Source organism: Elaeis guineensis, chromosome 10, assembly GCF_000442705.2.
Source record: "Elaeis guineensis isolate ETL-2024a chromosome 10, EG11, whole genome shotgun sequence".
NCBI lineage: Eukaryota > Viridiplantae > Streptophyta > Magnoliopsida > Arecales > Arecaceae > Elaeis > Elaeis guineensis.
This window is the reverse complement of record NC_026002.2, coordinates 39581754-39653842: the sequence shown is the minus strand read 5'-3', so window position 1 is coordinate 39653842 and position 72089 is coordinate 39581754. Positions and strand designations below refer to the sequence as shown.

At 39.1% G+C, this 72089-nt stretch overlaps 2 protein-coding genes across 2 annotated transcripts; one reads left to right on the top strand and one right to left on the bottom strand.

Annotated features, from left to right (window-relative positions):
• The first annotated feature begins 44403 nt into the window (after positions 1-44403).
• On the top strand, positions 44404-48382 carry LOC105052313 (uncharacterized). Its single transcript, XM_010933082.2, has 4 exons — positions 44404-44742; positions 46391-46466; positions 46640-46766; positions 47826-48382. Exons 1-4 carry the CDS (start codon positions 44617-44619, stop codon positions 48019-48021), a joined length of 525 nt encoding a protein of 174 aa, XP_010931384.1. The 5' UTR covers positions 44404-44616; the 3' UTR covers positions 48022-48382.
• Positions 48383-49213: 831 nt separating this feature from the next.
• Positions 49214-53763, bottom strand: LOC105052314 (protein ENHANCED DISEASE RESISTANCE 4). The gene is made up of 3 exons (XM_010933084.4): positions 53319-53763; positions 51723-51983; positions 49214-51539 (listed from the first exon to the last, which is right to left on the bottom strand). The coding sequence occupies exons 2-3, from the start codon at positions 51895-51897 to the stop codon at positions 49648-49650; spliced, it is 2067 nt and encodes a 688-aa protein (XP_010931386.2). The 5' UTR covers positions 51898-51983; positions 53319-53763; the 3' UTR covers positions 49214-49647.
• Positions 53764-72089: the final 18326 nt, after the last annotated feature.

Genomic DNA, 72089 nt, shown 5'->3' with positions numbered 1-72089 from the left:
CTCATAGGGAGTTTTCTTTAAAATTTGTCTAATTAAAGCATGATTTAATATGTAACATGCCGTGTTAATTGCTTTCGCCCAAAAGTATCTTGGAAGGTTGCTTTCACATAGCATGGTACGGGCCATTTCTTCAAGAGTTCTATTTTTTCTTTCTACTACCCCATTTTATTGGGGTATCCTAGGTGCTGAAAAGTTATGGCCTATTCCTTTTTCATCACAAAACTTTTTAAAATCTTGATTTTTAAATTCGGTTCTATGATCACTTCGAATATTTTGAATTGAAAAATCTTTCTCATTTGTGACTTTTCGATAAAATTTAGAGAAAACTTGAAAAGTTTCATCCTTGTGTGCCAAAAAGAAAATCCATGTAAAACGAGAGAAATCATCAATAATTACAAAACCATATCATTTTTCTCCTAAACTAGTAGTTCAAGTAGGTCCAAATAAATCCATGTGCAACAATTCTAATAGCCTAAAAGTTGAAACAATATTTTTAGATTTGAATGAAACTCTTGTTTGTTTACCTAGTTGGCATGCATCACAAATTCTATCCTTTTCAAAGTTCAATTTGGGTAAACCAATAACCAATTCCTTCTTAGTGAGTTTTGAAAGTGAATGCATGCTGATATGTGCAAGCCTACGATGCCAAAGCCAACTAGTCTCATTAATCTTGGCATTCAAGGATACTAGGCATTGCATGTTTATTTTGGATAGATCATTCAAATCTATCATATAAATATTACCATGTCTATGCCCAACAAATTTAATGCCTTCATTAATAGGACTAGTTACAATACAAACAGAAGATTCAAAAATAACTTTATATCTTTTATCACAAAATTGACTGATGCTTCATAAATTATGTTTTAAACCATCTACTAATAAAATATTTTCAATATATTTGGAGGGAGTGATACCAATGTTACCTATACCGATGATCTTCCCTTTGCCATTGTCTCCAAAGGTGACCATCCCTCCATTTTTAGCATCAAGTGTGATGAATTGGGATTCATCACCAGTCATGTGTCTCGAGCATCCGCTATTAAGATACCATTTCTGATTTGCTCCTTGAGATGCTAGACACACCTGCAAGCAAAAGTCAAGTTTTTACTTTAGGTACCCAAGCTTTCTTAGGTCTTTTTTGGTTAGTCACAATGGTTCCTTTTGAAACTCATATTTTCTTTGCATTAGAATTTATGGATTTGTTAGAGAGACAAGTGTATGACTTGTGACCTATTCTACCACATTTGAAGCAAGTAATATTTGAGAACTTGTTGTTTGAAGAGTTTACATAGATATTTTTTAGAAACTTTTATTTCTTTAAGGGGTTGTAATCAAGACCAGCCTTATCATAAACAGCCTTTTGATTTTCAAGAATCATATTAAGTTTATTAGAACTTAAGATGAATTTTTCAACTATTGATTTTAGCTTGACAATTTCATTCTTTAAATTCAGATTTTCTTGAAACAGGATAGATTTTTTATTTGAAATGCTCTCATTTTATTTTAGTAAAGATTGATTCTTTGATTTTAACTCTTTATTCTTTATCCCTAGCTTCTTTAGTTCATCAATTAAATCATAAAAAGCTTTATGAAGTTCTTCAAAGGTAAAGTCAATAGGAGTTACAGAATTTATCTCATTTTCATATGTCATAAGGCACAGATTCGCTTGTTCATTTGAGTCTTCTTCTTCGGAGCTTGACTCATCACTTCCACTCCAAGTGGCCATCATGGCCTTCTTCTTGTACTTCTTAGGATCCTTCTTCAGTTGTGGGCATTCAGACTTAAAGTGTCCCGATTTCTTGCATTCGTAGCAAATAAGGGGTTGATCTTTATCCTTTTCTTTGCTATGTTCTCCTTTTGCGGGTGGCCTCTTCCTCATTCCTTGTTTTCTTTTCCTCAAAATTTTTTTAAACCTTCTAGTAATGAGAGCCATTTCATCATCCTGCTCTTCATTTTTCATATCATCAGTTTCTTCATCAAGTTGAACCGTGGATTTTAGGACGATTGTCCTCTTCTTTTTGACTTCTTCTTCTTGATGTTGTTTCATACTCAGCTCATGTGTCATCAGTGATCCTAGAAGCTCTTCCAAGGATAGGATGTTCAGATCCTTAGCTTCTTGGATAGCGGTCACTTTGGCTTTCCAAGTTCTTAGTAAGGACCTAAGAATCTTTTTCACGAGATCACTGTTAGAATAGGACTTACCAAGATTTTTTAGACCATTTATAATATCAGTAAAATGAGTAAATATTTCAGTTATAGATTCATCATGCTCCATTTTAAAAAGTTCATATTTATGTACTAGCATGTTAATTTTGGATTCCTTCACTTGATTAGTTCCTTCATGAGTTACTTCTAATCTATCCCATATTTTCTTAGCAGACATGCATGTTGAAATATGATTGAATTCATTAGCATCTAGAGAATAATACAAAACATTCATGACTTTAGCATTTAGTTGAGCCATTTTCTTATCAACCTCATCTCATTTTTTTTTGGATTTGGTTGATTCCACACCATCAATTATTTTAGTGAGTATGTGTGGTCCGTTTACTATGATACTCCATATATTATCGTTAAGAGCTTGAACAAAGATTTTCATCCGAGCTTTCCAATAGATATAGTTTGACCCATTGAAAAGTGGAGGTCTGTTTGTGGACTGCCCCTCGGCTAGAGAAGTGCCAACTTGAGTTGCCATTGAACTTTAGCTCTTTGATGGTTAAATCAAAGTAGGGCTAGAGCACCGAGCTCTGATACCACTTGTTGCACAGCTATGCAACTCAAGAGGAAGGGTGAATTGGATTTTTTAAAAATTTAAACTTAACTTACAATTATGAAGATTATTTAACAATGAGCAAGATAAGTATTGAGAGTATAATTTATACAAGGTGTAGAAGTTGGATGCAAGAATGCAAGAGGATACAAAAATTTAAAAGAAGAGCAAGTAAGCACAACATAAACAAGAAGATTTATAGTGGTTCGGTGCCAACCTTGCACCTACATCCACTCTCCAAGCTCCTACTTGGGAATTCAAATCCACTAAACTGTATTCAACCTGAATACACTCGTCAAAACCTCCAACTCTAGCTATCCCAAGCTAGTACACTTATTTTTCGGATACAAGCCAACCCAATACAATCCGATTCAAGGTTTGTTGCCCAGCTATGCAACTCAAGAGGGGAGGGTGAATTGGATTTTTAAAAATTTTAAGCTCAACTAATTGCTTATGAAAAGTATTTGTTAAAAGCTTGTTGAATGAGAAGAAAGACTTTAAATCAAGATTAATTATCTAAAGCAAGAATGCAAGGATATAATAAAGAAATAAAGAGAAACAATAAAGCACACCATAAATACAAAGATTTATAGTGGTTCGGTGCCAACCTTGCACCTACATCCACTCCCCAAGCTCCTACTTGGGAATTTTAATCCACTATACTTGTATTCAACCCGAATACAAACGTCGGAAACTCCGACACTAGCTATCCCAAGCTAGTCCACTTGTTTTCCGGGTACAAGCCAATCCAAAATACTCCGAATTCAGGTTCGGATCAACCTTTTCTTGTTTTGGAAATCCTCCAAAAACAAGAACAAATACTCACAAAGAGTAAGACAGTTTAAAGCATAAATAAGTACAAGAATAGCTCCTTAAATGAGTGAATATAACAATAAAAATACTTTACTCAAATAAAGAATCTCCTTTTTGGATTTCCTCAAGGTGGATGAAGAGTTGAATGAACGCTTGAGGAGAAGGTGAACTTTGATTGAAGACTTCTTGAAGGCTTTGAAAGAGCTCTTGATCAAGGTTGAAAAATTGGCTTGAAAAACCCTCTCTTTGAATGCTCTTGAATACCCTTTTGAACGCTCTTGCTTTTCTCTTTCACAATCTTTTGTGTATATTGTAGATCTCTTGTATCTCTCGTGTATTTTGTGGATCCCCTTTCTTTTTCTCTCGTGTATATCGTTGATCACCTTTCTCTCTCGTGTAGATTTTGGATCACCTTTTTTTCTTTCACCTTTTGAAACCTTTTATAGCCTTAAGAAATAAGGAAAAACATTTTAGGCAGAAAAAGAGCCGTTAGAGCATTTTAAGGGAGCATAAAAGGCAATTAAAACGGGCAAAAAACTAGCCGTTGCGGACGATTTCCATCGCAGGGGTCGACTCATGAGTCGACTCATGCCTCAGGGGTCGACTCATGAGTCGACCTCTGTTGCAACAACCAGAAAATGAGTTTCTGCAACTTTTGGCCTAAAACTGCAGGGGTTGACTCATGAGGGTCGACTCATGCCTGGGGGTCGACCCCATGGGGTCGACTCACAGGGTGTGCCAACAAAAAATCTGCGTGCCAATCAGCTCATTGTGCCATGAGTTGACTCACGGGTCGACTCATGATTTTCAAACATGCATAACTTTCAAAATACAAGTCCAAAAATAATGAAATTTTTATCAATAGATTACAAATCACTTGTTCTACCAAATGATACTATCAAATCAGGATTTTAGTAAAATTATGATTTTGCCCCTGAAGAGCATAAAGACTTTTTCAAATAAAAATATTTGTATCCCTTCAATCTGCTTTGTAATCATCAAAATCAATCTAGGAGCAACAATCTCCTCCTTTTTGATGATGACAAAGCACTTGAACAAAAGCATTTATGTGAATGCATTATAGATTTATATGCTTGAAAAGAGTATGATTCTTTTGGCATGTGATATAAATGGTCATATGCAAGAATAGTTTGCCCATTTGCTTAAAGATTTGAAGATATGCTCATTGGATTATGTGATTTTGGTGTTAGAGTGGAAAACTTATTTTTGTTATCAGATCAAGCTGTATTTTGAAAATTTGCTCATTCTCATTTGATTTTAGTTTTAGCATCAGAGCAAAAAATAATTATGTGTGCCAAAGCATGTTTAAGAGTTGATTTGGAAAGTGTATTAGATCATTTTGAGTTTAAGATGTATCAAAGCAAGAGAAAAATAAATTTTGCAATGTATCGGAGCAAGAAAAATAATTTTACAATGTTATCAGAAAAAAAATTTTACAATGTATCAGAGCAAGTTAAAAATTTTAAGATGTATCAGAGTAAGTTAAATTTCTTAAGATGTATCAAGGTAAATAAAGTTTCAAAAGATGTATCAGAGCAAGTTGGAATTTTGAAGTATATCAGAGCATATTTAAATTTTTAAAGCAAATCAGAGCATATGTAACGAAGTAATTTAAAAGTTACTTATTTGCATTGTACTTAGCATTGTACTTTTGATATTGTTCTTTAAATTCTCCAATTCATTCATTAATTTTTCATAGTTTGTAGTTTTGCTTTTGATGGGTTTCTTTTTCTTTAATTGCTCATAATTTATGATTTTGCTTTTGATGGATTGCTTTTTAATTGTTTAATTTCTCCCCCTTTTTGACATCATCAAATATGGTTAACTCCTCCTTTTTCTGAAACATTCTTTAATTTCTCCCCCTTTAGAGTTTATCACAGATGTTTGCTCCCCCTTAATACAGCATTTATTAACAGCAAACAACAACAAAGAGAAGACAATATTTCAACAAGAAGAATATATATAACCAAAATATGATCGACATCATTACAAAAGGTAGAAATATAAGTAAAAGATGATATCATAAAATCATAATTGTTTCAATACATAGTTCATAATATAAAAGTCAACCAGCTAATTGTCAATACATGGCCCCAAAATACAGATCCTAGAACAAGACACTAACACCTAGGATCTAGTAATGATCATGAGAAGTCATGGATCGGAGTCATCAGATATGGGATGAGAAGCTGATGGATCAGAAGTGCGTCCTCTATCCCGTCTGCCTCTGGCACGAGCAGGAGAGCGAGATGAACTGGGAGGCTGAGAATGCTGAGAGGCTAAGGACTGAACAGAAAGGGTGAGTCTGATGGAATCAAGTATGTTCAGTGCTCTAGAAACAGACTGAAGTAGAGCAGTGAACTAAGTGGTTGCATGCTCACTCGATCCTCGGATCTCTCTCCTCAGTAACTCATATCCACCCTCCAGTGCTTCTCTGAGCCTGCCAGCCTCTGCAGTGAGGTCTGTGACCTCAATAGTTGACTCCTGTGGCTTAGGATGGGCCAAAGCAAGGACTTGCCCCTGCAAGTCAAGAACTCTGCCAGTCAGTCTCCAGACTGTCCTCAAGCTGCTGAATCCGGATGGACTGATCTGATATCATCTGAAATACAGTGGAGATGTGGGGAGTCATGGTCTGATCAGAAGAAGTGGCTCCTGGTGCAAAAGTAGTACTGCTCCACTGACTAGATAGCAAAGAAGCCACACGCTGTGATATCTGCTCGATCTGATCGTCAGCCAGTCTGAACTCTGATTGAGGTGCTCTGCTCTCTGGCTGATACACTGGTGTGGGCATCCTAGTAAACTCTGAAGGGCCAGCCTCTGTATCAAGAATGAACTGGATATTTGGTGATGCTGCCCTGAAGTCATGGACAGGAGATGATGGACCTTCTTCTTCAGCTCTGTCTTCAACTCTGTCTTCAGCTCTATCTTCAGCTCTTTCCTCAGCTCTCTCCTCAGCTCTCTCTTCAGAGCCCTTGATCCAACCACCATCAGTCTTTGTAAATCCCATTCGGTGCAGGGTGTGTTGGTTGAAAGTGTCCACATGAGAGAGCTTAGTAGAAGCCTCCCCCTCACAGCTAACTCCAAACCTCCTAAATACTCTAGTAAGGGCCATACCATAAGGCAAGTGTGCCTTGGATCTGTTCAAAGTCTTTCTCATGGCCTCTATCATAAGTGCAGGGAGGTTCAGGGGGGTCTGAGTGATGACATGAAACATGATACATACATCTCTGCTGGAAAGTAAATCATGCCTACCACTCCTAGGAAAGAAGAGCTTCGTTACCATCTGATGCAGGATCCTCATCTCAATGGACAAAATCTTTGCTTCCAATTTCTTTAAACTTCCTGAATAAGTTTCCCCTAGAATAACTCTGATCCCCTCTTCTTTTACTGGGAGTTCCATATAAGAGTAACCCTCACTAGGCAACTGAAGTATTTCTCCCAATATACTAGAGTCCAAGCAAATATCAATACCCTTGACTATTGAAGTCACTGACCCATTTCCATAATGTAGATTCTGGTAGAATTCTCTAACTAGGTCAACATAGGTGACTTCCTTAAGGGAGCAGTAAAAATCCCATCCTTGGTTTTTAATCCTAGTTGCAAATGTAAAGCCCTCTTTTTCAAAGAACCGAAAATCTATATTCTTCCCGGTTTCGACTTTTCTATCAGAAAGAGGATTCTTACTGGGGCTTAGGGAGGATTGAGGGGGACCTTGAGCAGATACTGAAGCTGGACTGGGAGCAGTGGAAGACTGAGTAGCTTGTCTTTTCTTTCGGACATTTTCTTCAAGCTCACGGACTGACTTTCTTCTTTGGGGAAGCTTCATCTTCGGAGCCATATTCACTATAGTAGCAGGCAAGGAGACTTGGAGGAATAAGTGAATGAGTGGAGAAGGGATCACAAGAGAGTGAAGAGGGATTTTGATGGAGAAAAGAGGTGGATTTGGGAAGAACGGTGGAGTGCTAGGGCACGCTCCAACCGTGCCAAACAATGGGAGAAAGCACAAAAATCCCTTTCCAAAGTGGCGATTTTTGGTGGAGAGGAGGAGGGAAAAATGCCTCGAGCTAGATCCTTGGATTTGGAGCAAAAGGAAATGGGGAAGTCGGCTTTTGGAAGGAGGAAGATGAAAGGATGAGTCGTCTCACGAACAGGATCCCATATAAAAACAATGAGCCCGTGGGAAGTTTGAGGAAATAACAAGTTTGCCATTGAGTCGACTCATGGGGGTCGACTCATGAAGTTCAGAAATTCAGAAAAAATATGAATAAATTCCAAAAAAATTTAAAATTTTGGGAGAAGGAGTTTTGCTCAAAGATAAGTTTTTAGAATGATAAACTTGAGCTTTTGGGACCAGGATAGATGTTGGAAATTGAGCTCTAAGAATTTTTGACATCAATTCTTGGAAATTGAGAAAAATTTAGGCATATGGATCTAGAATTCCTAGATTTCTCCTAATTTCACAGAATCTATCCTCACTAAGGACCTTTGTAAAGATATCAGCTAATTGATTTTCAGTGCAAACATATTCAAGAATTATATTTTTGTTTTGAACATGTTCTCTTATAAAATGATGTCTTATTTCAATATGTTTGGATCTTGAGTGTTGAATTGGATTTTTAGATAGATTTATGGCACTTGTGTTGTCACATCTTATTGGTGTTTCATTAAGTTTGATTCCAAAGTCTTCGAGTTGTTGCTTAATCCACAAGATTTGAGCACAACAACTTCCGACTGCAATGTATTCGACCTCAGCCGTAGACAGTGCCACCGAATTTTGTTTCTTGCTAAACCATGAGATTAGGTTAACTCCAAGAAATTGGCAAGTTTCACTTATGCTTTTTCTATCTAATTTACATCCAGCAAAATCAGCATCTGAATATCCTAATAAATCAATTTGTGAGTCCTTAGAGTACCATAACCCTAGAGTTTGAGTACCATTTAAGTATCTAAGGATTCTTTTAACAGCATTCAAATGAGATTCTTTAGGATTAGATTGATATCTAGCACATAAACAAACACTAAATATGATATCAGGCCTATTTGTAGTTAAATATAATAATGAGCCAATCATACCTCTATAGTATTTTAAGTCTACACATTTACCTTCATCATCCTTGTCAAGCTTACATGAGGGACTCATTGGTGTGCCAATTGGTTTGCAGTTCTCCATTCCAAATCTTTTGAGTAGTTCCTTGGTGTACTTGCTTTGGGTGATGGAGATTTCCTCTTTTGATTGTTTGATTTGGAGTCCGAGGAAGAAGGTGAGTTCTCCCATCATGCTCATCTCGAACTCTCCCTGCATAAGCTTAGCAAAGTCTTGACAAAGGGATTCATTAGTAGACCCAAAAATTATGTCATCAACATAAATTTGTATAACTAGCATATCATTTTGATTTCTTTTAATAAAGAGGGTTGTATCTACATTACCTCTTGAAAAACCATTATTTAGTAGAAATTTGCTTAGCCTATCATACCATGCTCTAGGTGCTTGTTTTAATCCATATAAAGCTTTATTTAATCTAAAGACATGATTAGGAAAAGCATGATTTTCAAATTCAGGGGGTTGTTCTACATATACTTCTTCAGCAATATATCCATTTAAAAATATATTTTTAACATCCATTTGAAATAATTTGAATTTCATAAAGCAAGCATATGCAAGTAGAAGTCTAATAGCTTCTAATCTAGCAACAGGTGCAAAGGTTTCATCAAAATCAATTCCTTCTTCTTGATTATATCCCTTAGCAATCAGTCTTGCTTTATTTCTAATTACATTTCCATGCTCATCTAATTTGTTTCTAAAGATCCATTTTGTGCCAATTATTGAATAATTTTTAGGTCTTGATACTAAAGTCTAAACATTATTTCTTTCAAATTGATTAAGTTCCTCTTGCATTGCATTAATCCAATTATGATCATTTTCAGCTTCTTCAAAAGTTTTAGGTTCAAGATGAGATACAAAAGCACAATGATTAACTACATCTCTAAGTGAAGAACGGGTTTTTACCCCATGCATAGGATCACCAATAATTAACTCCTTAGGGTGGTTGTGAACATACCTCCATTCCTTGGGTAGGTCATTTGTACCTTGAGGTTGTTCTTGAATTTCTTCACCTCTCTCATCTTGTTTGTCTTCTTGATCCTTGTCTTCTGGAGTTGCTGAATCTTTCAGAGAGATCTCCTTCATACCTTCTATTAGTGGATCTGCATCATCAACACCCTCATTCTTCCTTGAAGGAAGATCATTAGATTCATCAAAAACAACATGTATGGACTCCTCAACTACTAAAGTTCTTTTGTTGAAAACTCTAAATGCTTTACTAGTGGAGGAGTAACCTAGAAAGATTGCTTCATCTGATTTTGCATCAAATTTACCAAGTCTTTCTTTGCCATTATTTAATACAAAACATCGGCAACCAAAAATATGAAAATATGCAATATTTGATTTTCTTCCTTTCCAAAGTTCATAGGGGGTTTTCTTTAAAAATTATCTAATCAAAGCATGATTTAAAATGTAACATGCTGTGTTAATTACTTCCGCCCAAAAATATCTTGGAAGGTTGCTTTCACAAAGCATGGTACGGGTCATTTCTTCTAAGGTTCTGTTTTTCCTTTCAACTATCCCATTCTGTTGGGGTGTCCTAGGAGCAGAGAAGTTATGGCCAATTCCATTTTCATCACAAAAATTTTCAAAATCTTGATTTTCAAATTCAGTTCCATGATCACTTCTAATATTTTGAATTGAAAACCCTTTTTCATTAGTGACTTTTCGATGAAATTTAGTGAGAATATGAAAAGTTTCATCTTTATGTGCCAAAAAAAAAATTCAAGTAAAACGAGAGTAATCTCTATAATTACAAAGCCATATAGTTTTCCTCCTAGACTAGTGGTTCTAGTTGGTCCAAATAAGTCCATATGTAAGAGCTCTAAAGGTCTAGAAGTTGAAACAGTATTTTTGGATTTAAATAAAACTCTAGTTTGTTTACCTAATTGGCATGCATCACAAATTCTATCCTTTTCAAAATTCAGTTTTGGCAAACCAAGAACTAATTCTTTCTTAATTAATTTTGAAAGAGAATGCATGCTAATATGTGCAAGTCTACGATGCCACAGCCAACTAGTCTCATTAACTTTAGCATTCAAGGATACTAGGCATTGCATGTCTAATTTGGCTAAATCATTCAAATCTACCATATAAACATTGCCATGCCTATGTCCTATAAATTTAATGCCATCGTTAATAGGACTAGTCACAATGCAAACAGATGATTCAAAAATAACTTTATACCCTTTATCACAAAATTGACTAATGCTAAGTAAGTTATGCTTTAAACCTTTAACTAACAAAACATTTTCAATGTATTTGGAGGGAGTGATACCAATGTTACCTATCCCGATGATCTTTCCTTTGCCATTATCTCCAAAGGTGACCATCCCTCCATCCTTAGCATCAAGCGTGATGAATTGTGATTCATCACCAGTCATGTGTCTCGAGCATCCACTGTCAAGATACCATTTTCTGTTTCCTCCTTGGGATGCTAGACACACCTGTAAGCAAAAGTCAAGTTTCTGTCTTAGGTACCCAAGCTTTCTTGGGTCCTTTTAGGTTAGTCAAAATGGTTCCTTTTGGAACCCATATTTTCTTTATAGTTGTGTTTGCAGATTTGTTAATAAGGCATGTGTATGATTTATGTCCTATTCTACCACATTTGAAATAAGTAATATTTGTAGACTTGTTACTTGAATAATTTACATAAATATTCTTCAGAAATTTTTGTTTCTTCAAGGGGTTATACCCAAGTCCAGCCTTATCATATACAGCTTTTTGATTATCAAGAATCATATTTAGTTTGTTTGAACTTAAGGTGAACTTATCTACTATAGGTTTCAGCTTGTTAATTTCATTCTTTAAGCTTTGATTTTCTTGAATCAAGGTAGATTTTTCAATTGAAAGGTTTTCAACTTGTTTCACTAAGGACTGATTTTTCAATTTCAGTTCTTTATTTTTTATCCCTAGTTTCTTTAATTCATCAATTAAATCATAGAATGCTTCATGCAATTCTTCAAAAGTAAATTCACTAGTGGATTCAGAAGTTACCTCATTTTCGTGTGCCATAAGGCACAGGTTGGCTTGTTCTGTTGAGGTTTCCTCATCGGAGCTTGAGTCATCACTCGCACTCCAAGTCGCCATCATTGCTTTCTTTTTGAATTTTTTGGGACCTTTCTTCAGTTGTGGACATTCGGATTTGAAATGTCCCGGCTTCTTGCACTCGTAGCATATAAGGGGTTGATCTTTCTCTTTCTCTTTGCTTTGTTCCCCTTTTGTGAATGACTTCTTTCTCATTCTCTGTTTCTTTTTTCTTAGAAACTTCTTAAATCTCTGGGTGATGAGTGCCATCTCTTCATCCTGTTCTTCATCTTCAGTGTCATCCGTTTCATCATCAGGCGAAGCTGTGGATTTGAGGGCAATGGTTCTTTTCTTTTTGACTTCATCCTCTTGATGTTACTTCATGCTAAGTTCATGAGTCATCAAGGATCCAAGAAGCTCTTCTAGAGGTAGAGTGTTCAAGTCCTTTGCTTCTTGGATGGCAGTCACCTTGGCTTCCCAAGTTCTTGGCAATGACCTGAGAATCTTCCTTACAAGCTCACTGTTAGTATAAGATTTGCCAAGACTCTTCAAACCATTAATTATATCAGTAAAATGAGTAAACATAGCAGTTATGGACTCATCATGCTCCATTTTAAATAATTCATATTTATGCACAAGCATGTTTATTTTAGACTCTTTTACTTGATTTGTTCCCTCATGGGTTACTTCTAACCTATCCTATATTTCTTTAGCAGATGCACAAGTAGAAATGCGATTAAATTTATTTGCATCAAGTGCACAATAAAGAATATTCATAGCTTTAGCATTTAATTGTGCCAATTTCTTATCAACCTCATCCCATTCTTTCTCGGGTTTGGTTGACTCCTCACCATCTATAATCTTGGTGGGTGTGTGAGGACCGTTCACTATGATACTTCACATATCATAGTCGAGTGCTTGTATGAATATCTTCATCCGAGCTTTTCAATAGGTGTAATTAGATCCATTGAAAAATGGAGGTCGGTTGGTAGATTGCCCCTCGGCTAGAGAAGTACCGACATGGGTTGCCATAGATCTTTGGCTCTTTGATTGTTAGATCAAAGAAGGGCTAGAGCACCGGGCTCTGATACCACTTGTTGCCCAGCTATGCAACCCAAGAGGGGGGGTGAATTGGGTTTTTAAAAATTTTAAGCTCAACTAATTGCTTATGAAAAGTATTTGTTAAAAGCTTGTTGAATGAGAAGAAAGACTTTAAATCAAGATTAATTACCTAAAGCAAGAATGCAAGGATATAATAAAGAAATAAAGAGAAACAATAAAGCACACCACAAACACAAAGATTTATAGTGGTTCGGTGCCAACCTTGCACCTACATCCACTCCCCAAGCTCCTACTTGGAAATTTTAATCCACTATACTTGTATTCAACCCGAATACAAACATCGAAAACTCCGACACTAGCTATCCCAAGCTAGTCCACTTATTTTTCGGGTACAAGCCAACCCAAAACACTCCGAATTCAGGTTCGGATCAACCTTTCCTTGTTTTGGAAATCCTCCAAAAACAAGAACAAATACTCACAAAGAGTAAGACAGTTTAAAGCACAAATAAGTACAAGAATAGCTCCTTAAATGAGCGAATATAACAATAAAAACACTTTACTCAAATAAAGAATCCCCTTTTTGGATTTTCTCAAGGTGGATGAAGAGTTGAATGAATGCTTGAGGAGAAGGTGAACTTTGATTGAAGACTTCTTGAAGGCTTTGAAAGAGCTCTTGATCAAGGTTGAAAAATTGGCTTGAAAAACCCTCTCTTTGAATGCTCTTGAATACCCTTTTGAACGCTCTTGCTTTTCTCTTTCACAATCTTTCGTGTATATTGTAGATCTCTTGTATCTCTCATGTATTTTGTGGATCCCCTTTCTTTTTCTCTCGTGTATATCGTTGATCACCTTTCTCTCTCGTGTAGATTTTGGATCACCTTTTTTTCTTTCACCTTTTGAAACCTTTTATAGCCTTAAGAAATAAGAGAAAATATTTTAGGCAGAAAAAGAGCCGTTAGAGCATTTTAAGGGAGCATAAAAGGCAATTAAAATGGGCAAAAAACTAGCCGTTGCGGACGATTTCCGTCGCAGGGGTCGACTCATGAGTCGACTCATGCCTCAGGGGTCGACTCATGAGTCGACCTCTGTTGCAACAACCAGAAAATGAGTTTCTGCAACTTTTGGCCTAAAACTGCAGGGGTCGACTCATGCCTGGGGGTCGACCCCATGGGGTCGACTCACAGGGTGTGCCAACAAAAAATCTGCATGCCAATCAGCTCATTGTGCCATGAGTTGACTCACGGGTCGACTCATGATTTTCAAACATGCATAACTTTCAAAATACAAGTCCAAAAATAATGAAATTTTCACCAATAGATTACAAATCACTTGTTCTACCAAATGATACTATCAAATCAAGATTTTAGTAAAATTATGATTTTGCCCCTGAAGAGCATAAAGACTTTTTCAAATAAAAATATTTGTATCCCTTCAATCTGCTTTGTAATCATCAAAATCAATCTAGGAGCAACAAGGTTCGGATCAATCTTTTCACATTTTGGAACCCTTCCAAAATAAAAATAATAACTCAAAAAAGAGTATTACAATTAATTGTACAGAAATATAGATGAAGCTCCTTTAATGAGCGAATAAAGCTTTAAATATACTTTACACAATTAGAAGGAAGCTCTTTCAGATTTTCTCAAGATGGTTGGAGACTTGAATGAGCACTTGAGGAGTTGGTGAACTTGAATTAAAAGCTTCTTGAACTCTTTTTGGTGGGCTCTTGCTTAGGGTTGAAATGAATGCTTGAAGATCTTTTTTCAAATCACTTTCTTATTATTGATTCCCCCCTTTAAGTTCCTTTATATAACTTCAAATAATGGTGGAGAGTAATCTGGGCTGAAATAAAACCGTTAGAGCACATTAAATGAGCATTAAATGCAATTGAAATGAATTAAAAATTAGCCATTGCAAAAATTTTCCGTCACAGGGATCGACTCATAGGGTCGACTCATGCTCATGGGTCGACTCATGGGGTCGACCTCTGTGGAAAAGAGCAGAAAATGACTGTTCTGTAATTTTGGCCTGCAGAGCAGCAGAGGTCGGCTCATGCCAAGAGGTCGACCCATAGGGTCGACTCATAGAGTGTGCCAGCCAACAAATTTTGCGTGTCGTTCAGCCCTTCTAGCCATGAGTCGACTCGTGGGGTCGACTCAAAAATATAAACTTGATTTTCTTACAAAATACACTTTCAAAAATATTGAAATCACCTCTAATAGATTGCACATCTTTTGTTCTTGCTCTTGAGTCTTCCGAATCAGATCTTGATAAAATTATGTTTTTGCCCCTGAAACATAATAAATCTTTTTTCAAACCAAAATCATTAGTAATCCCCTCAAATACTTTGTAATCATCAAAATCAATTCAAGGAGCAACACCAGTAACTAATCAACACACACCTATAGATAAATTATTACATAATTTATCGAACTTAATATTCACTGGCACATAATATATGGTCACTTGATGCACACCTAGCAAAATATTTATCTGACATTTCAATACACACTTTTAGATAAAATAATACATGATTTTCATAAACTTTTCGATGCAAAGATCTTAAAAAAAAAAAAAAAATTAGAAAAGGAGAAATGAACTCAAGGAAGACCTCATGGATAGGAGAGATGGCGTGTGGGATTGGAAGAGGGTAAAGAGACTCGGGAGGAAGACTTTATGAAAAGAAGAATAGCTTGATGAGGAAGACAATGGATTGAGAAATTTGATGAGGAAGAAAGAGCATATAGATAGTTACAAAAGATCTCTCTTAAGGCATATATTTTATTTATTTTTTAATTATTTCAGTTATGAAATTAATAGACTTCGTTAGTAAAAAAAATTCAATCCCTATTTAATTTTTAAATTTTTTTTTGAAGACGTAAAAAAAAAAAGGAAACATCGTATGATGCCAGGCCCGCCCCATATGGTCTATAGTGCCCACCCCATATGATTTTTGTTCTGTTTCTGCTATGTTTTCATTTGTGGGGAGGAACGGACACGTTGCACCGATGAACTTTAGGTTGGTATCACAATTTTGATGAGTGCCTTTAGCTAGGAGGGTGCTCGCTGGATAGGGTTCTCCTTGTTGAGACCACTTGCGTCTTTGTTGTTTTGCTTCAACTGGCCTTCTTCTCTTTGGCCAAGGTGCACTATCTCTCTTATTTTTTCATAATTTCAATGAGATGGTGGTGATCAATGTCGCCTCTTGTATTTTTTTCTAAAAAAAAATTGAGTGCGGCAATGACTATATTATATATCTGTAAAATCAAATTTCTCACGATTCAGGATTTGGGCAATCGATCTCAAATAAGAGTTGGGTTCCATGACTAAAGCCCGAGCTGAATCCGAACCTAATTAACTTATTGTGTTTGATTCTGGATCTTTTGAGACCTGACTCGTTGCTATCCCTTGTTAGCCACCCAATCTGCAGGCTGAGCCCCACTGAACAATTTTGAATTTGTTTAGGCGCATTGCATTATTGCAATGTCAGGGACATAACGGTAGAGGAGTCTCCTTTCATAATACCATTTGAATCCTGTTGCGGCCAATCCCCTCGTCGCCTGGTCATCGGGAGTGAGCGCCTGCAAAAGAAGTCCGCACTGACCGAAGGAGACTCCGACGGAGACCCTCCGACGGTCAAGTTAGAGAGGAGACTAGGCAACAGTAGAAAAGAATCAAGGAGCTCAGCGAGAGAGGGAGCTAGAGAGGAAGAGTTCAAGGGTTTCAAAAAGGAACCTCTTTCAGCACTGTTGCCTTTCCCGTTTTATAGTAGAGCGCGGCATAATGCCATCATTTATGACGCAGACAATGGGAGAGTTGTCAAATCATCGGAGACTGTTAGAGTCGTCGTGGGGCTATCAAGTCGCCGTGGGGCTGTCAAATCAACTAGGGTTGACCCATGCCTTAGGTGGGACAATGTCCCAGGGCGGCTACTCCGCACGCCTTTGTCAGGGAGGCGGCCCACAGCAGTCGTATGGTATTTGGGAGAACCGACCGATTGTACATCGATGTCTGGTTGAGGAATGTCGGGTGAAAGCCCAGGGACCCTCCGATGGTCAATCGGGCGCGTTGCAGGAGTTGGATATCGGGCTCCACAGTTTGGCCAGTCGAAAATGGAGAGGGTCTGCTCGACCGACATATATTCGGTCGGGCAGTGTCGGTAGTCGTTGGTCAGTGCAGTCGGTAGAGTCAGGTGTCGATCAGGCGGGCCCGACGGTGAGTCGGTGTGAGAGGGACTGGTCGGCATATCCCAATAGTTGCCCCCCCACTCCTGAGTCCGATATCGTGTTGGCTTGCGTGAACACGTGGGCGACGGCTTTGGATGAAAGGAGTGATTTTCTGTCACATCTTGCCCCGACTCTGGCGATCGCATCAACGAACGATCCGATGTCGGTCGTCTCGACAGTAGGTCGAGCATGCACGTCCGGTCGGAGGTCGGCCAACCTTCGAACGTTGCTCATCGATACGATCATTTCGCAGAGTCTGATAGTCGAGTAGCGTTCGACGTATTCGGATAGGATAATAATGGCAAGTCGAATATCCATTGTCCGGCCCTTGGTTGGGCGTGCACGTCAGGACGTATGATAAACGGTGGCAAGCCGAATATCCTTCGATCGGTCGTGACTGGGTCGGTATGTCGCAAGTCGAATATCCGTTGACGTAGCATGTCGAGTCGTATGATAGACGGTGGCAAGCCGAATATCCTTCGACCGGTCGTGATCGGGTCGATATGTCGCAAGTCGAATATCCGTTGACATAGCATGTTGAGTCGTATGATAGACGGTGGCAAGCCGAATATCCTTCGACCGATCATGATCGGGTCGGTATGTCGCAAGTCGAATATTCGTTGACGTAGCATGTCGAGTCGTATGATAGACGGTGGCAAGCCGAATATCCTTCGATCGGTCGTGACCGGGTCGGTATGTCACAAGTCGAATATCTGTTGACGTAGCATGTCGAGTCGTATGATAGACGGTGGCAAGCCGAATATCCTTCGACCGATCGTGATCGGGTCGGTATGTCGCAAGTCGAATATCCGTTGACATAGTATGTCGAGTCGTATGATAGATGGTGGCAAGCCGAATATCCTTCGATCGATCGTGATCGGATCGGTATGTCGCAAGTCGAATACCCATTGCCTAGACCTTGGTCGGGTGGGTATGTCATGGTTGTCTTGGTGTTTTGCCCTTTCTTAGTCGAAGCTAAGTTGGCAAGTTAGCCAGCCGCGTTGGTCGAAGCCCTTTGCCTTCAGAGGCGGGGGCCGTCGTAGGTATTCTTTCCTTTCGATCTCCATCAAAATCTGTGCAAGAGGAGCAGAGAGAGGGGTATAGGAGTCATACTGGGATGCGTCGGCCTCGAACTTCGCCGTCGAGGCGACCTCGGGCTCTGTCGCTGTGGTGAGACCCGTTTGTCGGTCGGGGGCCTGCTAAGCTTGACAGGGGCCCAACCCTTCCTTCGCTTCTCCTTCAGGCCCTTGGCCTCAGTCAGGCACTGATCAGAAGCTCCTTCATCCACGCGTATGTACTTGTACGCGCGCTCCAGCAGTTCGGCGTATGTCCGACGGAGGGTCTTATCCAAGGAGTAGGTAAATCGAGACCCCCTTAGCCCCCTCATCATGGCTGAGATGGCCATGTCTTCGTTGAGGTCCCGGATCTCGAGCGTGGCCGTGTTGAATCACGTCACGAAGTATCAGAGCATCTCATTTTCTCCCTGTTTGAGGGAAAAGAGGCTGTCCGAGGTTCGTGGCGGCTTCCGACTGGTGCTGAAGTGGGCCACGAAAGAGTACTCAAACTGCCCAAAGGAGTGAATACTTCCTGGGTGAAGGTCGGAGTACCAGGCCCTGACAGCTTTGCGAAGTGTGGCGGGGAAGCCGACGTAGAGAAGAGCGTCGGTCGCCCCTTGGATCGTTATGAGAGCCTTGTAGCTCTCCAGGTGGTCAACCGGATCAGTGGAGCCGTTGTAGGGCTCCACATGGGGCATCTTGAACCGACTAGGGATCAGCTCATCGAGAATGAGTCAGGAGAGAGGTTGGGCGGTCTGAAAGTCGACGCCGTTCGAGAACTTCTGTTTGTCTACCTGCAGCTGGGCAAGCCGACGGTCGATTTCTTCGAACCTGCATTCGTAGTCATCGGCTCGTCGGTGCTGAGAGACCTCGGGGGTGGAGTCTCCCGACGAATCTGAGAGGGAGGCGGACGGTGTTCGCGGCCGCTTCTCCTTCCTTTCTCATTCCAGCTGGGAAGGAGACGGCCGTCGAGATCGATGGGTATCAAGCTGCGGCCACCTCTCCTCCTCTCGGTGGGAGCGCAGTGATAGCTGCTCCCGAGGAAGAGACGAAGATCGATGCAGGCACCGGCGGCTGCTCCTGGAGGGCATCAGGTGTGCCACCGGTTGCTCCACCGGTGAGTGCGGCAACCGGATTGGTTGTTGTTGAAGGCTCTTGACCGCATCCGTCAGCACGGTCATCTGCCACACGATCGCCATGATCTGCGCCTTCGTGGTCACCATAGGATGCGGAGAGCTGGGTTCCACCATGGAGGGTGGAGGAGAGGCCTCTTTCCGGCGGGAAGAGTGCCTCACCGATCCGGTGGCCCTCGATCACTGAGCTCTGGTTCTTGTCATCTCGAAAGGAGGTTTCGAGTTCTGTGGGGGTCGTAATCCCTGTCGTCCCCCCTTCCTGGCGCGCTAAACCTGTTGCGGCCAATCCCCTCATTTCTTAGTTGCCGGGAGTGAGCACCTGCAAAAGAAATCCGCACTGACCGGAGGTGACTCCGGTGGGGACCCTCCGACGGTCAAGTCAGAGAGGAGACTAGGCAACAGTAGAAAAGAATCAAGGAGCTCAGCGAGAGAGGGAGTTAGAGAGGAAGAGTTCAAGGGTTTCGAAAAAGAACCTCTTGCAGCACTATTACCTTCTCCATTTTATAGTAGAGCGCGGCATGATGCCGTCATTTATGGCACAGACAATGGGAGAGTTGTCAAATCACTGGAGACTGTCAGAGTCATCGTGGGACTGTCAAGTCATCGTGGGGCTGTCAAATCACTAGGGTTGACCCATGCCTTAGGTGGGACAATGTCCTAGGGCGGCTACTCCGCACGCCTTTGTCAGGGTGGCGGCCCACAGCAGTCGTACGACATTCGGAGGAACCGACCAACTGTACGTCGGTGTCTGGTTGAGAAATGTCGGGTGAAAGCCTAGGGACCCTCTGATGATCAGTCGGGCGCATTGTGGGAGTCGGATATCGGGCTCCACAGTTTGGCCAGTCAGGAATGGAGAGGGTCTGCCCGACCGACATATATTCGATCGGGCAGCATCGGCAGTCGTCGGTCGGTGCGGTCGGTAGAGTCGGATGCCGGTCAGGCGGATCCGATGGTGAGTCGGCGTGAGAGGAACCGGTCGGCATATCCCAACAAATCCTTTACGAAATGAAAACTAATTTGTCCATTTCGGACTCGCGTATCAAGAACCATTTGTTTGGAGAACCTCAGACATTATCGTATGTTCCATCGCGTGCGTGTAGTGTAATGTATGGCCGGCAGTCCGAAGTGAAAGCTCATCTTTCACTTCATTAGGGACCTAAAATACATGCATCCTTCAATTCAAATGTTAGTGGGACGAACTATGACCGGACTATAACTTTTAATTGCTGTTGATTGGGACTTTAACATCCGTCCCAAGTTTTAAAGTTCTTTAGTTCTTGGTCCTTATCCTCCAATACATGGACAGGTACAAATAACTGGGAGCGTATACAAGAATAATATAACTGTTGTTGCAGCCAATCCCCTCGTCGTCTAGTCGCCGGGAGCGAGTGCCTGCAAAAGAAGTCCGCACTGACCGGAGGTGACTCCGACGGAGACCCTCCGACGGTCAAGTCAGAGAGGAGACTAGGCAACAGTAGAAAAGAATCAAGGAGCTCAGCGAGAGAGGGAGCTAGAGAGGAAGAGTTCAAGGGTTTCGAAAAGGAACCTCTTTCAGCACTGTTGCTTTCCCCATTTTATAGTAGAGCGCGGCATGATGTCGTCATTTATGGCGCAGACAATGGGAGAGTTGTCAAATCATTAGAGACTGTCAGGGTCATTGTGGGGCTGTCAAGTCACCATGGGGCTGTCAATTCACTAGGGTTGACCCATGCCTTAGGTGGGACAATGTCCTAGGGCGGCTACTCCGCACGCTTTTGTCAGGATGGCGGCCCACAGCAGTCGTACGGCATTCGGGGGAACCGACCGACTGTACGTCGGCGTCTGGTTGAGGAATATCGGGTGAAAGCCCAGGGACCCTCCGATGGTCAGTTGGGCGCGTTGTGGGAGTCGGATATCGGGCTCCACAGTTCGGCCAGTCGGGAATGGAGAGGGTCTGCCCGACTGACATATATTCGATCGGGCAATGTCGGTAGTCGCGGTCAGTGCGGTCGGTAAAGTCGAGTGCCGGTCAGGCGGGCCCGATGGTGAGTCAGCATGAGAGGGACCGATCGGCATATCCCAATAGTTGCCCCTCCACTCCTGAGTCCGATGTCGTGTTGGCTCACGTGAACACGTGGGCGACATCTTCGGATGAAAGGAGTGGTTTTCCATCACGTCTTGCCCCGACTCTAGCGATCGCATCAACGAACGATCCGATGTCAGTCGTCTCGACAGTAGGTCGAGCATGCACATTGGGTCGGAGGTCGGCCAACCTCCGAACGTTGCTCGTCGACACGATCATTCCGTAGAGTCTGATAGTCGAGTAGCGTCCGACGTATTCGGATAGGATAATAATAGCAAGTCGAATATCCATTGTCCGACCCTTGGTCGGGCGTGCACGTCGGGATGTATGATAAATGGTGGCAAGCCGAATATCCTTCGATCGATCGTGATCGGGTCGGTATGTTGCAAGTCGAATATCCATTGACGTAGCATATCGAGTCGTATGATAGACGGTGGCAAGCCGAATATCCTTCGGCCGGTCGTGATCGGATCGGTATATCGCAAGTCGAATACCCGTTGCCCAAACCTTGGTCGGGCGGGTATGTCGCGGTTGTCTTGGCGTTTTGCCCTTTCTTAGTCGAAGCTAAGTTGGCAAGTTAGCCAGCCGCATTGGTCGAAGCCCTTTGCCTTCAGAGGCGGGGGCCGTCGTAGGTATTCTTCCCCTTCAATCTCCATCAAAATCTGTGCACGAGGAGCAGAGAGAGGGGTATAGGAGTCATACCTGGGATGCATCGGCCTCAGACTTCGCCGTCGAGGTGACCTCGGACTTTGTCACTGTGGTGAGACCCGTTTGTCGGTCGGGGGGCCTGCTAAGCTCGGCAGGGGCCCGACCCTTCCTTCGCTTCTCCTTCGGGCCCTTGGCCTCAGTCAGGCATCGATCAGAAGCTCCTTCGTCCGCGTGCATGTACTTGTACGCGCACTTCAGTAGTTCGACGTATGTCCGGGGGAGGGTCTTGTCCAAGAAGTAGGTAAATCGGGACCCCCTTAGCCCCCTCTTCATGGCTGAGATGGCCATGTCTTCGTTGAGGTCCTGGACCTCGAGCATGGCCACGTTGAATCGCATTATGAAGTGTTGGAGCATCTCATTTTCTCCCTGTTTGAGGGAAAAGAGGCTGTCCGAGGTTCGTGGCGGCTTCCGACTGATGCTGAAGTGGGCCACAAAAGAGTACTCAAGCTGCCCAAAGGAGTGAATGCTTCCTGGGCGAAGGTCGGAGTACCAAGCCCTGGCAGCTTTGCGAAGTGTGACGGGGAAACCGATGTAGAGAAGAGCATCGGTCGCCCCTTGGATCGTCATGAGAGCCTTGTAACTCTCCAGGTGGTCAACCGGATTAGTGGAGCCCTCGTAGGACTCCACATGGGGCATCTTGAACCGACTAGGGATCGGCTCGTCGAGGATGAGTCGGAAGAGAGGTTGGGCGGTCTGGAAGTCGACCTCATTCGAGGACTTCTGTCCGTCCACCTGCAGTTGGGCAAGCTGACAGTCGATTTCTTCGAATCTGCATTCGTAGTCGTCGGCCCGTCGGTGCTGAGAGACCCCGGGGGTGGAGTCTCCCGATGAATTTGAGAGGGAGGCGGACGGTGTTCGCGGCTGCTTCTCCTTCCTTGCTCGTTCCAGCTGGGAAGGAGACGACCGTCGAGACCGATGGGTATCAAGCCACGGTCGCCTCTCCTCCTCTCGGTGGGAGTGCTGTGACAGCTGCTCCCGAGGAGGAGACGGAGATCGACGCGGGCACCGACGGCTGCTCCTGGAGGGCATCGGGTGTGCCGTCGGTTGCTCCACCGACGAGTGCGGCAACTGGGTTGGTTGTTGTTGAAGGCTCTTGACCGCATCCGTCAGTACGGTCATCTGCCGCACGATCACCGCGATCTGCACCTCCGTGGTCACCACAGGATGTGAAGGGCTGGGTTCCACCATGGAGAGTGGAGGAGAGGCCTCTTCCCGACGGAAAGAGTGCCTCGCCGATTCAGTGGCCCTCGATCGCTGAGCTCTGATTCTTGTCATCTCGAAATGAGGTTTCGAGTTCTGTGGGGGTCATAATCTCTGTCGTCCCCCCTTCCTGGCGTGCCAAATCTGTTGCGGCCAATCCCCTCGTCGCCTGGTCACCGAGAGCGAGCACCTACAAAAGAAGTCCACACTGACCGGAGGTGACTCCGGTGGGGACCCTCCGACGGTCAAGTCAGAGAGGAGACTAGGCAACAGTAGAAAAGAATCAAGGAGCTCAGTGAGAGAGGGAGCTAGAGAGGAAGAGTTCAAGGGTTTCGAAAAGAAACCTCTTTCAGCATTGTTGCCTTCTCCATTTTATAGTAGAGTGCAGCATGATGCCGTCATTTATGGCGCAGACAATGGAAGAGTTGTCAAATCACCAGAGACTGTCAGAGTCATCGTGGGGCTGTCAAGTCACCGTGGGGTTGTCAAATCACTAGGGTTGACCCATGCCTTAGGTGGGACAATGTCCCAGGGCAGCTACTCCGCATGTCTTTATCAGGGTGGCGGCCCACAGCAGTCGTACGGCATTCAGAGGAACCGACCGACTGTACGTCAGCGTCTGATTGAGGAATATCGGGTGAAAGCCCAGGGACCCTCCGATGGTCAGTCGGGCGTGTTGCGGGAGTCGGATATCGGGCTCCATAGTTCGGCCAGTCGGAAATGGAGAGGGTCTGCCCGACCGACATATATTTGATCGGGCAGCATCAGCAGTCATCGATCGGTGCGGTCGGTAGAGTCGGATGCCGGTCAGGCGGACCCGACGATGAGTCAGCGTGAGAGGGACCGGTCGGCATATCCCAACAACTGTATATAAGAACTAATATAAGCGTGCATGATATTAGTGTAAATATATGCAAATCCTACACAAGACTAAAAAATAAAATGAAAGCCGTCAAAGTCTTATATGTTAAGGTCTAGTTTAGGGGTGCAAATGAGTCGAGCTACTCGAGCTATTTGAACTTAGCTCAAGTCAAAACTTATGAGTCTATCTTAAGTAGCTCGTATAGATTTTTGAGTCAAACTAGAGTAATAGGATACTCGTTTCTAAAACTTGCAAGTCTATTCATATATATATATATATATATATATATATATATATAGTATTATTATTTTTATTTATAATATATATTAATATATATATTATCAGTACACTAAGACTCAATTTAGAGCACGAGCTCAAGCTCGAATATCGTTGTTGCAAATCTCTGACTTAGGTCGGATTGGCTGGAGTGAGACGGTGCCTGGTAAAGTGACAGTGACTGAACCTGCAAAATAAGTTCCTGATCAGAATTCGCTCTGACTGGGACCCTTTAACACTCAAGTTAGAAATCAGTAGAACAGAGGAGGAAAGTACAATAGGAGAAAAATTGCCTACTTTGGGGGTCCTCTGGTTATCTTTACTTATAGAAGTGAGAATCGTGAGAAAAAAGAGTTGGAGGCTGCTCCGGATCCTTTGAAAGCATCATTCGGGAGATCTCTAATCTGATTTTTCGAGATTGGATGGTTGTGATTGCCTTATTTGGTTTGAGGCTAGTTGCTCCTAGCGATCGTGTGATTTGAAGGGATTCTATTAATCTTTTTGGATATGGCGATCAAAACAGAGTTGGAGTAGATGCAGATCGGTAGCTTGTTATACACATTATCAAAAATAGAGGTTGGCAATAGATGCATGGGTTGGAAACCGACGTGGGGTTTGGCATCCAAAGCCTGGACCGATGACTTGGCATGCATGAAGATGGGGTCAGCTGCTGATGCCGACGGCTGATGCATAGAAGCATATTAATGATAAGTCAAAAGCCGATGCATGGGTCGGCGGGTCAATCGGGACCCAAGAGTGCTAGTGTCCTCAGTTCGGACCAAAGATATTTTCTATCAACAACATACGCCCCCTACTCATAAGTTCGAGTTAGAGTAGGATCGGACGAAGGGAGTATAGTTAGATCAGGTTCACCGAAGACACGTGCCATGCCTCCATTATTCAAATAAAAAGATGCTTCTGCAGCCTTTGGATAGATTGAACCATCATGTCAGAGAGTTGGAAGGATTTTGCGAAGAGACGTCAGGTGAAGAAATGTTAGATTGCAGTTATTAAAGATTCGATCAGATTCGAAGCGACATGTATGCCTTTAGAGATGTGCTCATAAATGCATCTCTTGGAAAAATAATTTCAGCCCATTTGTTTTTGCTATGTGGCAACCATCCAGTGGTTTTAGTCAAATCAGCATGGGATCAAGGGCCGTCCATAGCTTTTATAAATCAAAGCACCATTTTGCTCTGTTCTTTTTTCTTATCATTCCCCCTATTGCCTTCTTCCTCCCTACGACAGCAACATCCCTCTGAAAAGATTCAAAAGCGCTATTAACAACCTTCATGATTTTTGGCTGTGCATGTTGGTCTTTTAGGGCTCTCTCCCAGCCATTTTTTAGTTGGTCCTTACTTCCCTCGTGTACCCACTTGTTGTTCTTTTTTTATTTCTGCCTTTCTTCTCTTGTTTTCTTTTTCGAAATCCATCTTGTCTGTAATCTTAGATATGAGTAGATTAAGGAAAGAGGTGCTGAGCCAGTCCTCTAATTCTCTTTCAAAAGGCGACGCCGAAGACCTAGATGCTGGGCACGGGTCTGAGGACTTCGTGCTAATGACTGGTGGTATGTCGAGCACCATTTATATCTCTGTTTTGATCTTTTTTACTTTCAAGAGGCATCCTTATGCTAATGACTAGTGATATGCTTTCCCCCAAAAAGGGTTTTCTATTTTGATCCGAGGTGCCCCTTCATTTGTTCATAGTTGGAAGGGGCACTTCTTTTATATTTCTTGTTTAGCTATGGCTGATTGGGGATTTGCTCATAGGAGCCGACTTACAGAGTCTACTCTCTAATCTCCTACTTTGGGAGACATAGACGCTCAATGTTTCAACATATTGTGTGGGTATTGGATTCTGCCATTGTTGGAGTTACAATGGAGTAAACTCTTTTCAATGTCAGCCTCAGCCCAACCGATCAGGAGGTAAGGATTAGATTGGCCAATCTATTTTTTTCTTCTTTCTTTCTCTCCTTTCCCTCTCTTTTTTTTTTTTTTGATTTGTTTCGATTCGGTGTAGAAATGAGGCCCAAAGGTCTTGAGGCATTGAAAAAATTGAACTTGAAGAAGAGGAAGGCCTCGTGCTCAACCTCTAATATGGCTGGATAGAAGAAGCAATGTTCGACCAGTCACTCAAGTGAGGCAGCCTGCCAAGGAGGGTCCTCCTCCTTCGATCAGGGTGGTGCTAGCTTCTCCAGCATGGGCTCAGGCTCGAGAGTTCGTCAGCCACCTCTGACTTCGAATCCTGCCCTCCTAGGCTGCAGCCCCATCTTTTCAAGCCAAAAAGATCAGCTCAGCACCAATTGCCCCCTCCAGCCAAGGGCCAAAGACTCCCTCGATCTCATTGTGGGGACCATTGGATGGCCCAAGACCTACTTCAGAGCATTTTCCTTCCAGCGAACATCGAAAAACTAGGGGGCCAGAGCTTAAGCATCCAGTAGAGGGATGCCATTGATTCTTTCATTTGGATAAATTATTTTGATTCTATTTTTCTTTTTACGTATCTTTATTATCTGATTTGTTTATTTCTGTAGCTTGGCTACTATGTCGCCCTCTTCACCAATTCTTTAAAGATGGCAAGGTCGAAGACCTCCGATGTCTGTAGGGAGGCCGAGACCCTCCACTTATGGGTTGATAAGGCTGAAGCTGAGGCAAAGTATCTTAAAGAGGTGCTAGAAAAAGTTGAGGCTACATAGGTGGCATCTGAGGTAGTGAAGGGTGTGGCAGAAGGAGCAAAAGCATCGATCAAAGTTGTGTAGAAGAAGACTGAGGCCATGCAGATGAAGGCTGAGGCAAAGCTTCAGGAGGAGAAAAAAAAAGCATTGGGTGACTGACAAGAAGATTGCTGAAGTCGGTCGGCTGACAGTCGAGGCATTTCGAACTTCTCTGAAGTATACTAAGGAGAAGATTGAGTTTGCTGAAGAAGCTTTCTTCACTGGATAGGATTTTCTCTGCCAATAGGCCCACTTTTTCAAGCTGGATCTATCCTTCTTGGATGAAGATGAGGTCGGTGAAGACCAACCCCCGACTGAGTCGATGGCCAAAGATAGCATCGATAAGAATCTGTGACTGTCGAGGAAAGCCAGCCTCAGTCGGAGCTAGTGGTCACAAAGGAAAATTCTGGGATGACAGCAGGAGTTCCTGTAGATTCTTCAAAAGCTCGTTAGCCTTAGGTTGTCAACACCTCTACTTAGGCTTGTTGTAATCCTTTTGTTTTTCTTGTTTCATCCATAATGTAAAGATGAATTTCTCATTTATTAAAAGAACTATTTACCTTTATGACCCCCTTTTGATTTTTGTCATGTATTTGCTTCCCCTTTGCGCAGTTAAGTCAATGTGGACTTTGTGATTGTACGATTATTTGTCATCACGCCGAATGCTTATCAAATGCCATGGCTATATCTATCAGTGCTCGGATCGAGGCCCTTGAAAAAGAAGCTTGTAAAGCTAAAGAAAGGGCTTCTATAGTAGAGAGAAGGGTCTTAGAATGGGAAAAGGTCTACATAGAGGCTGTTGCCAAGGTGAAGCATCTGAGGGAGAACATAAGGTAAACCGATAAGGCTTATGCTTTGGAGAAGGCTCGGTTGGCTGAATTATGTACAAAGTCAAACAAGGTTATCAAGAAAGTGAAGTGAGGTGCTGTTGAGAGAACTGCGTAACTCCACAGTGAACTTTGCTCAGCTTAGGAAGAAAATTGCTGCTCTGGAACATCTTGTGGATTCGAATAGAGCCGCTGAGGAAGTGAGGTGGGACGGTGCTGAGATGGTTGTTTGACTTCAAAATGAACTCCATGCATTATAGGAGAGGATCACTTTCTAGAGTATTTAATCCATAGAGAGAAGTCGATAGCAATAAAACTTCAGTTGGAGCTAGCAGAGACCAAAGCGATGGCCAACTTTGCTAAAGGCAAAGTCGAGCGAATGGAGGTGAAGTTGCTTGAGCCATGTCGGCCTCATCCATGAGGTGTTGAAGCCACCCTCTATAGCTTACCAACTTGGCTTTAGGAAATGCAAGTCCTTAGCTAAACATCTCTTTCTTGAGATCAACATCGATCTTTTTAAGAAGTTGCCCCTCGATGACTCAGAGCTTCCTGTGGTTGTGGTTAATGTAGCAGATGCGGACGATGAGGAGCCTTCATAGATGAGGGACGATCTAGCTCCCAAGGCTCAGAATCGATTGTAAATTTGTATTTTTGTTTTTTTAATTTGGGCTATGAATCGTTCTTGACTTAATCATCACAATTGATTACTCTGGCTTTTGAAGTAATAAAATTACTTCGCTCCTCTTTGCTCTATTTGTCTCTTATTTTTGTTGTCAAATTTTATATCACTTTTTTACACTTGTTAGTTGGTTTTATGACTTTGTATTATTAGGGCAATTATTTGAGGTGCGTTAGCAGGTACCTCATTCGTTAAATAGCTTAGGCCTCTCTTCGAATTGGGCGCAAGCTCTAAGGATAATTTTCCATGCTGTAGACTCCCAAGTTTTAGTTTGTTTAGGATCATGGAACCTTTAAGGATTCTTTTGGTGGCTATCTTGTGGCTATATTCATCTTGGCATAAAGCACCCTTCTTGTGGCTATGTTCATTTAGAAATGAAGTACCTTCGAGGAAGTCATCATGGCTATATTCGTCTTAAAATGAAGTACCTTTCTCATGGCTCTATTTATTTGAAATTGAAGCACCTTTGAGAAAGTCGTCATGGTGATATTCGTCTTGGGATGATGTATTCTTTGTTGGAAAATGTGTCCTAAAAAGTCAATCGTCAAGCTGTTGACGGTTGAGCAACCAAGTATTGTAATTGATTTGTTAATAAATAAAATATATTTGGCATTTTCATTATAAGCTTTCATCTTCTAATGAACTTCGTTGTTATGATGAAGTCCTTAGGACTATTTAGATTCGATAAAGAGAGGATTTATCGATTAGTCCTTAAAATATTTCACGACCAAATGATAGGCTGTTAATAAGGATGACAGCTTCTATCGAGCATAAGTCGCTGTAGGCCATATAGGTTGGTTGTCCTCTTAACCAAAGAGTGTGGCCAACCAAAGTTGGGCTTGTGTGTAGTCTAAGTGAATTCTAGTACCCACTAAGAAATTAGGGTAATTCCTCGAATTGGAGGTAGAGGCTACCAATTCGAATAAAATAGTGGGAGAAACCTTTTGATTAAAGTCTAAATCTTTAGGTTTAATGAATCAATTACTAATTAGGTTATGGTTCTCCTTTGTGCAAATATGGCCACTTTCCTATCGCTCCGATCATTGTTGGACAATGATAAGTTGGTGGGACCCAACTTCGGTAGCTGGTACCGAAAGTTGAAGATAGTCCTGGAGCATGAACAGATCCTATATGTAATAATGGATCCTGCACCTGAGGAGCCAGCTGTCAATGCACGTGGAACAGTCAGAGACACTTACCAGAAGTGGCTCAGAGACCGGACTACGGTGCGCTGTATCATGCTGGCTGCTATGAGCGACGAGTTTAGTCGCAGATTCGAGATGGCTCAGCCAAAGGACATGCTTCAAGTGTTGGAGGATGCCTTTGGCACACCCGATGATGTGGAGAGGCACAAGACTAGTTGTGCCATCTTCAACGTCAAAATGCGGGATGGTGCATCTGTCACTGATCATGTATTGTACATGATCGAGCTGATGAAACGATTGAGCAAGCTCGACTTTCCCTTGCATGAGCAGCTTGGAAAAGATGCAATACTGAACTCGCTCCCAAGTCTTATCTCCCATTTCTCACTCATTATAGAATGACAAAGCCTGAAGTAAACTACCACGGATTACTGGGGTTGCTTCAGAACTTTGAGAAAGATCACCAACTTCACAAAGAGTCGGTGAACTTAGTGGAAGGTTCGTCTTCTAGTTCTCGACCTTTTAAGAAAGGAAAGAAGAACAAGAAGAAGAAAGTGAAGAAGGTGCAAGTTCAGACTGAGACATCAGTGCAGAGTCAGACCAAAAAGATCAAGCCTGATAAGAGTCTATTCTACTGGTAAGCACCCTAGATTAGATAATGTGTCAGATATCTACTTATGGCACTGTAGGCTAGGTCATATAAACAAGAACAGAATAAATAGGTTGACTCAAAAGGGAATCCTCGAAGTCAGTGATTTGAATCACTTCCAACCTGTGAGTCCTATCTTCTTGGTAAAATGATCAAGTCACCTTTTACTGGAAAAGGTGAGAGAGCTACTGAGCTCTTGGGCCTAGTACATACTGATGTATGCGGGCCCATGAGCACCAGTGCTAGAGGTGGATATTTCTACTTCATAAGTTTCACGGATGACCTATCCCGATATGGATATGTCTATCTGATGAAATATAAGTCAGATTCATTTGAAATGTTCAAACGATTCCGAAGTGAAGTAGAAAAATAAACTGGGAAGAGTATTAAAACTCTTCGATCTGATCGAGGAGGAGAATACCTTTCTAGTGAATTTTTCACATATCTAGGAGAGAATGAGATTCTCTTCCAATGGACTCCTCCAAGAACACCACAGCATAATGGTGTGTCTGAAAGGAGGAATCGGACTCTGTTAGACATGGTCCGATCTATGATGGGTTTTGCTAGCTTGCCGATATCCTTCTGGGGATATGCACTCGAATCGACCTGTTATCTGTTAAATAGGATTTCAAGTAAGTCTGTAATTAAGACTCCATATGAGATATGGACGGGACGTAAGCCAGCACTTTCACACCTTAGGATCTGGGGGTGCCCGACCTATGTCAAACGATTAGTCACAGACAAACTTGAACCTAGGTCTGACAAATGCTCATTCATAGGGTACCCCAAAGAGACAAAAAGATATTTTTTCTACCATGCTGATGAACAAAAGGTGTTCGTCAGTCTTAAGGCAATCTTTTTAGAAAAGAAGTTCCTTGGTGAAGGAACCGTTGCCTCTAAGGTTGAACTTGATGAAGTTCAACAGGTAGAAGGACCGACACCAATAGCTGAACCTGAGTCGGATATGATTAGATCAGATTCGGAGCCCAATGTACCTGCACCATTAAGGTGATCCGGTATAGTACTGCGTCAGTCGGACAGATACTATGGTTTCTTGGTCCGAAACGGTGATCCCATCGAACTTGATGAGAATAATGAGGATCCGATCACCTATATGGATGTAATGCAGAGACCTGATTTCGAGAAATGACTTGAAGCTATGAAATCTGAAATGGAGTCCATGAAGGTCAACGATGTATGGACATTGGTTGACCCACCTGAAGGGGTTAAACCCATTGAGTGTAAATGGGTCTTCAAAAGGAAGAGGGGTGCAGACGGAAAGGTGGAGACCTATAAAACCCGTCTGGTCGCTAAGGGGTATCGTCAACGTTATAGTATTGACTATGATGAAATATTTTTTCCTGTAGAAATGCTCAAATCCATTCGGATAATGCTTGCAATAGCTGCCCATCTGGATTATGAGATCTGGCAGATGGATGTAAAGATAGCTTTCCTGAATGGAGAGCTGACCAAAGAGGTGTATATGATACAACCTGAGGGGTTTACATCCACAGATGAGTCCAAGGTGTGCAAGCTTCAGAGATCCATTTATGGATTGAAGCAAGCTTCTCGGAGTTGGAACATGCATTTTGATAAGGTGATCAAAACGTATGGCTTCATTAAGAATGGAGAAGAGCCCTGCATCTATAAATGGGCAAATGGTCCAGTTGTGGTATTCCTTGTCTTGTACGTGGATGACATTCTCTAAATTGGGAATGACAACCCCGCACTACAGGGAATAAAAGTTTGGTTGTCATCACAGTTCTCCATGAAGGACTTGGGTGAAGCATCCTACATCCTAGGGATGAAGATCTATAGGGATAGATCTAAAAGGATGCTTGGGTTATCCCAGTCCATGTACATAGATACTGTGCTGAAGAGGTTCAGCATGGAGAATTCCAAGAAGGGCTATCTACCGATAGGCCAAGGAATTTCTCTCTCTAAGAAAGATTGTCTGACAACTCCTGAAGAGAGAGAACGTATGAGTAGAGTCCCATATGCTTCAGCCGTGGGATCTATCATGTACGCCATAACATGTACAAGACCAGATGTGGCATACTCACTAGGAGTAGTGAGTAGATACCAATCTGATCCTGAAGAAAATCACTGAAAAGTGGTTAAAGCCATCCTTAAGTATTTGAGAAATACTAAGGACCAATGGTTGATTTACGGTGAGTCAGATCTGAAACTTGTGGGGTTCACATCACAGACTCTAGCTTTCAATCTGACCATGATGACAGCAGGAGCGTGTCGGGTTATATCTTTACTCTGAATGGTGGAGCCATCTGCTGGAAGAGTTTCAAGCAACATACTGTGGCGGATTCTGTTTGTGAAGCGGAGTACATCGCAGCATCGGATGCCGTGAAGGAAGCTATGTGGCTGAGAAAATTCATCAACGAGCTCGGAGTAGCACCCTCCCTTGTTGGTCCGATCCTGCTCTACTGCGATAGCACTGGTGCCATAGCTCAGGCGAAGGAACCCAAAGCACATCAACGGACGAAGCACATCTTGTGTCGTTCCATCTGGTTCGAGAGATCGTGGATCGAGGTGACGTCGACTTTCAGAAGATCGACGGAAAGGAGAACCTGGCCGACCCCTTCACTAAAGCCCTGGCGATAAAGGAGTTCGACAACTACAAGTCGAAGATGGGTATTAGATACTGTGCCGAGTGACTTTAGGATAAGTGAGAGTTGTTGAAAAATATGTCCCAAAAAGCCAATCGTCAAGCTATTGACGGTTGAGCAACCAAGTATTGTAATTGATTTGTTAATAAATAAAATATATTTGGTATTTTCATCATAAGCTTTCATCTTCTAATGAACTCCGTTGTTATGATGAAGTCCTTAGGACTATTTAGATTCGATAAAGAGAGGATTTATCGATTAGTCCTTAAAACAGTTCACGACCAAATGATAGGCTGTTAATAAGGACGACAGCTTCTATCGAGCATAAGTCGCTGTAGGCCATATGGGTTGGTTGTCCTCTTAACCAAAGAGTGTGGAGACACTGGTATGGCATACAGATGAGATGTACTGATACATCATCATTGAACGTGACCAACTCTAGAGTATTCTACTGTCGAGAATGTCTCTGATAGGATATAGGTATAAGTGTCCTTTAGACTTGAGATCGCCTCAGTGACTTGCAAGCAACTCACTGTGCTTTAGTACTGGACTAACTGAATTTCTAATTCAGGGATGGAAGGCTTCTGGGCACAGTCAAGTACTTGCGAAGTCAGAGTGTGATCGAGATGGGATTGACCACTCCAAGAGTTGGAGAAGAATGAGTCGCTGTATTTCAATTTAGCAAAACCTTGGCCAGGGTAATTCATCAGATGGATTTGATATTTTGAAATACAATGTGGACAACCTGATCAGAGTTGACAGTTGAACTCTGGGGTGTCCTATGATCATTTTGGTCAAGGGGATGAATTATATGAAAACTATATCCGCATGGGTTCTAAGGATGTTGTTCTACACATTCGACCTATCCGATCGTCGGGTACCATTACAAGATGATCACTTCGATTGGTACAAGAATTTATTTCTGTGCTACCGGCTTAAGTTTAGATCTATGAGGTCACACACATTAGAGTTCATGATCCGATCGGATGGTTGATCAACGATTAAGAATCGTTCTAGGGTTAAATGATCAATACGATTGACATTTAACCCAGTGCAAGTGTTGCAGGAGGATCGATTAGCAATTTGATTGCTAATTGACTTAATTTGATTAAGCCAATGGGCTGAGATTAAGTCTAATTAAATATAATTTAATTAGATTTAGTTTGGGTTTGATTAGATCAAGTTCAATTGATTTATTGTATAAGCCAAGTGCAAGGAAAAACTAGTCCTAGTTCAACTAGGACTTGGGTCAATCTAATTTTTAATTTGATTAGAAAATTAAATTAAATTTAAATCTAATTTAATTTGATTAAATTAGGTTCTTAATTAGGTTGATCTAATTTTGGTTTGATAAATCAAATTAAAATAAGTCATAAGATAGAATCCTAGTAAGACTAGGATTTCACCTTGCACCACATAAGCCTTCCCCATGCCCTCTCTCTCATTCAACGCTAATATCCTCTTATTTTGTGCGACAAAAGCCCTCTTCCAGGTCTCTCCCACGTTTACAAAAGGTCTCCTCTCTTCTTTCTTACATGAAAGGTGGTTTGGATCAAATCAAAAAGGAATAAGTTTGGATTTCGAATTCTATGAGATAGAGTTTTAGAAATCCAAAACTCTTTCAATTTTGCATCGAATCTATCCAAATTTTTTTTTAAAATTTTCGTAGCTTTTAGGGTATATATTATACATCCTTTTCTAGTGATCCATACATAAAAATAAGAAGGAGGTGCTCAAGAGTTGGGCACCCCTTAACTTGCCATGTTTGGATAAGCCTTGATTAAGTATTTGACCTAGACAAGGACTCTATCATATCTCTCAATATAAAATAAGTTTTTTCATGAAATTTTTGAAGAAGATAGAGATTTGAGAGACCTTTGGACCATCCAAAAATTAGAGAGAAAAACCTTTGGATCGTGGAGATATAAAAGACACAAGTTAGGATGTCTAGAGAGAGAAACGAGAAGAAGAAGAGGGTCTTCTTCTAGGGTTGTTTGTTTTCATATCTTTCCTCCCTCCATCTTGAGTTTTCTGAGAGCGTCTCAGATCTAAAACTCCTCCTTCTATTTTTCTTCTTTGGAAGAGTCCAAATCAAGAAGAAGGAGGTACCTGATCAACCATCAAAGAAGGATCAGCGCAGTACTAGCATACTGTGCTGATTTTCTGAAGCGGGACTTCTGATCGAGATTCGTGGGCTCGTGTGGACGACTCCTAAAGGCTGGACATGTGTGCGGCTTGCAACATCATCCTCAAGCCTGGATCAGCGAGGTTAGAACGTCTAACTTGCAAGGTAATAGATCTGATCTATTGTTTAATCATACATTAGATGTAATATAGAAACATGTTGATATGATCAACATGTAGTTCATGCTCTATATATTTTAATTTCTGATTTAATACTATGTAATAATCATGTAATAGGATCTTAGATCTAGAGATTCTCTGATTTTAAAAAATAAATTTTAATTTATTTTAGTCTTCCGCTGTATGATCTTGAAAAAGTTTCAAGATCTAACCCTGAAACCCTAGATCTGGTTCCTACATTTTTCTTATGGCTATGTTCATCCAAAAATAAAGTGCCTTTGAGAAAGTTGTCGTGGCTATATTCATTTTTGGATGAAGCATCGTTCTCATGGCTCTGTTCATTCAGAGATAAAACACCTTCGAGAAATTCGTCATGGCTATATTCATCTTGAAACGAAATGCTCTTCTCGTGACTATGTTCATTCGAAAATGAAGTACTTTTGAGAAAATTGTCGTGGCTATATTCATCTTGAGATGAAGCATCTTTCTCATAGTTATGTTCATTCAAAAATGATGCATCTTTGAGAAATTCATCGTGGCTATATTTATCTTAAAATGAAGTACACTTCTCGTAGCTATGTTCATTCAGAAACAAAATGCCTTCAAAAAATTTATCATGGCTCGGGCGAGGCCTTCCCTATTTTAGATGGCTTGATAAAGACTTATTTAATTACAAGACTTGTTGGTCAGAGAAGAAAGACTTTATTGAGAGTGTTTATTTACATTTATTAATAATACATCCGTAGATTGTTTGAATTCCAGGGTCGCTGCAGTGGGATTCCATCCAATTGCTTTAAACAATAAATATTGGATCTGATGACCTCGTGCACTCGATAAGGATCCTCCCAATTGGGAGATAACTTTCTCTATTCATTTGGTTCAAATACTTCAGCCCAGTGCAGCACTAAATCTTCGACTCTATACTCTTTGCCATGGACACGAGAGTTGTAGTACCGCACAATCTGGTGCTGATAGATTACCATCCATATTTGGACTTTTTCTCAGACCTCCTTGAATAGATCTAGATTTGCTTGGGGCAATTCTAAATTATTTTGATCGTCATAGCTTTCAACCCATAAGGATGAAAGCCCGATCTTCATAGAGATGATTGCTTGCTTTCCGAAAGAGAGATTGAAAAAAGTCTCTCTGATGGATATTCTCTAAGTAGTTATGTAGGCCCAAAATATATGATGGAGTTTCTCAGCCCACGACCCCTTAACATGGTCTAACCTGACTTTCAAACCTTGCAAAAGAGTTCAGTTAGTTACTTCAGCTTCCTCATTAGCCTAAGAATATCCTATCGATGTGAGGTGGTGCGAGATGCCTAGATCCTTGCAAAATTCAACAAATTGGGCTCCAATGAACTGATGACCATTATCCATAATTAGCACTCATAGGAGACTGAATCGGCAAATGATGGATTTTCATATGAAGTCTTTTATTTTAGCTTCAATAATGCGGGCTAGAGTCTCTACTTTCACCTACTTGATGAAATAATCAACAGCAACAAGCAGGAACTTCTGTTGGTCTGATTCTTGAGAGAATGGGCCAAGGATATCGATTCCTCATGACGCAAATGGCCAAGAGGCATTGATGGGTGTTAGTGAGATGGCTGGCTGACACTAGATGTTGGCATTTTATTGGCAATGATCACATCACTTGGTCAAATCGACCGCATTCTATTGTATTGTGGGCCAGTGATATCCCTGCTAGAGCACCTTATAGGTCAGCTACCTACCTCCCAGATGATTCCCATATATTCTTTTGTGCATCTCTCATAAGGCATAGTCAGCTTGGGAGGGACATAGACATTTGAGAAGTGGTAAAGAAAAAGACTTTCTATACAACTTGCCTTCATAAAGATATAGTGGGATGCCTGGTTCCTGAGTTTCTGAGCCTCCTTTGGATCTAATGGCAACATCCCATCTTTGAGAAAATGGATCAATAGGTCTATCTAGCTTGGCTCGCTATCAACTTACAAGACCAAAGCAGGTTCTTCAATGTTGGACTCTTTCACAACTTCAAAAAATGATCCCCTGTGTAGGTCTCCAGGTACTGAAGTTATCAACTTAGATAACAGGTCTTCTCTGGAGTTCTCTAACCTTGGTACCTATTGAATATCAAAATTGATAAATATGGAGACAAGATCCTTTACCTTCTGCAAGTATCTCTTCATGTTTTCTTTTCGAGGCTCATAGTCCCCTCTTACTTGTCCGACCACGAGCTGTGAGTCACTATACATTTTCAGCTCTTATACCCCAAGTTCTTTTATAATTTTCAGTTAGATGGTAAGAGCTTCATACTCGGCCTTGTTGTTAGTAGTTGGGAACTTAAAGTGCAAAGTATATTATGCGATAGTTCCTTCTAGTCTGGTGAAGATCAGATCTGCTCCCGAATTGATGGAGTTCGATGATCCAACTACATGCATGATCCACGACTCCTTGGGTTTTTCTTCTTCGAATGGATTTTCTTTTGCTTGCTTATCTTCTTTGGAGCTTTCCTCCAAATTATGCATTTCAAAACAAAGTCTACTAATATCTGTGCCTTGATAGAGGGATGAGGTCAGAATTTCACGTCGAACTCAGTTAGCTCAATTACCCACTCGTCACCTGACCAGTTGTGTCTGGTCGATGCAGGACTGGCTTCAAAAGTTAGTCGGTCAAAAGTACTATGGTGTGAGCTTAAAAGTACGTAGGGTTAGAGCTTTTGGGCTGAGATGATGAGGAAGTAGATCAGCTTTTTGAGCCTCATATACTTGGTCTTTGCATCACGAAGGGTCTCACTGATATAGTAGATTGGAATTTGAATCTCTTCTTCACGAACGAGCGCCAAGCTTATTCCAGTTGGGGAGACTGCCAAGTAGAGGTATAATTCCTCATCTAGCTTTGGCTTGCCAAGAAGTGGTGGTGAACTAAGGTAACTCTTCAGTTCTTCAAATATTTATTGGCTTTTTTCTGTCTACTTGAAGTTCATTGGCTGCTTCAAGATCTTGAAGAAGGGGAGGCAATGCTCCATCGATCTGGAGCTAAATTGGTTGAGAGTGGCTACCTTTTCCGTCAGGCACTAGACTTCTTTTATAGATCTTAGAGGGCTCATCTCCTATATGGCCTTGATCTTTTTTGAGTTGGTCTCTATGCCTCTACATGAGACCATGTAGCTAAAAATTTTTTTAAAGATAACTCTGAAGGCATATTTTGTCAGATTCAACTTCATTCGATATTTATAAAGAGTGGTGAAGATTTTTTGGAGGTCGATGTGATTTTTTGAGGCTCGACTCTTGACCAATATATCATCCACATACACCTTCATATTTTGACCAATCTATTCTTTAAAGATTTTATTCACCAGCCATTGATAAGTGGTACCTATATTTTTCAAGCCGAATGGTGTAACCCTTATTTACGTTCGACCCTATTCGAACTATGTGCCCTTCATCTCCTTCATTCAAAGGAATTGACACAAGATCCTCCATCGACTCCCCTCGCTCTTCGATCAGTTTGTTGTGGGTGTCTAATCCTTCGATAAGAAGAGCATTAGGCAATCTTACTCCCTAGAAGATAATTGTATAGCAGTGTCATGCTAGCACTTGATCTCATCGAACCTCTCCGATCCCATGTCTAGTCAAAAACTTCATCAGTAAATGATAGGTTGACACCACAGCTCTAAAGGCATTTAGCCTCGATCACCCCAAAATAATATTATAGCCCAAGGATGCTTTGACGACCAAGAAATCAATATTCGTAGTGGACTGTTGGGGCTCCTTTCCAGCCATGACTGACAGGGTTATGATCCCTTTGATTGGTACGGTGTCTCCAGTGAAGTCTATGAGGGAGGAATCCAGTCTACCCAATCGATTTGGAGAAATTTTATTTTGGAGAAAGCATCGTAAAATAAGATATTGTCTGAGCTTTTATTATCTACTAAGATGCAGTGTATATCATAGTTTGCGATATTTAAAGACACAACTATCATATCATTATGCAGGAATTGGACTCCCTTTGTATCTTCCTCGATAAAAATAATTGCTTCTTCTGACCTTTGGCTTTTGGCCAATTCCTCGGGATCTATTCCACCATGCCCCTTTGTGATGGCATTGATCACTCCCACCATGGGTGGGGTCTCTACTGGCTACTCCTGTCGAAGTTATTCTGGATGATGAGGTGCTCTTGATAGCTCCGCAGATCTTTTTCTTATGCGGTGGATGAAACAATCTAGTCGACCTCATTGGATAAACTCCTCAATCTCATCTTGAAGATAGATGCACTCCTCAGTGTCGTGACCATGATTTTGATGCTAGAGGTAATATCTCTTTCAACTATGATTTTCTGGCCAAGACCGCATTCTTTGCACCTTGGGTAGTTGCTCCTTGGTCTCCATGAGTACTTGAGTCCGAGAGGTATTTAAAGGAGTATAGTTAGTGAACCGCCTCGATGAGGACCAATGCCTCGGTGTCAGTTGATGTTGCCTTAGTGGGCTTTTAGGTCGTCGGCCGTAAGGAGGAGGTTTTGATCATCCTTACCGAGGCAGAGTCCTTGATCATAGTCAACCCCTAGGGGGATCCTCCTAGATTAGGGATAACTTCGGTTCTTCCTTTTTTTTCTTCGGTTGTAGTATCGATCGAAGTTTCATGCTCCTCAAAAGCTTCATTAGCTCGGACGTACTTCTCAACCTAATCCAATATTTTTGTAAAATCTTTCAGATACTTCTTTTCCAAAGAGTAGAGAAAAAATTTTTTTTAAAGTCTACCCTTCAGGGCAGTCATAGCAACTGATTGATCCAGGTCGCACACTTTCAAGGTGGTCATGTGAAGTGGTTCATATAGTTATGAAGGGATTCTCCTTCCCTTGTTTAATATTCATTAAGGAGCCAGACTCCCGATATTGTCTTTTTCTATTAATGAAGTGGGCAACAAATGATCGACTCAACGGTCGAAAGAATGGATGGAGCCTGACTTTAAACTCGAATACCAATCTCAAACCACCTTCTTGAGGATAGAAGGGAAGGCTCGATACAGAATTGCATCACTCGCTCTACGAAGGGGCATGAGAGCCTTGAAGCTCTCCAAATGATCTTTTGGATTAGCCAACCCATCATAGTTCTCTAGCTATGATATCTTGAACCTGACAGGTAGGGGCTCCTGCATGATCCTATCACTGAAAGGTGGATCAATGCGAAAGTCATTTTGATCATTTTGCTCTAGGGTGTAATGCTACAGTGCTTTGATTCACTGATTCATCTCTTGGAGTTTTCAATCTATGTCGGTGTCGTAGGCTGTATGGATCTTCGTGTGGTTGGATGGAGATCGGCCTATAGTAGATCTCTTATCGAAGTGAGTAGGAGAGCATCTTGAAGGTTTAGGATCGCACTCCGGGTCAATCAAACTTGGCATAGCAAAATTTAAAAATTTTCTCGATCCGACACCAAAAACATAGATAAAAAAGGTAGATCATTAGTTAATATTCAGCATGTATTAAAATTAATTGGAACAATACTCATCACTTTGCACGAGCAGACGATCTTCTCGATCGATGATCTGTGGTAATTCGAAGTCCACCATTGAGCCACACACGTATCCTATCTCTATAGATATCCACTCGGATCTTCATCTAGAATGTTTTCTCCAGATCTGATCCGCCTTCTTCAAAGAGGATCTGGGGTTCTCGATCAGCAATGATTTGAGCTTCAAGTTTGATAGATCGACACTCACCGTAGCCTTCTTCTTTTTTTGATTGAATGGCGCCTGAACACCTTCAAGCGCACACTAGATCAGCCCAACTCCTTTGAGCATGGGATAAGATAGCCTATCCTAGGCGTACAGTGGAGGAATAGGGAGAAGAGGTGGAGAAGATCAGCCTAACACCTTAGGCGTGTGGAGATGAGGAGAGTCAAAGGAGAGGCATGGTTTCATGTCTTATAGAATTGAATACCAAACCCTTTTTGCAAGAGAGTTTTTATAGACTTGAAACCTTAACAAAAACTAGATAAGGTGGCATCCATTTGAAATCATATTTCAAATGGGGCATCCCATCAATCTCTCCACCAAACTCCATTATCTACAATGGGCGTCGGCCCTATTTTCTCCACGCAAAAAGAGAAGGACCGAAATCTCTTCTCATTTCTTCGTGTAACAATTGCACGAGAAAACAAATGGATAAAGAGGTTATCTTATTTCAATTCAAATTGAATCTCATCCAAATAACTCATTTAAATTCAAGTGAGTCCTATCCAACAAGCCAAGTTCAAATTTGAACACTTCAAATCTAAACTTCAAATTTAAATGGTAACCTCCCCAACCTCTTATCTTTATCCATATAGGGTGCACGCCCTCTGATCTCATCCAGAAGGGGCGTGCATCTCTTCTCTCTCGAGAGCACATGGTGAAAGGGAGTGGGCGGCAACACTTAGCATCCCTCCTTTCTTATCCCATCCAATCGATCTTTAAGAAGTGTGTTTCTTTCAAATTTGAATCAAATTCAAAATTTAACAGGAGCAAATTAAATGAAACCAACTCTTGGTGCCTAATTAGAGCCCAATTAGATTAGGTTAAACCTATCCAATAGAAAATCAAATTCAGGATAAACCTGGATCTAGTCATATGCTAGCATGATTCTCTTAGATTCAATTGGATCAATTGAGTCCAATTAAACAATCCTAGACTAAATTTCTTTATTGTGTGACCCCATAGGTTCAATTTTGCATGGTAATAAGACATGTTGTAATCTCCATCAGCAATATCATCAAAATTTTTTTCGATAGATCGAAATTCTTTTCAATACAATCAATTAGAATTATCGATCATCGAAATAATTCTAATTGATCCCATAATCCATCAGTGACACCTAGCAATATATAGCGGCAATCCATCAAAATTGAATAAGAATTTTTAAGTGCAATTATCATGTGATTCGACTCTTCTATCGTGAGTCCTGATAGAATCAAGGTAAAAGTAAACTCATTAAACTTCATGTCTGTCATATGATAGAATCATTCAATTTGAGTTCGATATGAAATCCAACATAAACACTTTTTTATCTTTCACATTGCAATGGCCATGGGCTTATAGACTTAATCTCATGATCTATATAGGACTACTCCTCTACCGAGATCGATAGATCTCATCTTAGTACAATCTAATTTTTACAATGAATATACTGCAGCCAGCATACACCTCAAAGCTCTGTATGACTAGAAAACTAAGTTATAGTGTCATCAAACTACAGCACCCTCATAGTGAACTATCGATGTACCTCAGGTCAGAGGACTAATTCACACAACTGTAGCTATAAACAAGTCACTAATGAGAAGATAGAAATCTCTGTGACTGTTCGTGATTGATCACACTCAGTACCCTTATTCTTAACAAGTACTTGTACTTTCGCTCCAGTATCTTCATACCATAGATTCAAGACTCATTTATCTGAAGAAAATGATCATATATTAATCTTCCAGATCGTTCATTATTTTCGTGATAATCCTACGATCGAGAGTCATTTATGAGTTAACTAAGATTAGCACATATCTCAAATTCTCAACTCTTGAAAATATGTATTATTTTATCCATTAACCCAATAGACGAATCACAGATACTGTTAAACACAATGTGAATGAAAATAATCTAATATTATTAATATCAAAATCAAATTATAAATTATGTCTTAAAAGTATTTTATAAGTGTCAGTCAATCTGGCTTCTTAGGACATACATCCAACACATCTCCTCTGCTCGGGACTCTGGGGTGACTCAGTCACATCTGCTTGCCCCGATTTGGACTTCGTGGGGGAGACTAACGTGGTTGTTGCTGGGGTGCCTCCTACATTGAACTTGATTGTTGCATGGTATTGACCGTTGCACCCAATGCCTGCACCTAGGCAACTAGGATATTGAAATGATCCTGATTTACCCCCATAGTCGGCTGGAAGGGTTGTGGAGGTGCTTTTGACTGTAGAGTCGGGGTATGATTTTCGATCAAATTTTTAGTTGATCGGCCCACCATAGCATTAGAACATTGTGATGAATTTCTTCTGGCAGCATGGTTGTTGATCTCGTGCTCCTTCCAAAAAAATGGGTTTGAATCCTTCTTTTAGCGTCAATCTGTTGCTGCAGATCTTCGGCTTAGGCCGAATTGGTTAGAGTGAGACAGTGCTTGAAAAGTGATGGCGACTGAATCTGCAAAATAAGTCTCTAATCGAAGTTGGCTCCCATAGAGATCCTCTGATGCTCAAGTCAGGAATCAGCAGAACAGAGGAAAAAGAATGCACGAGAGGAGAAAAATTGCTTACCTTGGGGGTTCTCTTATTATCTCTATTTATAAAGGTTATAGCCATGAGAGAAAAGAGTTGGAGCCTTGGAGGCCGTCATATCTCTTTTGAGAGCGAAGCTTTGAGATCTCTGATCTAATTTTTCAAGATTAGATGGTTGTGGCTGCCTTATCTAGTTTGAGGTTAGCTACTCTTAGCGGTTGCGTGATTTGAAGAAATTCTACTAATCTTTTTGGATATGGTAATCAAAACAGAGTCGGAATGGGTGCAGATTGGCAGCTTGTTATACATATTGTTGAAAAAAGAGATCGACAACAAATGCATAAATCTGGAGCCGACGTGGGGATCAGCATCCAAAGCCTGAACCGATGACTTGACATGCATGGAGATGGGGGTCGGCTGTGACCGAAGCATGGGTTGACGGCTGATGCATGAAAGCATACCAACGATAAGTCAAAAGCCGATTCATAGGTTGGCAGCCAACCCTTGGGATGGATGGGATCAGGAATGCCAGTGTCCTCAGTTTGGACTAAAGATATTTTCCATCTATAAAAAATACGATTCGGTTGATATTCGAGTTAAATCAAATCGATCTCAAGTTTTATCTATTTTCATTAAACTGAGTTCGAATTTAAGATATTAAGATTCGATTAATTTCAAATCAAATTTTAAATTTAAATATTTTTAATTAAATTAAATTTTAAATTTTAATTATTCGACTCAGCTAAATTCGATTGCGTCCTGATAATTTTAAAGAAATGACCAGATATTGAGTACTCCAAAAATTTTCTACGTATTTCAATGGCCTGGCCTTGGGTTGGACCGACCTTAGGCGCCGCTTCTGGGCTCAACTGGGTAAAGAAATAACAACAGATGGCGAGACGTCCCCAGCCCTTGGAGTCCGGGCGTGCGACTCCAACCTAACGAATAAATTAGGTCGATAGGTAGACCCCGACAACGAGGAGCGAGCAGCGACATAGTTACGGCGGCAGCAGTTTTTAGTCCCGGCTCTCCGACGACAAGGACCTCGGCGGTATCCGGTGACCACCTTTTCTTCTACTGCTCAACTAAAAAGGTTGTTGCGGAACTGCAGAGAAGCGATGTCGAACACCATGAGATCGGGGAGAAAGAATCTGAGAAGAGCAACCGAAGAGGAAGGGCTCTCTCTGCAAGAAGGGCAGAGCATCATGCAGGTCGTGTCCCTTAGGGGTTCCAATGTCATCGAGGTAGGACCATCTCCTTTTCTAATTTCTAGAGATAATATTTGGTAAAATTCATCTAAATTTGTGAATTTTCATGCGATTTTTTTTATCTTTTGATTGCAATCCTTCGATTAGTTATGCGGATGTGTGTTTGTGTATATTCACATGCACATACACGAACGCCGGCTCATATATTTTTCAATTTTTCATAAAAAAGAACAAATCTTGAAAGGAAAAAAAAAGAAATCTTGAAGTGGTTCTCTTGATTGCCAGAAATTTCCAGACTATTATTGATTTTCCTCTGTGAGTTTTATTTTGTTGTCTGCAATGCAGTTTTTGGTCCATGAGAAAGCATGATACCGTTGGATTTAAATGGATAATGGAGCAGTAGAATCGTTTGAATTTTTTTTTCATTGGTGACATTATATTGGTGCGTTTGACTTTGAGAACATGTCGTTACTATGTTACTTTTTCTTTATAGAAGAGCCTTCCTTAATATTTCGCTTTAGGTCTGAATCTAAGTGGGTGCTCTATTCAATTTGTTGTGGTGTCTGTAAGGATAGCTTTTGGACTGATTTTTTTTTTTTTTTTTTTCTTGACATTTGTTTATAGCTGGGGGAAGCATAACGGCCAGTGATGTTATTCCTGGCTTCATACTTTCTGTGCACATGGATATATTGCAGCTTCTGTTGCACATGGCTATGTTGTTTATGTCCCTTCAGTTACATATCGAAAAAGAATTACAAACTGTAAACATTAGTTAGCCTTTCAGTTCTTGGATTACCAGGTATTGCCATTTTCCTGAACAACTTTGACCATGAGGATACTGAGCTAGTGCCTATTGCTGCTGAGTATGAGTTAACTTTGGCTTGTTTTTGTTTGTATAATATAACAAAGGTCTAGAATGTTAAATGGGTTAAGAAGATCCGAATAGATGAGCATAGCTTGGTGGAAATGTCGATGTAAATATGTAAACATGGTAAAAGAAAATCGTTGAAATGAACAAGGTAGAGAAAGTGGTAATCGGTCTTTAAGAAAGAAATAGATATAGAACCAAGAGATGGTATGGTCATTTTATAGAAATACGGCTCATTAAGCTTGTAAGGAGGGCTTGTGAAACCGGGGTGGCCCAGGAAAACTTGTGCAGTTTTATAAAAAAAGATCAAAATATAGGAAAGCTTTAGCTGAAGATTTAGTCTTTGACATGATTGAATGACAATAGTGGTTAGGCATGTGACCACAAAAAGATCGGGAATGGAGTGCCTGGTAAGGTATCACTTTGGTGGGGGATTACCAAATCGTACCAATTGATGTCATGAAAACAGAACGTAAATCTTGCATAAGAATGTTATAGATTTCTCTTATGTTGAGGTAAATGAAGCTTTGTCATAAAGTCAAAGAAATATAGGTAAACGAAGAAGTAAAAGGTGAAAGCTGCCTATGTGGTCATGGGATAGCTGGTTAGTGGGAGGTTAATACCCAAACCGAAACAGATTCAGCTGTGATAACACAGCAATTCTTTGCACAATATGATATGTCTTATCATTTATGTCTTTAAAGTTATGGCTTAAAAAAAATATGATACTTCTGTTTTACCATTGTCTAGACCTGAATTTGGTGCTTTATTTCATGTCCCATAAGATGTTTTATATACTTTTTTTACTTTTCTTAGGTTATGGATGCAAAAGGTGTTAAATATCTGGCTCTATTCCCAGCCAAATTCCAGAGGAGCTTTTGGATCAAAAAAGGTGATTGTAGAATATTCTGACCCTTTTTTAAAAAAATGAATTATGTTAATCTTTACTAACATCTAGTTTTTCTAGTTAATTAAGCATTCTTACTATCATTAGTTGGATATCATCTTTCCAAGCACTTGGTAATGTCTTTGTAAAGTAATTTTCCATTTTCATTGACCATGCAGGAAATTTTGTTGTGGTAGATGAAAGTGGGAGGGAGAAGGCCCTTGAATCAGGTAGCAAGATAGTGTGTATGGTTTCACGAGTTCTTTTTCATGACCAAGTTCGCAAGCTTGAAAAATCTCCAGAATGGTGAGTCGGTATGTGTGATTATTATGGTTTAATGTCTTCCTAGTAGAGTTGGCAGAGACAGGACTCCTTGAAAACAAGATCCAGTTTATGCAGGGTAAATTTGATACGGTTAATTTGGTTGTCTTCAATATGAAAAATCTCTGTTAACCTATCAAAGAAAGTACATCGCTTCAATACTAATTCTTAAAAGTTAAGCTCAATATTTAGTGATTACAGGAAACAAAAGTATATTTAGTGCTGTCAACCACATTTAACAGAACCTTTTTTTTTTCAATGTTCTGTTTTTGCATCAGATGAACAAGTAAACCTCACTGCTTGGATTCCTCAGAATCATTGTAGGAAACATATGGAAATCACCTTTGAGGAATGCAACATAAGGAAAACATCAATATGCAACATCTTATCAGAAATGGTTTCTGAAAGTTTTCCCTGGATTCTCCATGAGTCCCGCATGCATTTTTTGTTCCTGCACTCAGATTTATCAGTGATTGCTTGCTTTTTTTGCTATTGTTTCTTGTATTGTTCTGCTTACCTATTCCTCATTCTAGCAACTGTTTTTACAATGACATCTAAGACAGTACTGTTGAATTTTGATTAAATTTGAATCAGCCACTGAATTATATGAAATTACTCTCTTTTGTTTGATGAGTGTTCCCAAAGGATTTGTCGATATTTGGTATGTCCTGTCTAATTCATGTGCTTCATGCTTTGTCTTGAAATGTAGAAATGTAACTCAATTACTGTAGTGACAGTCAAGCAATTTATTTGCTAATATCATGATTACAACTAGCAAATACATCTACAATTTCTGTTTTTGGTAAGAAGTGAAAAGTCTCTCCAATTTAGATAACTAAAAATATCTTAGACGAAACCAATTCTGAGTTTTTTTGGACATTGCTTGTCTTAAATCAAGACACAGAATTGGAAGTTCAATGTGATGTGGGAGACAGTAACAATCTCGCTTAAGTAGAACCACTTCGAATGCGAAACTTATGTTTATGCCCATATTGGTTTTAGCAATGTGACTTTTTTCCATAATTCTTGTTGAGATCCATGCAGGCCTGCTATCTTCAGAACTATAGTGGCGGATGATTCAAAATCCCTTGTGCAAAGACCAACATCGGGGGGTGAAGAGGGATCAAATTCTGACGATGAGGATGGCCTCCCACCACTGGAAGCAAATTTGAACAGGAATAGGCCGGTTGAGCTGTACTCAGATTCCGATAGCGGTTCAGATTCTGATCACACACCATAAATTAGTTGAGGGGACAGTCTCCAGTGCTGAACTGGGAAATTTGCAGCCCATTTGAACCCTGAAGACAGCTTTGCCGGTGCATGTATTCTTTGTATCAAATAGTGGCGTCGGTAGGAAAGTAGTTTAAATGATGATGCATTGGCACAGATCTTGATGGCCTAGAAGGGGCAAAAGGGTTGTCATTGAACTAAAATGATTCTCAAATATACGTGAAGAAATTGTTGTCCAAGTATTTTTCTGTTGGATCCTGGCCGGTTACACACAGCACTGTCAATCAAACTGTGTAATGAAACTATTGTCTGAATGCCAAAGTTTTGTTTTGAAAAAGAAAATGAATGACAGAAAATTTAATGACTTCCAACACTGGTTTTCACATTTGATACCCGTCCATTGCAGAATCATTGTTAAGATCCATTAGTTCATAACTCTCTCTCTTGGAGAGTGGAGGCGCTGGTGCATTAAACTATGTACGCTCTTATCTCTTCAGGAACTTTTTCCATTGATCAGCCATTGCTGCTCGCCCGTCCTATATCGGGTGAGAGATGTGGTGCTTCTTGGCCCAGGTATAATATTCTTTAAATCTGATGCGTCAGTTTTTTTGCTTTTGTGATACATCTCTCTCCTGCAATGGCTTGTTGAGTATGAGGTCGGAAAGAAGTATTAGTTGCGCCTGTTGGGAGGATTTCAGTCCTTTCTGAGAGTTTTATTCTCTCTTTATTTAAGATTTGCGTAGCTTGCATGTCAGCAAAGGATCGGCCAATATATCCTGTGTCTGTTGAGTTCAGAGCAGGCACTTCACCTAATGTTGATTCTTTTTAGGATGTTTCGTGGGTTCTCTCTCGTTCTTCTATGGGCTGATCTCCTCATTAATTGTCCAATCGCATTAATTTAGGGTTTTCAGCAGCCAAGTTGAATTCTTTTCTTAAAAACTCGAATTTTTAAAGTAAAAGGATATTCTTGACAATAACTATTTTACCTGGTAATGCAAGTTTTCAGTACAGTGAATAATTAAACTGTCGTACGAAGTGAAAAAGCCTCAAGCGAGGCTACTTGTTTGTGCTCTTGACTATATATTCTGCTTTACGGAGTAGAAGGTAACATGGCACCTAAAATGGCCACCTGCAAGCGCGAAAGGCCTTCCACATGAAGTACCTCTCAAATAAGGCAATGCGTTAGTTGTGAAAGCTGAGAATTCTATGAAGGAAGACTCGCCAATAATAATATAAGGAAAACAAAATAATGATGCAGACATGAACTGAAACAATCATGACATACCATTCAGATAGTCTCTAAGCGAACAGGGAGATATTGTTTTTTGACTATCTATTCACGAATGGTTTTTGACCATCTATTCACAAAAGCTACAAAAAAGATACAACCTCGAGAATGCATGGCAATATCAAGGAACTGGGATGGTACTTTTATGTGCATGAACTTGCAATTTCGGGCTCACCAGTTCATGAGTCAGCTTGCTTGTAACCTCTTTCACCAGTCCATCATAATGCAAAGAACCTCTTCTAGTTCGCAATCTCTGAAGCGACTCTTCTTCCTCATGTATTTCCACACAATCAGGATTACTACAAGGTCCTATTTGCTCATGACATGAATTACACATTCCTCACTCTTTCAATCCATCGATGGCGTGCTTTCCTGAGGAGGTCTGACGGAATGAGGTACCACAGATTCTATGCTTTCATAACCTTCATCAAAATCCCAACATTGATATAGTAGCTCACCAGGTGAAGAGTACCCCATGAGCCGATGAAGTGGTGAGCCCGATGTCTGCTTCACATTTTTTCCTGCAGAAGAATTTCTCGAGATTTGTAGCATGCGATCGGCCTCTGTAGAAAAGCTCTTCGTGAAGGAGAGCCCATACGCTTCAGAGAAGGAAACTGGATCATCTAGAGGGCAATCATTAGAATGAGAGACTGATCCAGTTACCAAATCTGTACTACTGGTCTCCTCAGTGTGTGGATGGGGAGTAATGCAAGCTTTAGCAGGAAATGATAATGTAAGCACTTTGGAGCAGGCAGCACAGTGCAGCTTATGCAGTCTCCTCCTCAATATGAGGAAATCAGCTGGCAGCTGAAGCAATTTGAAGCAATTGTAGCAGATGATGAAAGGTGCACCCCCAGAGATAGGCCGGCAATGGTTCTTTTTCGGCTTTCTTTTCTCATTGTAACGCAACATCTCCTGCTCATTGTCAAGCATACGTGAGCTTCCAGCTATCGAAGAATGGGAGCGCAGACTGTAGGCATGAGCTCTACATACATTATCAATACAATGGTTAGGCTGCAACTGCAGTCGTTGGTCTTCCTGATGGCTATACAAACAGGAACAGCAGGACTCTCCCGAGAATGGCATTTGCGAGAACTGATAATGTTGGGATGTAATTTGTCTTGGCCGATAAAGTGCATTAGGTGGACGGTGAAGCAAGTTTGAATTAAAATGCTGAGGTGGTTGGTGTTCAGACTTGTGATAGAATGGCTGCCGGCCTTCAGTTCCTCTGAAGCAAGGGTTTCCCCTTTCTATTCTTTGATCGCACAATTCATGAAGTTGATTTTTTAATTCATCCAAATTCCTTGATGAATCCATTCTGTCATATCTGAGGTACTTTGATGATTTGCTCCTGAAAGAATCATGTTGGAAATGTGATCCTCTTGATAGAGATCTTGTAGGCCCATTTTCTGGTTCCATCCAATTCTGTACTGAATGAAAATCTTCAGAGTCAAAGGAGGTCTCTCTGTCTGGTTCATACATCCCATATTTGGAAGAGAACTCATCTCTTTTCGTATTAAAGCTCCTCGACATAGCCGAGCCATGCCTCTCATTTGACAATTTTGATGATCGGGTCCTGGCTTGAAGGTCTGCTTCAACATCAGTTGTCATTTGGCTACTCCCCGAAACCTCCTCACCTCCCTTTCCCTTAAAATCAGCCACATCCAAAACTTTGGGTTGTCTAAAAGTTCTTCTAGATCGAAGCAGAAATCTCTCCGGGGTGCTATTGTTGTACCCATCATCAGAAGAAGACATACTGCCATCATAAGCATTAGAGCTTCTGGTAGCTAGAGACCAGAAACTAATGTCAGGCCCATCGCCAGATCCTCTTTCAACCGTATCCTCCTCAGAGGCAACACTGTGGCTGATGGAGTCAGGAGGTTCTTCCACTTTATTCATTACCTTCAGAGATTCCTCGGCCTCCTCTGTTTTAGAATGAATACCTTCATCTGGTTGGCTCTGGGATGCATCACTTCTGACAGCGAGTTGATTAGTATCAGAACCATTTTCTTCCATTCCGTTTTCACCTGAGGTTTCTCCATCCTCTTGATGATTGTGTTCCGCACTCGAAAGCATGGTTTCCTTTTCCTGATGCTCCAACTCCGAAGAGCATGCAATCATTGGTTTCACAGAAGAGGTTGATCCATTATCTGAGAAGCCATTGTCTGAAAGACTCTGAGAATGATTGGTTTCAAGTGATCCTGGGTTAACATTTTCTCCAGCAGCAATTCTATTTTTCGCTGCAAGTAGGAGAAAAAAAAAAAAATCATCAAAACTGACATGTTTAACTTCACAGTGATGATCAAGACTGATTCTATGTGTCCCTTTGGCTTTTTGTTTTGTTGACAAGCAAATTGATATCTCGAAGAAAAAATAGAAATGGAAATGCATCATTGTTTAAAAGGAGTGGAGAAAGAACCCACCTCGAAGGACCGTACGACATCCACCACACTGGTATACTGGAATATCAGCATATTCCACCAGAAGTTTGAGGCATTTTGGGCATCTCACAAGGCGGACTTTAGTGGATCTGCCCTCCATGGCTGTCCAAAGGCTCCAAATATAAGCCAAAAATTTAAACAGGAGAACTGCCTGCATTAATCTGACATTCCAATAAAGAAAATTGGCATCTATCCTCTCCTCCAAGCCTTTCAGTATGTTCTGATCTTACCAAAAATCAAGCTCTGTAACATGCCAGACAGAATATAAGACAGACGAAATGGGTCTCCAGAATTTAGGCTAATTTAGATGTTCCATATGCATTAGAGCAACAGAAAGCCCTAACCTCGATATGTTTTCCTTAGAAGGAATTCTATCAGACTCAAAAAGACTAAGAAACTATGAATCCTACTGGAATTCCATAATAAAGATTGAATCAAATTTAGAGGGGAAAAAACAGAAGTGAAGTTTTGAATTCTAGTTTAATACCAAATGAATTGATAAAGTGATCTTGAGAGAATATGCACGCAAAGTAATCGGATCCATCATGCAAAAAGAAAGACTGAGGATGGTTCAATAAAGCACTAATAACTATTTTTCAGAAAAAAATCATAGACAGATTGAAGTGCACGTATAGAACCACAGAAGCCATTTGAAGTATTGCATCCATAATTACATAAAGCCATGAACAACTGAAACACAACGCCAATGGAAATGGGAGAAGGGCGACATGGGATCACAGCTTGTTGCCTTTCTTATAAACTAGATCATTTATAGAAAAGGAACCTTAGAAGCCTACGAAACTGGACAACTGGATAAATTCCTACTTTGCTTCAAGATTGCAGAGACTGCGTTTAGACAAATTAACGGAAAAGGAGATTTACATACCCAAAGCTTCCCACTGATAACAGAGACAAAAATTGGTTTATTTTTCCCTCATATCAGAAGGAAGCGAAGGAAGAATCATCCAACTTTCTTCTAGAATTCAAAGAATCAGTTTGATTCAGAGATCGACAAGAGGATATCCAACAGAAATTTCAGGGAAATTCGTTCTATCGAACTAACTAAGCATACCAATCGACAGAATTTGAGATAAAAAACAATTCCAAGTTCCAACAAACGCATTAAACTAAATTAAGAAATAGAGTCAACTAAACATGGTTGTTAAACAGCTACCAAAAGAAAAAAAAAAACATAGTGGTTAAACAATATCTCACCAAACAATTTCAATCCAAAGACTGAAATTAACTTCAATCAAAAAGAAAAAGAAAAGAAAAAAAAGAACTTACCCATAGACTAAACCAACAAAGGCATTGAGAACACCAAAGCAAACATCTTTAACAACCAGCTGCCATAAAAGCTTGGAGAGGGGGGAGGGTGTTGGGTGGGGGGTGGTTGGATTGTGGGCATGGTTTCAAATTATTTTATTCATGTTAGTGACATTTTCATTAATATTAAGAGCACAAATAGAGAAATGTGGAGGAATGCGGACTTGCAATGAAAGAAACAGCCAATAAATCCTTTTGAACTGAAGACTATAGCAAAGAAACAGTCAAGGGAGCGAAGTTTTGAAAACTTACCTTGAAGATCGGGCTTGGAAGATTTGAAGCCTCTAGCTCATCTTCCTATATAACTATAATACCTCGAAGCTACCGAGAAGGAGAGCTCTGCCATATAACTATAATACCTCGAAGAAGGTTAAGCATATATATATACATATCCATACATCAAGAATAATATATTCCTTTTATTTAAGTGGACAGAATGAATACCAACAAAAATATATGAAGTGAAAGGGGCAATAAGATCCTCAAGACAGGATGGAGGGAAGATGACGACGACTCTCTTTATTGCCTCTCTCTCTCCTTCTCCCACTCTCTCTATCTCTCGATCGAAGCGTGTTAAGGACGCTGGTCGATGGAGGAGAGTTGAAATCATACTATGAGACTGTGGGGGAAGGGAGACTCAGAGTTTGAGGAAGACTTTTAAGAGAGCGTTGAAGTCCACACCATGCCAAGGCCCATCTTTCCTTCTCTTTTCGTCATAAAACTAAACTAAGTACAGGTGGGTGCTTCATTATAAGCAAATACAGGCAATAAGGCAATTTTGGATCATTAAGCAAACTATTCTACAACGAGGTTTGACCTTGACCTAAAAGTTAATAGCTTTTCAAAACTGGCATGCCATGTGCCTGAAGAGAATTAGCATGATACATGAAAATTTATATTTTAATTTTTTTGATAAAAAATTATATTTTAATTAATGATATCTAGTGGTAGATATGGTAGTTCATGCATTGGTGATGGAATCTAATATGTTGATATAGAGGTTGCCAGTTAGTCGAGCATGTTACAAATAGGGATATTAATAGAGATCAATAATCTACTAACCCAATCCAAAATCAACTTGAAATATGGTGTTCGGGTTTAAAAATTGGACCTAATAAGCTGGTTTGGGTCCTAAAAAGAAAATCTTAAAATGCACTCATGCTTTGAAAACTTATTTTATAGGATTGTAGTTGTAACAGCTCCTTACCAATTTCCTACCTCCATTCAGTTATAACTATGTCACTTTAATGAAATAAAGCATTAAAAGAATGCAATGTTTTTCATTAAAATAAACTCATTTTATGAAAACTTTATTGTTGGTCAATTTTTTTTTTTTAAATTTGTGGATGGTGAAAACCAAAAGAAACTTCCAATGGCTTTTTGATTCTAATGCAAGACAAATTTGAGCAATTCCTTTCAATTAAACCTTTTATGCATAATTTTGGTTTTGTGATAAATAGGACTTTTTATGGACTCTGCATATATTATTTTTGTTGCTATGAAAGCAATATTAAGTACTTGAAATTTTTAGTTTTATTTTGGTCGATTAATTTATGTTAGGATTCACAAAATTTTCCCGTATGGTAGTGGCTAATAATATTATAAAAAAAATTTATATTCTATCATATACTCATCATTACTTAACATTTGTCTCGATTTCTATCATTAGAAATTTTTCCTTCGTCCCCTGGTTGCGAGAACCAACAAAAAATAATAACTGATATGTTTTCAATATTTTGTAATTTTTCATGTTCATGATTTTTGAGATAGTATTTTGGATGTATGAAATAATCCCATCCGGTATATTGTTATTGGATATTAGATACAGATAAAGAAAAATATCTAATTGAATTTAGACTTAAAAGTAGTTATCTATTTAAGTTTCAAGTAAAAAATTCTCTTCATTTGAAACATAGCTTAAAAACAGCTATCAAAATAAGATGAAATAATCTAATTATCCTTGCAATTATAAAATAATATTATATTATTATAAAATAATAATACACTATTATAAAATAGTACTACATTATTATAAAACAGTACTGCACTATTATAAAGTAATACTATACTATTATAAAATTATACCACACTAGTATAAAATAATATTGCATTATTATAAAGTAATACTACACTATGATAATGTAATACTATCTTATTATAAAGAAATATTATACTAATATAATACAATAAATCAACATTGCATTATTATAAAGAAATACTACATTAATATAATATAATATTTTTTTCTTATAAAGAAATACTATATTAATATAATACAATAAAGCAGCACTACATTATTATAAAGAAATATTACACTAATATAATGTAATACTATCTTATTATAAAAAAATACTGCACTATGATAATATAATACTCTAGTATTTTAAATGATACAAAGATATAATGATAATTTCAATTAAAAATAGATAATTATTTTTAATTTATATTTGGAATGAATAGTTATTTTTACATAAAATTTATTTAAAAAATTATTTTTAAAATAAAATTAAAAATTTATTTTAAATTTTTTAATAAATATATTATAAATGTGAAATTTGGTGGCCGCATCTGACCCGAACCCGAGCGGACGGCACCCACACAGACACAGGGACGCGGTCGCCGCCGAAATGGCGACTGCCGCCGAGAAAGCGGGTGCAATTGGACGTCAATTCCACACGGTGCCACTACTCGTCCAATCATCTCCCGTGTCTGGTGGTGACGTAAAGGTCGGTACATGTGATGTGACATAAAGAGCCGCTCCTCCCCGTGCCCTCACATGAATCGACGTCGATTTCCACGATTCTGGAGAAATCCGTGGCGCTGTCGGCAAAGGAAGTACACCGATCAGACGGTGATGTCACTTCCAACTGAAAACTCTTGGGAAAAGGTTTGCGGAGACCATCAAATCAATGATCAGACGGATAAACCTAATCATTTTTTTTAAGGTGTTATTTTTCTTTAATTTTTAACAGCACATAATTACCAAATAACACTTTTTTTTTCCTAATACGTAATGCCACTCTCACCAGATTTTTTGGCCGAATTTTTATATTCTAATTTTTGAACTAAAATAATTTATTATATAGTTTCTATACTTCACATATTATTCTTGTTTCTTTGAAGCCGCCATCTCTTTCTTAAGATCACTTTTAATGATAATATACAGAACAGTGGTGCTTATAATGGAACAAATTTTGTCATATAAAATGCTGATGGTACTTTATTGGTTGCAGATGGTACCAAAATTTGTAATACTATAGTTTTAATGGTGAAACTATATGCAGAATAAAAGAGGTTGATTTATGCTCCACAGGCATGGAGAACTTTTCATATGTATTTAGAGAGAAATTTTTGATAGCTTTTACATCGATCTTTTGCCAATATTAGGTTCCATCCTCTTGTACAAGATTGTTGATGGATGATATCTCCTTTGCTCCATATTGAGATTGTAGATATATACAGAAAAACTAATAAGACAACTGATTGGATGACATGTTATGTGTTTGCTAACCCATTAGATCTGTATTATAGAATTCTTTGATAAATATTACAGCTTAGTTGTTACATATTTTGTTTCCATGCTCAAATGATTTAATTTATCAGATTTATTTGAAAATTAAAATGATTGTTTTTACTCAAAAATTTTACTCAACGTCTGAAAAAAAGAGTGCAGATTCTGTATCACCAACTCCATGCTCCCTTTTGGATCACTTGCATGTAACAAAGACAGCAGTTTGGCCCTGGTAACAAAGAATCCACACTCTAGGAGATTGGGACAGCGGAGTGAATAATAATACTACTTGTACCATGGTTGGCTAACATGCCAGGACAGTACTGTTATCCACAAATTGCATGGATACATGATCTATCATACATGCCATCATATATCTCACATGTCATCTCATGTTTGCATACATGGACATGATCATGGATCACATGAAGATGGCCGTGATTCTCCATAGATGTTATTCATCTCATTGAAGATCTCGCCACCCTCTCTCTTATAAAATGAAAGATTTCAGTTATCGATAAAATCTCATAGTGGAAAAATGGGTCTATAAAGATAGTATCATTTGGGCTCGTCCTTTCGTGCTTCTCTTATTAGAGGGTGTGCGAATGGATCTACGAAGTCGGCCCAAGCCCACAATCAACTCAGCACCGCAGCAGACCACATGAACGCTGACTCAAAAACCTCGAGCACTGCTCCCCACAGCCTACTTAACGCCAACAAGAGAAAAAACTTGAGCAATGAAGCTCAAAAGAGAAAATGGAGACACGAGTCCCAGGCCATCCAGATATTGAGCCGGCTGCCATGATCTTTGGATCGCTAAGGACTAGGAGTAGTGCATGGAACATCGAAGCATCAAACGCCGGCTATATTATTCTTGGAAGAAGGACAGAAAGGAGAGGATGGGAACATATGGCAAGCTGACGGTAGTCCAAATGGGCCAAGACAATTCCCCTCTAGTGAGCTTTAATTATTACACACGCAAAAGCATTCAACCTCCTTGCATATTTGGAGGGTCTCACATCATTGGTCATGTCCATAAAAAAAAAAATATAGGATAAATTATTTTTAATTCTTAAATTAAGCCAAATTTTTTTAAAAAATCTCTATAGAAAGCTAAAATTTAGTCCATATAATTTCTAAACCATTTTATGATTTTTTTTTTTAGATTCCGACTATTTTTTTTCATCGAAAATCTTAGCTGGTGATAATCGGTGCTTACATGGTGAAAAATGCCTAACGAAAATGATGTAGCATAGATAACGTGGCATAAAGGATGATTTTTTTTTTTTTTGAAAAGCCGGAGGAAAGGGTGTTCCCCCGAGAATCATTCATTAAGAAGGTGGTATGTACTGAGGTTTATAGGTGATATGTTGTTGGGGATGCTTGGTGTGACCACGAAGTTCAATACATATGGAGGTACAGGGATGGAGATACATATACTGTAGTGCATTGGCAGATGCTACATATTTGTTTCAGAAACAGGGGAGGGATCAGGTTCTGAAAAATGTCAGGTTCTGTAAAAACACAGACTTTGTAACATGTTCTGAGTTGAGTTTCTTGGGCCTGTTTTGAGTCGACATATGCTGCAAGATGGATGTATAACAGGTATACAGGATTGTTGGGGCCACTAATTTTTTACCCAGTCATGTTTTTTGTGTAGGTGAGCAGGTAACGAGGCTATATGAACATCTATGCTGCATTCATAGACAGCCTTTAGATAGAATCTGAAATTGGATGTCGTGTATACCGTTTATAAACTATATTTCTTCTTTTTCTCCTGACCTGTTTCATCACCTTTCCCCTCTCCATTTTTTTGAATTTTGAATAGGCTTTAGAGACTATTTGATATTTCTCTCTCTTCTTCTCTTCTCTCTCTTTTTTTTTTTTAATTATGCATAGGCTCAGATGACAATGTTTTTCCTGAATCTACAATTTGTAAATACGGATGTTTTAATTCATTTCTTAACTTTAGTTCACTACAAGAAAACTGAAATACACCCACGTAAAAGATATATGAATAAAGACCTAAAAAATGTGGGGATACGCCTACACCCACATTGGTACACATGTTTGGTTAAACGTGGGTATGTCCGACGTGGGTGTAGCTTATACTCATATTGTTTCTTTCCGTATGTGTATCCTCTGCTTTACTTACATAATATCTAACGTAGGTGAGAGTATATATGTGGGTATAGACTTAGTATACATCCTCCTTCATTAAATATGAATAAATAAATATATATAAATCAAAATTCGTGGGAGTTACCAAAGCATAGGTATAAATGACCTCTACTATCAATAATAAAATATAGGTATATAATTAACTTTTAGACATTATTGTTCTGTCTAATTTCAAAACGTGGATCACCTATAATAATAAATAAAAATAAAAATGGTACATTGATAATTTATTTAAACATCCTCCATCACTGAATAATATATGAAGACTAGTAGCTTCAAAGAAATGAAACAACTACAAATAAGATAATCTTCACTATTGTATTAAAGAGAACTAAACATATATAGTGGTAGTCTCAAAAAAATTATCTCAATAATCTTTTTAGTTTTATCAAAATTCAAAAATAAGACCATACACTATCAGATTTCTGAATATAGAAGAAAGTAAACACTAAAATTTAAAACATGAAATAAATAAGTTCCAACTGATCTTCTGTACTTTATACATAAGTTCTAACCTTACTTTTGCTACACCAAAAAGAGAATAAAGTAAATTTGAATTGATGACACCAAAAATTTAACTTTGTAAAATCTAAGAGTTCATCAACCTATGAAGCCATCAGCAAGACAATCCCTATCTTTTCTTGACACCATCCATCATATCCCCAGCTTGAATCTGCAAAAGAAAAAAAAAAAAAATATATATATATATATATGTTATTTTAAAGCTTAAGTCACTATTAAAAATATATGTATATAGACACATATATAATTTTTCCACCAAGCAATATGAGTACCCACAACATGTTTCATTAAAACTCGACTTTTATCCTTTATAAGCAATGGAGCATCGAGCTCAGTTGCTAGGGATGGGTACGGATCGGTCAACCGAACTGTTGTTCTATTTTTAAAATCGAACCGATCCTATCGATTTTATAAAAAACTAAACTGAAATCGAATCGGTTAGACCGGTTAACCGATCAACTGGTTAACTGATCTGACCAGTTTGATTTTTTGATTTCTCGATTTTTTTCTATATAAAACCTGTTTCAAATTTTAAATAAGTGACATAAAAGGCTAGTAAATAATAAATACTCAAAACCATCAAATACAATTTTAATTGTCAAATAAAATACACAATAACGAAGTTTCAATTATCCAATACATCTAAAATATTATAAAAACTAAGTTTTTAAACATCACATGAGCACAAGTTACAAAGCACACTCTAAATAAGATTCCATATTATCTTTCTATCATAAGTCACTTCAAAATGGAAGCCATCCAATAAAGCTTGATAAATCTACAAAATAAAAAGATAAAATACAAGTTAAAACTTATGCAATATAATAAAATAAATAAATAATATTATTAGTAATAAATTTATTAGAAGCTTACAATATTGTCTTCAAATGTGATACTTAGTCATCAATGGAGATAACATGATGTTCGTCCATTATGCATGATGTATCTAAAGAAAAGCAAGACACATATACATATAAACATAATAATGAATATTAAATTTATTCAAAAAAAGAAGTTTAAGGCCTTACCTGAATCCATTAACTCCGCATCATCTATGGTTTCCTCCAAATAAAAAGGAACACATGCTCTTCGCAATCAATCCTGTCTACAAACAAGAGCTTCTACCATTCTTGGCATTACAGAGCTATGAAATAGATCAAGCACATAACCTCCAGTACTAAAAGCAAATTCTGAAGCAACGATTGATATTGGGATACCCAACACATCATGAGCTATAGATACAAAGATCCGATACTTGAAAGAATTAACTTTCCACTAATTCAACACATCAAAGGACTTATTTTTATGATCTTCACACTCCTCTCCTAATTATTTATCCAACTCATTTTTGCTCTCTGCATTTCCTTGGCCAATTTGTTGCTTTGTATACAATGAATCCATGAAATCCGCAACATCTTCTACATGATCAACCTCCATCTCATATGTTTCTTGAGATTGAATACTTGATTGTACATTAGAAGATGATTATGCAGCACTATAGAAATCAAACAAAGAATTCAAAACTTGTTGTACTTTGTCCTATAATTTTTTTGCCTTTTCAAGTTCTTATGATTCACTAATTATCCAATTTACATATTGTAACTTGTAACGAGGATCAACAACCATAGCAATGAACAATAAAAGGTTGATGTTATCAATATTTGCCCAATATTTATCATGCTTTCCCTTCATTTTGGAAGCCATCAAATTTGTACCAACATCTTCCGAAGTGCACCTCCTAAAGATGACCATTTTGATGCTAAAGATTTCTTTTATGTACGCATTACTAGTGACATAATATGAGCCAAACAATTTAGTAGTGACATTATAAAAGATTTTAAGGAATGGTAGCAAGTTGTGTGCATAATCCCAATCACTTTCATTGGGCATACCAATGTTGTTTTTATTTTTGGCAATATTAGCAAGTTCCTTCACATATTTAGAATCTTGACTCTCCAATAACTCAAATACTTTTTGAAATTTGAGAGCCATCTCTAACATCAAGAAAGTAGAGTTCCATCTTATTTCTACATCCAGGCAAACCATGCTCTTACATTCTATTTTCTCTTTTTTTATATAATTTTTAAACCTTTGTAGCCTAGCCAGAGAGGATCTAATATATTTCACTGCATTACAGATTCTAACAATAGAATCATCCATCTCTGAAAATTCATCTCTAACAACCAAGCTTAGTATATGTGCAGCACACCTTATGTGTAAGAACTTACCTTTTAAGACAGTCCCTTTCCAACTATTAAGTCTTCTTTTCAAATATTGAATTTTCACATCATTTGAGCTAGCATTATCTACTGTTATTGTCATCACCCTATCAATTCTCCAATCAAGCAAACAACTCTCAACTGCTCTCCCAATTATTTCATCCGAATGTCCAAAAATTTGACAAAAGTTTAAAATCTTTTTATGCAACTTTCAATTATCATCAATAAAGTGAGCAGCGAGACACATAATTGAGATTTTGTATAGAAGTCCATATATATGTGGTGAGATAAACTCCAAAGGATAATTTTTTTAAAAAATTCTTCAACTTCTTCTTGTCATCCAAAAAAAGATTATAACAATTTTTAGAAAGTGTGCGAAGTGAAGGGACTTCAAAATGTGGTTGCATGCCATTACAAAAATCACGAAATTCTTCATGTTCAATATATTAAAAAGGCAACTCATCAATGATAATCATTCTAGCAAGTGACTTTCTACATCTTTTTTGATCAAATACCCAAGCAACTAGTGTGTGTAGAGCTTCCCTCCTTTCTTACTATAGATTGAAAGGACAAAATCTTTTGCTTCTTATCTACTTGATTGTGTGGATACTTTTTGTATCTACTCAAATGATTATTCAAACAACTAGTACCATTAGCAGGTGGACAAGCAATATCCTCCCCTTTGCTCACTTAGATCTTCACAATCAATCTTGGTGAAGTGCTCCCACACTCAAGAAGATTTCTTTTTTCCACCATCCTTTGAAGGCTTAGGCTTAGAAGGCTTTGCCGAATGGCCAATATTGGAGGGTGTAGGAATAGGATTGGTATTAAGACCCTCTGTCATTGATTTTGTATTATCACCAATACTGGACATCTACCAAGAAAAAAATGATAAAGTCAAGTTAATTTTTTTAAAAAATAAAAATAAGATTCTATGGTCTCAACATGCTTAAAAATTAAAAAAAAAATCAGATTTTAAAAGTGAAGTCAGAGGATAAAAAAATAAAAAGAATAGATCTGTTGGTGAGCATTAGAGACCTCCATGGATGCACAAACTCAAAGAAATCAAATAATATTTTTAGAGTGAGAGAAAGGGAAAAGTGTATTGGGGACTTGGAGGAGGATGGAGGGACCAATCAGGCAATTACCCATTGGAGACAGCCTACAGAAGGGGGCTGCATGCACATCATGCGAGGCAGGGAGACGAAGAGATAGGGACTCAGATAGAGGGGGGAAGGGGGGTGCATGGCTGCATGCATGGCATGCGATGCAGGGAGAGGGAGGGATAAGGACTGAGAGTGTGTGTGTGAGAGAGAGTGAGTGAGAGTCTGAGAGATGCATCATTGCATTAGGCTGTTGCCTGTTGGACATTGGGGGAGAGAATGTATTGTTTATGTATGTTTTACGAGGAAGAGAGATGGAGACTGAAGGAGAACTATGCATCTTGGGAAAGGAAAAAAAGTTTGGGAATGAAAAAAAATTTGCTGTATATTAAAAGATAGATGGGTTGGCTGATAGTTAAAAATAAAAATAATTAATATATATAATATAATATAATGTATATATATATATATACGGTTCGGTTCAATTAACTGATTGGTTTCAAGATCATGAAATTGAAACCGAATAAAAAAACCAATTTTTTTAAAAAATATCAATCTGAAATTGAATCGATTGGTTTGGTTAACCAAGAAATTTAGATTGCTTCAGATTGATTTTTTGGTTTGATTCAATTTTTTTAATTTTTTATGCCCGTCGCTATCAGTTACATAAGAAACAGAAATCTCACAAAATACATCTTCCAAATTCTTGCCCATCAACATCTTGCCTTTATCATCATAAATGAATATTCTTTTGCCTATTTCTTTCTATGAGACATCCAATAAAATAACTTATTCATCCTGTAAGTACTGATTTTATAAGATCCAATCAGCAAGTCCTAATGATTCACCACTATGGCAACATCGAACCATTCTATTAAAATTTTCAAATTCATGAAACTAAATTTCACTTACCATTTTAGATGATTTAGGAATAGGCAGCATGTTTACTTGAGGTGAGTTTTGTTTAGCTCTATCATCATTCTTGAAACAACTAAGAGTTAGCCAGCTTTCTTAAAAAAATATTAAATTACAAGTGTGGCATAAAGTAATGATATCATAGATACCTCTAGGCTATGTTTGCTACTAACTAATGATATTTTGTCTATCTTTGGTGAATGGTCATCAGCTTCTTTCATATTGGCAATACCCTATTAATAAATGAGTACAATTAACTTAAAATAAAAATCAAATAGCAAGTAGAGCGAATGGTCATCAGCTTCTTGCATGACACTTTCATAATTTAAAAAAATTAGATGATAATTCTAAAAATAAAGATTGAGTTATCCAATCTCATTCACATAAAAATTAAAAAAATATATATATTCAACTAGAGTACCCATCGAAGCCATTGAACTATAAATATTTGCTACTTAGACTTGGAGAGTTCCAAGTTGACCTGCCAAGTCATGAACCATTTTACGCATACTCTCATTGTTCTTTTTCAAGACTTCATTTGTTGCTTTAGGGCCCCATAGTAAATTAGGAGTTGGTTCTATCCCTAAACAATGGATCATGTTTGATCTTTTTTCGCCAAACTATTTAAAAAATACCTCATCCTCTTTTGCATCTTAAACATCTCCTGTTGGTTCCCAATAGACATATTAATTACAAGAAACAAACATTACAATAAAAGTAAGACAGACCTACAGTTTAATTAATTGATAAAGGATACTTACAACAAATCCAGCAGCAGCATCATTTATAGGGTTACCATTCTTGTAGTACAAGTTTTGGCCCATATGCGGGGGCGGCTCAATTTTTTCTCTATCCTTTTGAACTGAGTATACAACATAATAAAAGATTAAATGAATACAATAGACATATTCTTCAAAGCAAGCATTTAAAGAAATTTAGATGGATTTTACCTGTAGCTGATTGATTTGCATGAAGCTTTTTGTTCCTACACAATAGGAGTACTTATACTTCTTCTTGCAGTCAATGTTGGTATCTACCTTTTTCTGTTATTGTTATATATATACACAAATTTAAGATCGACCTCAACCACTCCACAAAAAATTGATCTCAACCAATGAAAGATAATAATTTCTATATACCTGCCACTGTAGAGTAGACCAACTATCTACAGCTTCCTTCTATTGAGCCTCTAGGACATTCTTAGGTACTTCACCTTTACTTTTCCTATTCTTATTACAATTACATGTAAAGTACTTCTTTCTTAAATGGTACTTCATCCCTCTCCATTTTTCTGCTAAAGTCTTCAGTGCAAAATTATAATGCTCATCTCCCACATCATACTTCTTCTGAAACAAGAAAAAATAATAATATTAATATATTATAATAATATGTACCAAATCATAGATGATATAGAAATCAATATCACCTTTGTGTATTCCTAAAGGTCAAGTTTAGTTGTCTTAGGTATCTTTCGCCAATCATTCATACTAACTGGAAACTACTCATAGAACTTTGTTAGGCTAGTCCAAAATCATTAATGACATTAAGAGATTTTTAACAAGATGAATCAGTTGGATGTCTCAAAATGCCATCTACTTTTCACTCTTCTTTATGCCACCTCATTTTTACAATCAATTCAGAGTACATGTATATCCTCTGAAGTTTTGAGATTAATGAAAAATAGCGAAGAATCTTTTTGGACTTTCTTTTCCCTTGATGGCTATCACAAGTTTCCTTTTCAATCTATCTACCCTCTCCACATTTTGGATAACTTGTTCGATCCTTATTCTCCTCCTCCCAATACAAAATGCAATCGTTGGGACACGCATCAATCTTTTTATAACTATAACCTAATGTGGCAACAATCTTTTTAACTTCATAAAAAGAATTTAGATGTGCATTGCCTTTTGGAAGAAGGGGTTTATGCAACTGCATCGTCAAGACTTTTGGAACATTCCAGTCATATATTTAATGTTGAACAGATGGAGAACAAAAAAAAGCTTCTTGAAACTCTTACATCCTTCAAATAATGGTTTTTGTGAATCTTCAAGCAACTTTTTTAATCCATTTAAATATCCATCTCCATATCCTAGACCAGTATCACTATATTCAAATTTCTTATTATTATCAACTGCAGCTTTAAATACATCTAGTATCATTTTATGTATGCCATCATCTTTAATGCAATCTCTACTTGTCCTGTTTATGTTAGAAGGGATATTATGAGCTGAAATACTAGAATGCAATTCTCAAAGTCCTTGATCCCTAATAACTCCATTAAAAGCTAAATGTACTCTAATTGTGTCTTTGTCATAGGTTAGACCACAAATACACTATAAACAATGGCACTTAAATGGATTGCTGCCTAATCTCCAATATGCATACTTGATGAATCCATCAACTCCCTTAAGATACTCTACTATCCCACTAAAAAGATAAATACTTGATAAAATGAGAATCTAAGTGTTATATATATACAAATTCTAGTCTTATAAACCAATCTTCGATACCTTGGTAGATTCAACCAACTCCAATCTATGTCCATAGCTATATATATATATATATATATATATATATATATATATATATATATATATATATATATATATATATAATAATAATAAGTAAAGGATACTGAAGTAAAAATTTTTGAGAGGCTAACATACAATGATTTATAACAATATTTATAAGTTTAAGACATTGATAGTTAAGATTGAATGCCAAAGTTAATAAACAATATACCTACTAAGCAACAAAGAAAATATATACACAACACCTTACCCTGGAGTTATTCTCCATAATAAATTAAGAAATTAACTCATAGAAAATATCAATATAAAATTAAAAAAAAAAAAGCACACAGAAGTTAGCTAATGATATGTTTTAATTAGATGGATACTGTAGACCCTATTCCTCAATAAAATTAATGGCACCACCAAGAGAAATGATGGGGATAGCAGAACTCCAAACACACCCAACCCCACAGAGGACATATCATCTAAATTAAAGTAATATTAAATGATCATGAAGATAAAGCAACAAGGACCACATCATCTAAAAGCAATATTAAAAGGGCATTAAGACAAAGCAAATAGAGACCACACTCAAAAATATTAAAAGTATATAAATAATAAGACCAATGCATACAAACAAAAAGAAAATTTAGAATATATGTGCAGACAAAGAAAGCTGATGGCCTGACAACAATCCCAATAGGTATGAAACAAATTCTCTTGCCTCCAACAAAGCCCTCTTGCATCTCTTAATAATGGATTTAATAAACAACCTGTCCCCAGAAACCTATAAACTGTGAAGTAAACTATATAGTAGTTACTAACAAGTACGATCTATAAAAGATAGTCTCAGCCTCCTCACTAATTCAGTGAAGCACAAGTACCCTTGCATCATGCCCAATTATTGACATCATATGCATATATAGAGAGATGTCTGGAGCTATGTAAAGGGGGCTGAACCCCTGATCCCCCTTCTCGACTGCCTTCAGTTTAGAGATAGAAAGAGATAGAGAGAGATGCACTGGGAGCTGGCAGTGAGGGGGTAGAGCCCCTGACCCCCCTTCCCTGTGGCCTTCAGTTTACAAAGTGGGGAGAGAGGGAGCCGTGATCCCCATCCCCACTGTCTTCGATTTAAAGAGAGAGATCGTGGATGCGGTGCTCACCATCATCGATGACCGCCACCGACGACCACCACCTCCACCGTCGTTCATGCCAGGCCTAGGGCCTTCACTTGGAGAATAGAGAAAATAAGATTAGGGCATGTCAATTTGAGAGGAATAAAGAGAGAGAATGGAGAGGGAGTGGGGAGCAGGGAGTGGAGAGAACAGATGATCACCGCCTTCACCGCCGTTCACGCCAGGCCTAGGGCCTTCACTTGGAGAACTGAGAAAACAAGATTAGGACATGTCGATTTGGGAGAAATAAGGAGAGAGAATGGAGAGGGAGTGGAGAGCAGAGAGTGGAGAGTGGAGAGAACAGATGTCTGCCGCCAACGACCGCTACCTCCACCACCATTCACACTGCTGCCACTCTTGTTGCCTTTGTTGCCGCTGGACTAGGGAGTGGAGAGTGGGGCTCCTAGATCAGAAGATATGGAGGAAGATTGTAGTAGTGGTAGGATCAAGCCGTGCTCTATAGTATCTAGTCGAAGCATTGGTGAGAAACCTCCGCAGTTGGTAAAGGAACCCTAGACGACAGAGAGGGCTTTCTCCCTTTACACGATCTGATCTAGGAGATAGGGCATCGGGGTTCCTATTGGTGGGGCGGGTGGTGATTTTATTGTTTTACTTAATCAAGGGAGATGGGGCTGGTGCTTTTTTTTTCTTTTATTTTTTTTGTTTTGGCGCTCCTCTCTTGGCGCCAGTCACTTTCCGTCAATACTTAATATATTTTTTAGCAGATTTGGGTTATCCATATTTATCCATTAGTAGATTTGATTTACTCATGTTTAATCATTGAAACATAAGTTAAAAATTAATTATAACATTTTTCATGTTTGACAAATGTGGGTATATACAATCTATTTTTCAAAATTTGACCTTTAACCCACTATGTACTTTATGTGACTAAAAAGCATGGGTGTATGTGACATTTTTTGTAGTGATTTTTTGGTTCCTTCTACTTTCTTTACAAATTATGTCCATTCTTCAAATATATGGATGGTTTTCTTTGCTGTTTTCATTGCCAAATGGGCTTCAAATCGAAAGATTCTATTATTACACTCGTTCTAGATCATCCAATGTGGGATTGTTATGAGTGAAATGAATGCTATGCCTTGATCTCTGGATAGAAAATTTTGAATCCAGTCTTTCCATATTAGGGTGATGTTGTTCGACAGTTGTGGCTGGTTTAATCCTCTAGAGACTAGCGACCAAAGTGCTTTGGAATATGAATAGGTTAGTAGTAGATGATCTACTATTTCAGTGGTGCTGTAACACAACTTGCATGTTTGATCTATCTGGATTCCTTTTTTGTTTAAGTTTTTCGATGTGAGGATTTTGTTGAAGTAATTCAGCCAGCTAAAAACTTTAACTTTCTTTAGAATTAGCAATATCCATAGGATCTCTTCAATTGCTTGGTGCACCCCACCATTGATGAGAAATAAATGGCAGTTTTTTACGAAAAAATTTTTAGTCTTGCTCCACTTCCAGATTCTACTGTCTTGGTCCTCTATTAATTTTATATATGAAAGATATCCGATAAGCTTTCTGTAGTCTTCAGTGGCCATATAACTTAGCCGTGGAGTATTGAAGTTTGACATCCAATCATTGTGAGCAAGGAATTTAGTAGTGCTGATTGCCTGATTAATTGCGAAAGTGTGGAGGTTTGGCAATATGTTGTTTAGTGATATTTCTTTTAACCAAATATCATATAAGAAGGATGTATTTTTTTCCATTGCCTACTTTTAAGAGTGTAAAATTCTGGAAAATTTTATCTAACTTAGTGACTCCTCTCCAGATAGGCAAAAACTTTCTTTCTGTAGCACTATGGATGGACAAAGAAAGGCAATTACTATAATATGTGCTCTGAATAATCTTTTTCCATAACTTTTTCATCTGTAAATAAAAAGTCCACCACCATGTCAATATTAAAGCATGGTTCATTGTTTTTAGGTCCCTAATCCCCAATCCTCCCATCTATTTAGGTCGACACACCGACGACCAGTTTGCGAGATACTTGATTTTTTCACAATGAGCTCCTCCTCCCCAAAGAAAATTTTTACAAGCAGTATTTATTCTCTGAATGATCGCTTTCGATAGAAGAAAAACCAGCATCCAGTATATCAGGATGGCACTGAGCATTGAGCTAATCAGAGTTACTCGGCCAACCAGAGACACAGGACCTTGTGCTTCCAACCAACAATTTTTTTTTCTATGTTTTTCAAAATAAAGTTCTAATTATGTGCCTTCAGAGCTGCATTGTGAAGTGGTATACCTAGGTTCTTGATTGGCAACTATGCAGCTGGACATCCAAGCATATTGATGTAGTCTTCAGTTTCCTCATTTGATAGTCCTAAATCGATGATGTTGATTTTATTGAAGTTTATTTTTAGACCTGTGAGGAGTTCAAATGTGTATAGAATGATTTTCAGAGAGTTAATCTCCTTTTTTTTAGCTTTGCAGAAAATAATTATGTCGTCGGCATATTGCAAACATTTAGTTTTCTCATTCGTTTGAAGGGGACCAAGGCCGTTGACGAGATTGTTCTCTGAAGCTTTAGTGAGCATTCAGTTTAGTAAGTCTGCTATGAGGATGAATAATTGTAGGGGGAGTGGATTGTCTTGATTCGATCTTTTCTTGCTACAAAAAGATTTTTCTTTTTCGCCACTGATGATAATTGAAGTATTGGTCTGAAGCACTGAAAGCACCCATCTTTGCCATTTGGGATCAAATTCTCTTCTTTCCAATAATTGACCAAGAAGTTTTCAAGAGATCCTATCAAACATCTTTTCAAAATCAATTTTACAGAGAATTTCGTTCTCTTTGATCCTTTTGCAATGAGAAATAACTTCAGCAGCTATGATATAACTCTCATGTATTGTTCTATTTTTGATAAAGACTGATTGTGTCTCTAAAATCAGGGGATCAATGAATTTTTCAAGCCTTGAAGATAGCACATTTTAGAAAATTTTGATGATGCTATTTTTCAAGCTAATCGGCCGGTAGTCCCTACCGTCCAAGCTCTCTTTCTTCTTGGGGACTAGAACAATGTTTATATGGTTTATTTTGGATAGGTCTGTTGGTGATTTATGGATGGCTTCAAAGAAGGTTAGGATATCAAGTTTGAGGAGCTGCCAATGTTTTTGATAAAATGATATTGAAAATCCATCTTGGCCTGGAGCTTTATGTCCAGGAAGGCTGAAGATTGCATTTTTTATTTCTTTTTCAATGAATGGATTTTTTAGGGAGGTGAGGTCAATGTGATTTTCAAGATATAACAAATCTCAGTTGGCTTCCACCATTGAATCCTCCTTAGAGCCAAGTAGCTCTTTGTAGTATTCTAGGAAAGCTTTATGAATTTTTGACTGATTACTGTAAACTTTATCATCATTCTAAATTTCAGCAATAAAGTTCTTCCTTCACCTATTAGATGCATTTTTTTGGAAATATTTGGTGTTTCGATCTCTCCCTCTATCAACCAAGTTTGCCTTGATCTTTGTCTCCAATAAATTTCTTCCTATTGGAGTACCACTTCAAGCTGGGATTTGAGGTTTATCCTTTGATTTCTCTCCTTGTTTGTTAGATTTCTTTCCTCTTCGAGGTTGTTGTAGGCTCCAATTTTTATTTCTATATCCTTCTTTCATTGATGGATCCATCCTATTTTAACCTAACTCCATCCGCTCAAGCGTGATCACAAGAAGCACAATTTGAGTATTAAGTTGTGTACAGCTTCTAATGAGGATGAAGTAGATTTCCACCATAATTCCATTAGTTTCTTAAAATCTTGTTGCAGGTACCATGTATTTTCAAAGCGGAAGGACTTAAATCTCTTTGTACCTATCCAAAAGTTAGTAGTAAAAGAAAGTAGTAAGGGGGTATGATCGGAAGTTGTTCTTACCAGTGGAGTGAGTGTTGTTAGAGGATGTTGGGTGTGCCATTCAATCAAAACAAAACTTCTATCTAGTTTTGCCAAACTTGCCTCTTTACGGAAGTTTGTTCAGATCAATTTCCTATTTGGGGCATTGATTTTGAGTAGTTTGAGGCGGTTGATGCAGGCGTTGAAATCTCTAGATGCTACTCTACTGCTGGCTGCTCTCCTTCTTTCAAAACTATATCGAGTAGCATTGAAATCGCCCACTATCATCCAAAGACTATGGTGGTTTTCCTTAACATGATTGAATTCTTCGAATAGTTGGGTTCGGAGATGTCGATCATGTGGTCCGTATATGTTAGTGAGAAACCATTGTGATTTATTTTTCATTGTCGTGAAATAGGTAGTGATTGTGAAATCTCCTATATGAATTGCTGCTCCATTAACTAGGGTTGGCTTCCAAGCAATCAATAAACCACCCGATGAGCCTATAGCCTCTTTGTAATGCCATTCTGTGAAGTTGAAGCTGCAAGCTGATTTGACAAGGTTTAAGTTGATGCTTTCTAGTTTAGTTTTCTGAAGGCATACAATCCTACATTTTGAATGTTTGATGACATTCTTAATATCTCCTCTTTTTTGCCTTACACATTCCTCTTACGTTCCAAAAAAGAATAGTCATGGAGGTTGACTGACCAACTTAGGTGACCGAAGGGTTGTTGCAACACGATCTGATGAGTTTGGTTCCAATATTACAGCAACATTAGTAGGTCGATTTGGTTTCATCAAAAAGTTGAGGTCTCTTTTATTATAAGTATTAAATAGTTGTAGTAGTCTTACATAGTAAAAGAGAAGCCTTAGACTTAGCATGCAATGCTTTTGAGTTAACAAGTATATGCTAGTCATCAACAACACAAAAACTTCAACTAGAGAACCCTTTGATTGTAGAGACCTTTATGACACTGCAGTGACTAAGCAACATTTTGAAGGATATGCTGAGCTCTAAGGCCCTTGTACCTGAGAAGCTCCAT

Bases quoted from the DNA above. Each gene is read 5' to 3' on its own strand.
- LOC105052313 (XM_010933082.2), top strand. From the start codon at position 44,617: ATGTCGAACACCATGAGATCGGGGAGAAAGAATCTGAGAAGAGCAACC. The intron at 46,467-46,639 runs GTGATTGTAGAA...TTGACCATGCAG, and splicing joins GAGCTTTTGGATCAAAAAAG to GAAATTTTGTTGTGGTAGAT. The intron at 46,767-47,825 runs GTGAGTCGGTAT...AGATCCATGCAG, and splicing joins CTTGAAAAATCTCCAGAATG to GCCTGCTATCTTCAGAACTA.
- LOC105052314 (XM_010933084.4), bottom strand. From the start codon at position 51,897: ATGCAGGCAGTTCTCCTGTTTAAATTTTTGGCTTATATTTGGAGCCTT. The intron at 51,540-51,722 runs GTGGGTTCTTTC...TCCTACTTGCAG, and splicing joins ATGTCGTACGGTCCTTCGAG to CGAAAAATAGAATTGCTGCT.